Source organism: Crotalus tigris, unplaced genomic scaffold (genome assembly GCF_016545835.1).
Source record: "Crotalus tigris isolate CLP2741 ecotype Arizona unplaced genomic scaffold, ASM1654583v1 scf7180000023618.1514416, whole genome shotgun sequence".
NCBI classification, from domain to species: domain Eukaryota; kingdom Metazoa; phylum Chordata; class Lepidosauria; order Squamata; family Viperidae; genus Crotalus; species Crotalus tigris.
In genome coordinates, this window is record NW_024100082.1 from 477,695 (window position 1) to 549,783 (window position 72,089).

Below are 72,089 nucleotides of genomic sequence, written 5' to 3' on the forward strand. Positions count from 1 at the left end.
TACAACTGATGCATTTTATTAGTGAAGTAATATTTATTAGCACTTTGTCAGATGCATGGCTAGATTGATTATTGGGGTGAGGAGAGGGAAAGGAAGGGAAGATAGGTTGCTTATGCAGGCACAGATTACATGAAATACAGATTACAAGTATCTTACAAATTAATAATTGCGATATATAAAAACCCGTTGTATTTATTAAGACCTGAAATTGACCCAAATATTCTGAAATATGTGAATTCAACACTACTCAATGGTGAATGCCTTGCTTTTCCAAAACAGTCAGTTTGTAGTCTGCTGTGGAATGCCCTGGGAGGTTGAAAGGCTCTGGTGTTACTTTGTCCCTGCATTGAGCCCCGATGTCAAATTTGTGGCCACTAATCATTTTATCCAAAGTTTCTTCAATTTGTCCTACATAGAGGGGTATTGCCAGCATTTGATGGTCTTTGTTATATCAGAGGAAGAGCATATGAATGTGCCTCTTATCCATGTACTTGTTGGGACCTGTAATAGTGATTTTAGTGTAGATGTGAAGCAAAGTAGACATCTGTATTTGTTGCAGTATCTGGCTCTCATCATTATTGTCCTGTTGTTTCTTGTTGCTTATGAAAATCTGCTTCAGGTTTGGTAGCTGTTTTATGCAAGTATGGGCCTGCCAGGCAGTCCTGAGAATTTGCAGTGTCGTTGTCCAGTATGGGCTATAGTTTATAAATATTGCTTTTGAGTGGTTTGAGCTGTAAATTGTAAATAAAAACCAGTGGTGTTCTTGTTCCGTGTCTGTGGTCTTCCCTGGCCCATGAGCCAAAGATATTCTGATCCATGGAGGCTATCTGAGGCAGCTAAAGAGTGCCAAAAAGAAATGTACTTTATTGATTATAAAAAAGGCTTTCAATTATGTTGACCATGTCAAACTGTAGAATATTCGTATCAGAATGGGAATCCCAGTATTCCTCATTGTCCTCATGTGAAATCTATACACTAGATAGGAAACCACAGTCCAAATAGATAATAGCAAAACAGACTCACTCCAAGTAAACAAAGAGGTAAGACAAAGCTTTATACTCTCTTTTTATTCATTTAGCTTTTCTGTTGAATATATATTGAGGGAAGTGAGATAGGAAGAATATGAGTGTGGTTTTAAATTGGGAGGAAAGAAACACCAATAATATGTGCTATGTTGGTGACACTCAGAATAGTGATCTGCAAGTACAAGTGATTTGTAAATTCTAGCAATGAAAGTCAAGGGCCATAGTAAAAATGGGACCAAGATTAAAAATAGAGAAAACCAACACAATGACAATAGAGATAACAACCAGCCTTAGAACTGACAATAAAATTCCTAAAGTAGTAGATAGCTTATATATTTTAAAATATTATATATTTTATCAGCTATCATCAGTAAAGAAACCAACAGTTGAGAAATATGCTATAGAGTAGCACTTGGTAAGATAGCAATGACAACCTTGGAAACGTTATTCAGATGCCAAGATATGAATATATCTACGAAGATCAGAATCATATCAGCATTGGTTTTCCTGTGATACTCTATTGAAGTGAAAGTTGAACTTTGAGGAAATAGAATATGATGGGTCCTTGGTGCTCTCTGAGCTAGGTTGTTTTCTTGCAGATGGTTCATTACACTAACATCATCAGTGCTAGTCTATGATCAACAGGACCACATCCTGAGGGTTAGTACTGATGATGTTACCTAATTTGGGTAATGAAACATCTGCAAGAAAACAGAGCACTAAATACCCTTTATTTCAACCCTTAGTTACAAATATTCTCCTTTATGGAAGTAGGATAAAAAAGTACTGATGCTTTTGAACTATGGTGTTGGAGAAGACTCTTCAGAATATCATAAATAGCCAAAAACAAACAAAGAAAACAGAACCAACAACAACCAACCCAAAAACAAATACATGGAATTTTCACTTGGGGCACAAATAACCAGGCTCAAATGATCATACTTTGGACATACTGTAATATGTGAAGACCTAGTTGGAAAAAAATATGCAATACTGGGACAAATGGAACAAAGATAAGAGGCTGACTAGCAATAAGTTGACAATTATGGCAACATCAATTATGTTGGAAATGGGTGCACCATTGAAATATCTGAAGGGCCAATTTATTCTGAAGAAGGTATGTCTATGTAATCACCAAGGGCTATCATGGAGTTAATGGCACATAATCAATCAATTCCCTCTGTGAACGAGATTATTTTGGAATGATATTAAATGGTCATCCTAACATTGGTTTCTAGAATTTTAAGTTTCAAACCCAACTGGATTGTTTGATAAACCCAGGAACTATCTGAAGGGAAGCAAACTCATTTGATTTGGTTGATGATAGTATTTTGGTAATTTAGAGGAAAACCATTATAGCAGCAAGTAGGGACACTGCACGTGTGACAGGAAAAACATTCTGCTCTGTAAAAATGGATCTTAAGTTTCATCACTATAATTCCAAAGAAGCTGGAATGCCTGTGACAGGAGGTGCCTTGATTAATTTATACTGAAAGCTAAAATTTCCTGCTGTCCCTATTCATCCTGGACATAGAGTAAAACTGAAAATCAGTCAGAAATCAGGATGCTGATTCCTGCCTTATGCTAGGCCTGTATCAGCTATGTCCAATAAAATTTTTTAACAATTTTTAACCAATTTTTAGACCTGACTATTGTCTTCTAAGTTCCCAATTGAATTTGCTGTAAAAGAAATTTGAATAATATAATTGGAAAATCTCTATGTGCAATAAACAAAACTAAAGCCTACAGCAGAGTACAGAATTTATTCATTTATTTGAAATTTAATTTTACATAATAATTTTCATTTCTCTCTTTGGCTAACACTACTCATATAAGTTAGCACTTGTTTTTACAAATACCTATTGAATAATTCGTTGGACTTCTATTAAACTTTTGTCTTTTCATCTGTAGATTACAGCAATAACCTGTTATTATGACTTTTACATGATCAAAACCTATTTTTTTTTTTTAAAAAAAAAAACTCTTGGGGAATTTTTAGAGGATGGGAAAGCAAAAAGTGTGCCTGGCTTCATCCAACATGCATCAGCTGGAAACACAGGGAAGCTAATGATATAGGTTAAATAATTTGAAATGAAAAATTGCTGAAGGCCTTTGAATAACTTTTACTGAGACAAAACCACACCCTAATATTAATGTAGCTTCCTTGTTGAGCTTGCTAAATTTTTGCCCCACTAATCCAGAAATATAATTTCTGCAATATGCAAATTATTAATTGGTCACTTCCTTAACGTCACCTTCCCCTGTAAAGCAAGAATATCTAGAAATTGGTTAGGCAGCGTATTGTCTTTTTAGTTATTGAGCTGTTGTGTAGAACTCTTTATTACACAACAGCTCAAGTTGACCCTAACCCTAACACTATCTCTAAACTCTCTTTAGAGTTGAGCATATCATATTTTTTTAGAGGTGATCCTGGTAAAATATTTATCATCACATCTCTCAGTACAATCAGTTGCTAGCATGAAAAGAAGTTTATGCATGTAAAAGATGTAATAATGGCCAGGAAGATTTCTACAACTCCAATTTTACCAAATCTTTGATTAAACAATTTCATTCATTCATTCATAAGAAAAAGTATATTTCAAAATTTATTATAGAATGATACATCTCAATATTGTATTTCCTCTGCTTTTTCTGTCTGAACTTTAATGCTCACCTTAATATAGTCTATAACTATGGACTAGGTATAATTGGGGCGGATTAACTTAATTATACAGATCATCCATAAAGTGCTCAGATTCTATGGCAAAGGCCTTTTTCAGCCTTTAGACTGGATAATATCTAACACCCTCCCCTCTGAATAAAAGAATAAGTCAGTGAGTCTCATTTCTTCCCACCATTCCTAGGACTTGCAAATTCTATTCAAATGTATTTTTGTCAGTAACAATCAAGGGTTGCTGATATGTCAGTCAAACAATATATATGTATATATGCATATATGTATTGAACTCCATGCTATATTAATTCCTAAAATACTATAATTCTTGGATGCTTAGATGGCAAACATTGCTTGTGATTCAGTATATTAAATGCTGCATAGTGCTTGGTATGACAAAAAAAGAGGGGAGCAATCAAGTGGTATGATTATTTAAGCTTCTTGATAACTAAAGTAGAAGATGAGAGAGATTCTGACTCATGATTCTCCAAAATCCCCTTTTTTTGCATCTCTCATTATACCAGTTTCATGCATGGTATTTCCTACATTTTCATTTTCCATTTCCCTTGAGGCATAGCAAAGATGATGAAAGAAGGAAATTCTCAGAAGGAGCCATCTATGCTACAAGAAGAAGGGCATTTCCATAAGTAGGCTCTTCAAACTGTGATCATGTGCCAACCCCCACTTTTATTCATATCTCTTGTTGGAGGTAATCCTCTAGCCTTCCAGCTTAGTTCTACAATAGTAAAATAAATCATGGACATATCTGATATTATGATTAAATAAGTGAGGTACTACTTTGTATCAAACTAACTAACTTATTAATAAGATTTGCAATCCAGGTCTGAACAGTGCATGGATTATATAGATATATAGAAAAAAACATTTATATGATCTGATGTTGTTGCAATGACAAAAATGTTGTTGCTTTTGGGTATGCAAGCAATGTACACACAACACAATGCTGCTTTTCTTATTTACCTCCCTTTGACCCATTTGGAACTAGATTCTGGATTCAGAAGAGACAGAAGTCCTCACTATCATAATGCTAATATCCAGTGGAACACCAGCTCAAATCTGCGTATGCTATATTAGATAGACCACAATCGAGGATAGCCCTTAAAAATGTGGCTGTATTAGATCACGTCTTCTGCCTATTGAATTTGTATGATGATCAAGGGACAGAAATTAGACTAGACAGAAGATTGAAATGATTGAAAATTGAGAAATTTGTATCATTTGTCTTATTTTTTTAAAAAAACAACCTCAAATGCAGAATATGAGAAATGTTGAAATACACACAAAAAAACAACAACCAAAAAACCCACCCAAACCAAAACAGCATATCGCTGGACAATATGCTGATGATACTACCTTGATGAATAAAAATGAGGCAAATTGAAACAGAAATTCCTGTTAAAGGTGAAAGATGAGAGTGCAAATTACAATCAACAAGGTACCTGACAAAGAGGGTAATATTAATACTAATGACATAAGCATGAGCTTACAAGAACTGAAATAAACAGTTATTGGCATACAATTCTGGCAAAATTTTGTCCTTCTATACAGTTGTATGAACTGAGCTTTAATTCCTCTTATTATGCCTCTTCCTTTACCTTTTATTGGCATGAATAAGTTTAGACTATCCTGCTGGGAAAGGTAAGCTTGTCTGGGCAATATGAGCATGCATGTAGCACAGAAAAGAACCAATGTGGTATAGTGGCTAAGGTATTGGACTAAGACAGGAAATATCTAGATTCACATCCCTCTTCATCCATGGAATCCTTCTAGTTAATTTTGATCCATTCACTCAGCCAAAGCTGAGTATTATTCCCCTCAGCACAGTATTATTGCTGAGGGGAACATTGGACTGAGTGTTAAATATACTGGCAAAAATTCCTCGAAGAAAGCAGGCTATATATCTAATAATAGGTCTCCATTGGCATGTGATACTGTATGTGACCCAGTCAAATTGGGGAATGGATTATAGAAGAAAAGATTCAATGCAGATTTTAATCCATTTTTTTTGTGAACTCATTGTTATGCCCACAAGAAACTGTATGCCACTAATGGGGGAATAAACAGACATGGCTAAACAAGCTAAATTCAAGATGAAGATGTATTTCTGCGCCTACAAGTTACAATGTTAGAATGTTCCAAAAATTCTGGCTTGCATAAGTTACTGAATTTTATTCCATGCAACCATATAATATATTGAATGTCCATGCCAAGTAAAAAAAAGATGCTGGAACAGGAGTGTTGCAGTTTTGTTTGTATTACAAATTTAAATGAATTGCCATCTTGGTGTGATAAATTGTATTCCTTTGTATTATATGTTGATTAAAATATATGCATTAAATGTATATTTAAATCCATTAAACATATTATTGCTGTTAATAATAATGTCATATTTCTTTTTCCTTTATGGATAACAATGAAATAAAATATAAACTATAACATAAAATAATGAAAATATGTGTATAAAATGTGGACAAATGTTACAGTCATTATAAAAATTTAAAATTATGACTTAAAGGCATAGTTGTTAAAATAATGTGTTTAATATTGTAAAGCAGTATTAGCAGCCATGTTAAATTATTTTGAAGATTGATTCAGTAGAAAACTCACTTGGTTGCATTGCATTTTTCCTTGTTGATATTACACATGCAAAACAAGTATGCTTCTAGTTGGGTAACCATAAGTCCTTTTTACATTTCCACAGGCTATAACTGGTGTGTATGTTCATGTGTTTGTAAGAGGGTGGGAAGGGGAAGTATTTCATCAGTTTTGCCTAAAAGAATTGGTAACTGTAATAGGTTGAGCAAATGGAGAACCATAGAACAAAGCTTGATTTCTACCCAAAAGTTTAAGATCTTATTTTTCCTATTTCCTGAAGACAGACTTTTTGTAAGATAGACTGATTACAAGTGTTAAGCCAAGCAGAGGGATTTGAACTGCCAAGCAACTGCATTTGCTCATGATACTATAAAAATTTTCTTATCTTGGGAAAATCAGCTCCAATGTAGAAAATTTTCCTTCTTTGCTTCCAAGTCCAAAGAAATTGCAAAGGAGGAATTCCATTGTGACATCCTTAATATATAGGGAGGCAAAGAGGCTAAGCATAGCTAAGTAGGATAAAAAAAAGAGTAATTCATTCATGTCCCTTCGTCATTGCATCACATCAACCTGACCCTGTACACCCTTTTCCTTCTTTTCTATCCCATAAAAATGGTAGAAAAATTGATAACTCATTTTCAGTACTTCTAGTGCTCACAGAAGTGAATGAATTAACATAAATATGCACTTCGCAATCCCATGTTTCTCAAGCACATATTGAGTTTTTCTCTAATGTATAAAGGAGACTTAAAATAAACCAAATGCATAAACATACACAATTGATTCTTTTAGGAGCCAGTTTGGTGTAGTGGTTAAAGGCACCAACCTAGATATATGAGACTGAGTTCTAATGCTGCCTTAGGCATGAAACTAGGTGGGTAACTTTGGGCCAGTTGGCCTCTCTCAGTCCTAAGAAGCAGGCAATGGCAATGTTGGCAAGAAACTGCAGAACTTGTCCAGGCAATCGCCAGGAGTCAAGACTGACTCAAAAGGACATACAGACAAAACCCTCTAATTAGTAGTCAGGTTCAATCAGTAATGGAGACTTACTGTAACAAATTCCATATGAATACTTCCTTCTTCTTTACTATATGCCTCATGATGTGCAGAAATAATTTTTCCAATTCTATTGTTATTTCTAATGTGATTATTATGCAATTTCTCCAATTTGTGATTAGTTTTGCAAAATTTCTTTGAAAAAAAGTCGTGCAAGCTAATGGAGATTGAGTTAATCCTCTCTATAGATTAGAATGAATCATAGGATGGTTTTAGCTTTCTTGGTTCTGTTTCACCGCATAAGGAGAAAAGTACACTGAGAGGAGAACTTCTACTGTATTTGCATTAAATTGTAGAAAAAACATGACTAGTGACAAAGATTGGGAGAGTGCTGAAATTAGATTAGTAGGCTTTATTTCTCTAGATAGAGCTGGTCTAACATGGGATTACGAAACAAGAAGACCTTGCAATGTTAAATATGTTGCTTTGAGCACCACAGGTTTCAGAGAGCAATAGCTAACCTTGGGAAGAACTGTCAACATGGCAGCCATTGTCAAGCTATTATCCTCACTCAGAAATTGAAATTGTAGCATGTGACAAAGGCACCAACATGGACAAAGTCCACTTGGATTGAAATGCCTTATAAGTAGCATTAAAGATGATTAAGATTGCTAAGTGATCTTGGGAAAAGATGCAGCTTTTTTCCAATATTGCTCCTGCATGCTTCCCCAGCAGGAAGGTTAGAACACTGTGCAGACGTACAATTTAATGCTACTCTCTACTGCAGTTTAATGGAGCAAAATAAACCTTAGGTTTATTAAACTGTGCCATTGCTGCCCTATTAAAATGCTATTTCTACAACAGTAGAAATGTTCTTCTACTTTGAAAATATTAGGCAAACAGTGTCTTCTAATTGCCCATCTAATTTGCCCATCACCAAAATGGAAAATGTTGACAATCAGTTGAAAAAAAAATGTATTAATTTTGTTCCTATGGTAAGAAGAAGTCATTGGTAAGTGTTGGTAAGTGGAATTAACTATCCGTATATTCTGTATAGGAGTCCAAACTATGGACTGTGTCTGAAGTTCAACCTTTCACCTTGGATAGAGTTATGACAAGGAAACTCCCAATTCCCCCTTCCAAATGCAGGAAAACTTGGAATACCGAGAAAAAGACAGATAGAAAAAACTTCAAAGGCTGATTTCCGCTCCTCACCTCCATAAAATGTTCAGACATTTTCAGATTCAACTCCACATCAAGAGGCAAGTGCCTACACATCAGACCATAAGGTAAGATTATTTTAAATGCGTAACTATGCCTTTGGCTTATTGTTTTGTAATTGCTGTACAGCTTAATGCTTACATGAATATCTTGTATCTAAGTGATCTTGCTTGAAAGAATTATCAGTACCAGCAACAAATCCTTCAATTAAATGCTCAGCGTGTACTCAAAGATGAAAGTAGTAGTGGTTGGGCTCTTTGTTTTTTTAATTCTTGAAAAACAAAATGAAAAATCCATTTTCCAGGATGGTGAGTTGAACTAACTAAAGTTAAGGTGATATTTTAGGTTGCAATAATATGATATTATATTTTTGCATTATATTGAAAGATTAAAAATAATAATCCTCACTGTAGATGAATTACATTGAATTATTTGAAGCTGTATCCCTAGCTTTGCCTCTGTGTTAGGGTTTTGTAATGGCTTGGTCATCTGCAATAGAAATGGTCTAATATGTAAACAATTTTTATGCATACCATACTTTCTTTCAGATGATCACATTAATGCATATGGATATTTATTGGCAGAGCTAGGTAGGTTCATTCCTAGTACTAGGGGCAGCCCCAGGAAACCGGTTCCTCTGTTTTACAATATTCATAAACAAGACTTATATCCCCATAGGCATGGCTTTTTATTTAATTTCATGAGTGACAGTTATTTAAAAGTAATACTCCGAAATCATATGAACTCAAGAATCTTAATTGTCTGAAAGTACGTAAAACTGAAAACAATTGCCTTTGTACCCAAATATCTAAATCATTAGTTTTAACTGACTAGATTCTTATAACACCAAAGGATGAGAAAAGTCATCCAAAGTTTTTGAAAATTGCATGCAGTATTTCCATAGATAGAGATTCCTTGCTACAGTTACCCTATATGTATATAAGTATATAGGGTAACAAGGAAGATATCAGGGAAAGCAGTTAGATCACTCATCCAGTCTTTGCAGGTTATGAATATATGTATTCAGGAAAAATTGTCTACCACTGCTTCTATAATGCTGTTGGGACTCACAGATCAGTGAATTACCTACCCTGAATTTTTTTTTATCCAGGATCTTAAAAGTCAACTTGTTAAAAAGATATACAGTATATAGTTAGTCAAGTTCATGTGTGTATCTTAATATATACACTAGTTGCCCCTTCATTGATTCAGTAACTGTCTATCACATTTTCTTCTATACATTATTTATTTTCTGGGAATCAAAATTTGAATTCTGATCAATAAATTTACACTATTCCATAGCAGGGAATAATGCATGTGTGAGAGATATAAAGCATGCAGCTATATCAGCTATATAATTATAACTTATATTAACACATGACCTGGCTGTAAAATATAGCAGTTTATTAGACCATGTAAATGGTCCTAAGTAAAGTATATGGATTAAAATATATTACTTTAGAAAGTAGAATGTTAGGAAAGAAAGATACAAGCATTGGTGTGGGTAGGCATGAGTGCAACTTGGTTTAGTATTGTTAAATCTTACCAACATGATATGATACAGATGCAAGGTAAAGCAGAATGATTTTTATTTGTTCGATCTGTCTCTCCACCCTACCTCCACTCTGTTTCCTTGATGGGGAAACATTCCATTCAGATACATACATTGAAAAACAAACTATTAATATAAGTTAGAATTGCTGCAAAAAAACCCCCATACCACTAGCGCTCTGGATTTATAAGAAATAATTAATAACTTTCATAATTAGTAATAATAAAATATATAATAAAATAATACTAAAATTGATATTATTTTCCTTTGTTTTTCAACAGGATTTTGGGCATCAACTGTTTCATTTTCTAAAAATATGAAAATCTTCGGCCCATATTTCTTTCTTTTGTTCACCAAATGGTCCTTATATTTGGCATCAGTGACTGGGGACAAGATTTTCCAGTTTGGACCTTGCAGTATTTCAATGAATATTAATGAAATTCGTAATAGCTTTGCTATTGTCAAAACCTTTATTGTAAGTATTGTTGTCTGCTTCCAGAACACTTTCTGGAAAACAAGTGGAAAAGAAGCTTAGAAACTTACAAAAAGTTTCTTGCAAGACTTGTTTGTGTTCAGTAGCCTTCTTTGAATAAAAACAGTAAGAACAACAATAGCAATTTCTTGTAGGCAGGATTATGAAAGTATTTCTTAAAAGATGCATGCAATTGGACAAATAGCTTTAAATAGGTGAATCTCTCAAGGTAAAAAATAAATAGAAGTCTCATTAAACCATTTACATAGGATAAAAGTAAAGATTTCCCATGTCCAGTCGTGTCCGACACTAGGGAACGGTGCTCCTTTCCGCTTCTTAGCCAAGGGTGACAATCCTGTGCAAAGACATTTCTATGACCATGAGGCCAGCATGACTATATGTCGAGGTGCAGTGAATGCTGTTACCTTCCCATGAAGTGGTACCTGTTTATCTACTCATATTTGCTTGCTTTTGAACTGCTAGGTGGGCAGTAGTTGAGGCAAGTAATGGGAAGTCACCCCGTTGTGCGGTGCTCAGGTCATGAATCTGGGCTGTCAGCTTTCCAGTCGACAAGCCCAGTGTCTTACTCACTGAGCCATCACATCCCCTTACATAAGATAGAAATCCTCTTTTAGATATGCAGATGCAAAGAAAAGGACATTGGATCCAAATTCACTTGAATGTCTTTGTGTTGGGTGCATGTTTGCTTGTATCCAATACAAGAGGTATATTTTGTTTCAGTTCTCTTTTGGCAACAAATTCAAACATGCAAACTTTAAGAAACTTAATTTTTTCCAAAATTTGTAGTTTACCAATGTAATTAAAATGGTTTTATTCTCCAGATACCATGGTAATTTTGTAAATGCTGCCTATTTATCTGTAATGATTTCAGCAGCTAATATTATATATTCAGAATTAATGTTATCTGTTTCCTATTTAGCAAGGCAGAGATCCCATCAGAACCACAAGTATTTTGTTGCAGCCATATTCTTTGCATGATTTTCAAGTAAGTCCTAATCTTTGTAAGTTTGGGTTGCATTTTTCTTTATAGTAAGATATTACTTTCAATTAAATCAGCAGATTTTTGAATTAAGTAAATGTCAGTGCTTATGAAGTATCTTTTTGTGCTGAGACCTACATAGATGATCATATTCCAATTGTATATTATGTATGCCATTGTTTATTTTATTATTTATTTCATTGGCTATTGTGCTGCAAAATACAATCCAACTAGTGGATAATTCTAGGAATAGATTTAAAACAGGGATGCCTAAGGTTTAGATGTTTGCTTAGCCCTGTGATCATTGCCTGCTAGCTTAATCTCACAAAATTACTGTCACAAGTGATATGGAAGAAGAGTGATATAACATATGTGTCAAAGCATGATTGTGCATGTATCTATATATAAAAACCATATTATACATTGACCATACTACCTAAAATAATAGCATTTATCAATAACTAGAGAGCAGAATCACCATGCTGCAGTTTGCTCAGCCTTTTTCTACTCTGGTAACAATTGAATTACTTTTCCATGAAAATGTTGGGTAGGGAATGTACTGTCTGTAGAGGAGAATTGCCACACATGGCAAGTTCTAGCCTATTGTAGTACTTGAAGAAACATTCCAAAGCTTTCCTTTGTTGGCTGCCAAGTTGTATTTAAATGGTCACCTGGAGAGGAAAAATACATGTTGTACATTTCTTTTGCTTTATTTGCTATACTCCTATTTTCATCTCTAATCTTTTTGATTTATGTAAACATTAGTAGAGTCATAAGCAATCACAATATGCTGGGGCTGTTTTAAAATACTTATAAGTTAGCAGATATTGTTTTTATCAGATGGAAAGGAAAATAAAAATTTCCTTTAATAAGGAAATCAAGTTCAGAGGTCCTTAAATTTCCTGGATTCAGTGGTTGGGGAAATACAGTATGTGTGCCAATTAAAATATTGGACTATATCCTGAGTCAGCAAGATTCAAACCTATTTCTGGGCCATGGAAACACATTGGGCCAGGTGCCCTCAGTTTCTGCCTTCATTGGTATTATTGAGAAATAGAATTACTCATACACCATGTGTGTTGCTTTGAGTTTGTGGTTGTAAATCTAACAAATGAATAAATAGGTCAAAACACTGTGAGAAATTCTGAGCATTTTTCCCTTCATAATTTTACCCTGCCTAGTGTACTTGCCCATCAATTTTACTTCAATGGACATTTCTTTACAATCAGTCAGTTTCTTCTTATGTGGGAACTCACAGGATTATTTGATAGCATGCAAGTATAATAGATTATGATTATTTATAGCATGCAATTCCATACATATCTACCTCTAAGGAAATCTCATGGAGAATTACTCTGAGGTAATTCTAGAGACAGAACTGCAACTTTAAATCCAAAGAGCTTGAGTAGCTTTATTACAATTTTGCTTCATGAAAGATCAGATTTTGCATGGGGACAAAAAGTTCTACAGGGCAATCAAAGATTCATCACTTCTGTCCTTTCAACACTATCCTCAAATTCACAAAATGGCTAACCAAATAATTTAAAGGTATAAATACTGCCAAGATCTTCTACAGGAAAATGACCACAGAAGTATGATTTAATGAATGTTAACTACAAAATAACATGCTGCTGGAGGCAGTGTTTTTGAAAAGGGCTTGAAATGAGATCTGAACTGCTTCCAAATACTTTTCATAAAAGATGAACAGTCTAATTAATTAATTACTCATACTGGTCTGATTTAATCTACAAGATTCTAGATTACAGTGTAACTTTCTGTTACAGTGACTCAATAAATCCAAACTTCTTTTCTCAAGTCTGTAGACAGATGCTGTCTTATTCACCTCATCTTAAGATTTTATCTGGACAAAGTCTTCAGGCACTGTGAAACAGAAAGCCTTCTAATCAATCGGAAAGTCAGTGGTATAGCCAACTCCTTCCTCAGCACTGAGAAGAAATTCAGACAATGCGTAAGTTACTCGAAAATAAAATAATAGATCTGAATACAATATTCATTGTATGGAGAGCTGCAGCTTCCAGCCATGTTTGACCATTTAGCTGAATAGAAGCTGAAGTATAACATTGTCAGATGGGCAGATTGCCCATCTCTAAATAAGTCTTTTCCATTCAAGGAGAGACTGAAAAGGTCGATTTTATTTGGGTTAAAGAATGCATATATTTTTGAACTTTATTATGAGAATCTGTATGTAAAATTGAAAAGTAGAACCTGAGCAATAAGAATCAGCAGCCTAGTAAATATTTCTAATCCCAAAGAATCAGCAGTCCCAGTGCTATATGTGGAACTAAATTTGCACTGTGGTTTGGCAGTATCAAGACTGAACATGAATTGAACATAATAAATCATATTTGAAATGATTTTTCCTTATGGGAATATTATATTTGAAGTTCCACTTTTGCCAAGTAGGCCATTCTACTTTTTTATATTCTGCATTTCATTTTCTAACTTTTTTTCTGAATGACATTTGACATTCAGTTCTGCTGATAGTTGTTTGTTCTTTGAACTGATTGCTTCCAGCGATTTTTACTTTTATAAATATTTGTTGCAATGTTGTCTGTTTCTCTAAAGTATGCTAATACTTTAGTTGCACTAGTTTGGCTTCCTTTTTTGTTAGCACTCATCATCCAAGTCTACTGGATGAGGGAGTGATATGTTCACTATAATATAGCCTGAGGGCATTCACTACTACTACAGTCATATCAGGAATGCTTCTGGGTGGAAATGATTGAATGATGACATCACTGTTGCCTGGGGGACAGTTGGGGGCTCCTTTCACATCCCCGTTAAGTTGCCCACCAAAGTGGTACCCATTTATCTACTCACAGTTGCCCACTTTCAAACTGCTGAGTATGGCATTCACTGAAAGAAAGGAACACATACAAAATCTCTAATGAATGTTAAAATATTTTTCTAGTATGATCAAAATACGTGCCATTGTGGGGAAGATGCAATAATTAAGTATCAACAGATCATCATCAACTATGAGCAGGTAATTAGAGATATGAAACTAAAAAAGTCCTATAGAAATTATTACTTACAATGAATTAACAATAACAAATAATAATAAAGACTTTAATAGTTTTTGGGGCTTACTATCCCATCCCAAGTTGCTTTTTCTGTTACCAAATGTTCATTTTAATCAATTTTCAGATGGATGTTGCATCAGCTGCAATGAAGTCCCTTGGAGAACTCGACATCCTGCTTGACTGGTTAGAAGCATATTAGAATCCGGCTGAGATCTATGTTAAAAAGGGTTAAATTTAATTGTTTATTAAAGTCAACATCAAAGGAAGAAAACTTGCATACCATGCATCCTACTGGGAGACAAAATGTCTATGCCCTTATTAGGCTGTAACTAATATACATTGCCATACACCAGTAAATCCCATTCCTTCCACATACACACACAGACCTCTGGATCTATACAAACTTGAAGGAATTCAGCAGGTATCTGCATCAGGAAATCCCAGATTCTATAGAGCAGCTGCAGTATCTTCCTGTTGTCTCAGCAATATGAAGCTTGCCATGGAAAGTCCCTTTGCTCCAGTGAGAAGCCCTGCTTATGCAAACATTTTGTTCTAGCAAATCACAAAATTAGTGAACTTGACAATAAATGATATAACCTCCTATGGGACTGATGTGCCCCACTTGCACCAGCAGAAGTGTAATGTCTGTTAAGGAATTTCAGCAGGTGGGGTCAAGGAGAAGAGCCTTTTCCACTTTACCATGGGAACTGAAAACCGCTACCACCTTTTTGGCCTTCTGGGAGGGTAAAATTAGGTTTTATTGGTTGGCTTGACCTCATCCTTGTAGTGTTCATCTCTTGGTATCTGGTTTTTTTTACATAGTTTTAAACATTTAATTTGCATAGATTTAAATTTTTAAAAAGCCACTCAGAGTCACCTTATTGAGGAGATGGGTGGTATATACATTTAATAAATAATGATAAAAGTATTCCAGATATAGATTAAGGTTCTTGTTTTGATTTAAGGGCTAGTGTAATAATTACAATTGTCTTAAAATATTTCTGCCCTTGAATGCATTCTACTCATTTCATTGTGGTGAGAAGTTTACATGCATTGTTAACCATAATGAGAACTTTTAAAATTTAATTTAAAGTATTTAGTTTTTTTAAATTTAACATTGTTTCAGGCTGTTCATTTCGTTTTGCTATTCCAGTTCTTCAAAAGATACCAAATCATGAAAAACATAGTTTTGTATTTCAGTTATTTTGATAAAAATGCACAAACTTCCTAAGACATCTTTGTAGCAGTGATTGTGGTCCATGTTTGGATATGAGCAAATTTTGTAAATATGGTAAAACTGCTTTGTTAAATGAAGAGGAGAGGGGCTGTGACCAAGAAGAGGACCATTACAGGGCATTAGTTTAATCATAAGAAGGTATCTTAGAAAATATAGTAGAAGTTTGTTAATATATTTTTTTTACATGAAGATACTTGGACATATTAATAGGAATGTTCTTATAACTACGAAGAACATTAGCCATTCCACATATAATATGTTAAAAAATTAGTAGGCTAGGACATGACTATAGAAATGAGATAAACAGATGAACTGATTGGAGGGACTTAAATATAAACTTTACTTATATTGCTATTACATATAAGTAAAATAATTTTATATTGTATTTTATATTATAATTTTATACATTATAATACTATTATATTACTTATATACCATGAAACTCTAATATTAAAGAAATTGCCTTGGTTTCATAGTAAAAGGGGCAGCTGTTTGTTTTATTTCTCTATAAGCAGATTTTTGGGAGTGCTGATCATTGTGCTAATTTGCAGCTGTATTCACTCAGTCTTTGCTCAGAATGCAATTTGTACTCAAAATGCAATAAAATTACAGTTTAGCAAACCAGGGTTGGAAAGATTTATTACACTGTTTCTGAGCAGGATTGGGATTAGACTTTAGATATTCCCACAATATCTATTTGTGGGATAGATATGGATGATTCCCAATGTAGAGTTTTAACTGAGGAATTTGGAATTATTTAAGAATAGGTGACAGTGCTCAGTAATTTATTTTATCATGTTAATTGAAAATACTTATTAGATGAGGATTCAGTTTGAGCTTACTGAGGATGGCTACATACCCTAAAGAGAAAGGCAAAAGAACCTGTTAAAGAAAAATGATCATTGTTTAGATCTGAGCTGCATTAAAATCTTCACAGCGAATAGCAAGATTATATGGTAATTATCTGACATGATAACATGTCAATGATTGTTACTTCTCTGCTGTTCCAGAAAGTTATTTCTTCTTCCATATTTGAAATGGCAAAACTTTTAATACCTATATCTACACTACCCTGGATCAACTTTCAGCACTCTATCAGAAGGGCATTTATTTTGATGCAGTGTGACACCCCACCCTCTCTAGGGACATTAGGTAGAAATAACAATGTTTTTTTTACCAAGACATCTTTGTATGCACTCAGACACCAAAGATATGTTTATAATACATATAGTACATTATGAAGCTATCTTCTATACCATTGCCTGAAAAACTTTAGGATTAAGTCAAATTGAAGCAGGCAATCCCTTTTCTCAGTTGTTATAAGCAAGGGCTACATCACTCTACAAAGTAGTTTTGGAAGGTGCTTTGTTTGATCCTATCTTGAAGCAAAATGTCCCTTCCAAGCTTCATGCATTCATAATATAAGCACACAGCCAAATGCATTTGATAATATAAGCCTACAACCAAATGCATTTGATATTTTCAGTTTTAATTCAGCGAAACAGTATTTATTATTGCCTGTATCTAGAAAGAGTACCTTTGGTGTGTATGATTCTGTGTAAAAATTCTTTTATAGGCATGAACCAGTCAAACTATGCCTTTTCTAACTATACTGAGAAATAATAAAAGTATTTATCTAAAATAAATTCTGCTAGACTGAAGTTGTTTCTTTCTCTTTCTTTCTATAAAATTTTATAAAATCTTCATAATGAAAACAAGTGCATTTCTTCATTTCACTTTATATTGTTCTATGCTGTGAACACTGCATGTCTTGAGAAATTTTAAATACAATGTAGAATTCTGTAAGTGGATTTATCCTAGTTAAGTGACTTATAACATTATACCTAGCTATCAGGTAGAACAAAGCTAAGACCAAATGCTCAAATAAAATAAATACACTTACTCCCTCTTTTCGAGTAATGCACATCAAATCTATATTTAAAAAACAAAACAAATCCAATTCCCCAAAGGGTAATATCTTTCTCATGAGTTAGACTTCTCTCATTTAAATGTAACCGGATCGCTATAGTAAAGCATAAGATATCATAACATCAAAAAATAGCTTTAATTTGGTACAAGTTAAGCTGTACCAAGCTGTTTTTTTACCAAGACATCTTTGTACGCAAGACATCTTTGGTACAGTTAAGCTACTTTGCAGAATCTTTTGAATGTAAAAGGAAGCTTGAATTATGTTAAATAAATAAGTCATCATTAATAATGAATATTAAGAGACCAAATGCTAAAAGCCGCCTGTCAAATACACCTGCTTCTAAATTGTTGTGTAGTTGAGGTATTGAGGATGTATTTGATCATGTTCCAAGATCTTAGAACTGCACTTCCATTCATCACAAAGATGTTTCATTCTGTCCCTATCAGGTAGGTCAATTATTGAATATACTCTATTATTTAGAAAATCCACAGATAACAGTCAAACTTCCATGGTATGCAAATTTCTAGTCATTGTTTCTAGCATTGCTGAATGAGAATCCCTCTTGATAGGGAAAGGGGCGTTGTCTTACCTGAACGCCTTTTCTCAGCATGATGATGGAGAATCCATGGATGGGTTGTCTTAATCTATCTGCTCCAGTTAGACTAAGTCTGAAATTTAGTACCGCCCCCTCTGTGCCAACTGCACCCCAGTTTTAGGCTAAGGCGATACTCAGACTTTAGTCCGACGCGTCTGATCAATATGGGAACCAGGCCAACTGACCTAATGGGAGGGAGTGGATTCTCCATCATCATGCTGAGAAAAGGCGTTCAGGTAAGACAACGCCCCTTTCTCCAGCATGATTGGATGGAGAACCCACAGATGGGACATACCAAAGCCCTGTGTCCCTAGGGTGGGGAATTAGATTGGGCCTGGGTCCCATCCAACGTTAATGTGTGTTCTAGAAACTTGCGGTCAAATGAAGCCGTAGAAGAGGCATATATATATCCATCTTGTAGTGACGGACAAGGGAAGAGGGCGATGCCCATGTTGTTGTTCTACAAATTCCCTCTATGGAGGCCTAATTAGACCAGGCAGCTGTAGCAGCTGCGCCCGGGTGGAGTGGGCCGTGAAATGCCTAGGAGCTTGCAGTGACTGAGACTGGTATGCCAGAGAAATACAAACTCTAATCCACCTGCGTATTGTGGTTGAAGAAACCTTCTGACCTAGTGATGAAGGGTGATAGGACACAAACAGAGCCTCTGTTCTGTGTAAAGATGAGGTTCTCTGTATATAACAATATAAGCCCTGCGCACATCCGATTTGTTCCCCTGAACCTCTATGTCATTAGATGGGTTAGGACAGAAGTCCGGCAAAACTATTTCCTGAGATCTATGATACAAGGACTTGACCTTAGGCATGAAGGAGGGGCCTAGCCTAAGGGTTACCCTGTCCTTATGGAAAGTACACAGGTCCTTCCTCACTGAAGAGCAGCCAGTTCAGAGATCCTTCTAGCTGAAGTTACAGCAACAAGAAATGCCACCTTCATTGATAACTGTTTGAACAAACCAGTGTCAATAGTTCAAAGGGTGCGAAACAAGAGCCTATAAACCTGATGAAGATCCCACGAGGGGTATCTTTGTACAGTTGATGGTCTGACGTTGTTAGCTCCTTTTAAGAAGGAGCGTATCATAGGGTGATGTGTTAAGGATTCATTGCCGCAGGAAATAACTGTGGCAAGTGATGCTACCTGCCTGCGGATGGTGCTTGTGGAAAGCCCTTTGTCTAGACCATCCCTCAGGAACTCCAAGATAACTGGCATTGAAACCGCCAAAAGGTCAATTTTTCGAACTAAACACCAATTACAGGAGCCTCTCCACGTGGCATCGTATATTCTATTTGTCGAGGGTCGCCTGGATTGCTGAATCATAGCTATGACCTTCAATGAATATGAGTCTTGGCCTAAGGCCTGCCTCTCAAGTGCCAGACAGTTAACTGGAGCCATTGAGGGTCTGGATGGCGTAGTTCCCCCTGAATGTGGGAGATGCGATTTGCTGGGATCCTCCATGGAGGGGATGCGGAGAGCTCCATCAGGTCGGCGACCAAGAGCGTCTCGGCCAATGCGGCACAACCAGGAGGACCTCTGCTCATTCGCGAAGGATCTTCCTGATCGTAGCAGGGGAGGGAAGGCATAGAGCAGTTCTCTGGGCCAGGGACTGCGGAGTGCATCTGTTCCCTCCGCTGATGGAGATGGGAACCTGGAAAGGAACCTGGGAAGTTGTGAGTTGATTGGGGAGGCAAAAAGGTCTAAGGTTGGGGAACCAAACCTGTCCACGATCTCTCTGAACACCTTCGGATCCAGCTGCCATTCGGAATGGTCAACGGTTGCTCTGCTCAGCGAGTCTTCCTGCTGGTTGGTCACTCCGGATATGTGCTCTGCCTTGATGGAGGCAAGATTCAGTTCCGCCCAGGACCCCAGCAATTTGGCCTCCTGCATGAGAGGCCTGGACCTTGTCCCCCCTTGTCTGTTGACGTGGGCCTTGGCTGTAATGTTGTCGGTTAAAATGAGGACATGTTGGCCCTGTACTATATCGGTGAATCTCTTTAGGGCCATATGTATGGCTCTGAGTTCCAGCCAGTTTATATTGTTCTTTAGGTCCTGTTTGGACCACCGACCTTGAGCCCAGTGCGTGTGGAGGTGTGCCCCCCACCCAAACAGGCTTGCATCTGTGGTAATGGTAATCCTGTCTGGTTCTAATACTGCTCCCCATGACAGTGCCGGGGAGTCCCACCATTGAAGGGAGTTCAACACCGACGTGGAACTTGGACCTTCTGGTGGGATGTGCTGGTGTGAAGTCTCTGAAATGGAAGGAGAAGCCATGTAATTCTCTGGCATGGAGGTGTGCCCATGGCACAATTTGCATGCAGAACACCGTCTTCCCCAGTAGCTGTGATAGGGAGGTCAATGTGACTACTCTGTCCCTTCGGATCCGACGTACAAGAGTCTGAATAGAGTTCCTTCGGTCCTGAGATAGGTAGACCGTACAATTGTCTGTGTCTATAACAGCGCCCAAATGGAGGAGCCGGGTTGTTGTATGACTTTTCTGGAAATTAACAGAAAACCCGTGCTCCTGAAAGACCTTGATGGCTAGGGCGAGGTCTGACTGAGCGTTTCGGAATGATGATAACTGAATTAGTATGTCATCTAAATAGCATTATATTCTGATTGGAATTTGTCTAAGGTGGGCTGCGAGCACTGCCAGTACCTTGTAAATACCCTCGGTGTCGATGAGAGGCCAAATGGTAGGGCTCTGTACTGGTAGTGGCGTTGGGCATAGCTGAATCTGAGGAATTTGCGGTGGTTAGGAAAATGTCTCAGTTAGGTCTATTGAGGTAAGAAAGTCACCTTGCCTGATGCTGGCCAGGATTGATTGAAGTGGTTGCATCTTAAACTTCTTATACCTCAAGTAAGGTTTAGACCTTTCAAGTCTAAGATTGCCCTCCAGCCCCCCCAAGTCTTAGGATGATGAAGAGGTTTGAGTAAAACTGGTCTTGTGTACTGGTTCAATTGCTCGTATTTGTAATAAATGAGCTATGGCCTTTGACATAAAGTCAGCCCTGGACCTGCTCGTTGGGATAGGGCAAGAGCGGAATTTGTCAGGTGGTTGAGAACAAAATTCTAGTCTCAGACCTTGCGTGACGGTGTCTAACACCCATGCATCTGTAGTGATGGCTGTCCAAGTGCTGGAATAAGGGGCCAGCCGGCATCTGTAGTGGCGACTGCCCAAGTGCTGGAATAAGGGGCCAGCCGGCTTCTTATGGGAAGTGAGACTGTGAGATCACTTGCCTCGTTTAGAGGAACGGCCCCCCAGGCCTCGAAGGGGCCGCTTGGCCTGGATCTGTGGTCTGCTTCTGCATGCTGAACTATCCGCCTGGGCCCAGTCCCAGGATGGAGCTGGTCGAAAGGCAGCCTCCTGTAACTGCTCTGTGACATGACTTAACCAGAGCTTTATGTTTGTCCTTACCTTCAGTTAAGTATGGTTCTAGTGCCTTACCAAAGAGATGTCCACCTGTGTAAGGTTTCAAGGCCAGACGCCACTTGGTCTTGGTGTCTGCTCGCCAATTTCTGAGCCAAAGGAGCCTTTGTGCGGAGATGTCTGCCGCGATGGTCCGGGCCGTGTATCTGGCCGTGTGCAGGGAAGTGTCGGCTAGGTATTGAGATGTGACCACTAACTTACCCAGATTCTGGTGAGCTCTGAGCTGGTCCGGAGGGATCCTGTCCTGGAGCTCACGTAACCCAAGGGCTGAAGCCCTGGCGAAGAAGGCCATGGATGTTGCCGCCTTTGTTGCCCAGGCTGATGCCAGATGGGAACTACACAATGCGGAGTCAATCTTTTTATCCTCCGCTCTAAGTGCCTCATTTATATCCCCAGGAATGTTAGCATTGGGAAACAATGAGTTCAATGGCTCATCAATCTCAGGGACCTCCAATAGGGAGGTCAGAGAAGGGGCAACATTGAATAATGTCTTCTCTATGGCATCAGGGCTTGAGAGGGATCCTAACTTCTCCCATTGCTTTTGAACCCTATTGAGAAAAGGGGGCAGGGGATATGGTTCTGAGAGACTGAGGGCTCGTATATATAACATGGGGACCCTTGGATGTTGTAGGTGGGCCTCCTGCTCTTGAGGGAGATTTGCAGTTGTGCAGGCCTTGATTAGCAGGGAAATAAAAGTGAATGGTCAAAGAGACCGACAGGAGGGGTGGGGTCAGATGAAGTGATACTTTCATCCTCTGACATAATCAGGCCCGATGGTTCAGCCCCTGTTGATTCTAGATCTGATGAAGGTTCATCCATGATATCTGGAGATTGGAATGATACATGGACTGTAGGGGTGGCTGTTGGGCGTGGGAAGCCATGAATTGAGCCACAGCCTGAGCTATCATGGACTGAAGGTAGTCCAGGATTAGAGTCTGGTTCTCAGGGGGATGAAGCCCTGCTGCAGTGGGGGTGAATGTGGTCTGGGGGCCCACATTAAGGGTGTCCTGGCTAATCAAGCCTGTCCCTGGGCCCGCCCTTGTGGCTGATTCTAGTTGGGAAATTCCCCTGGGGGGAGACCAGGCCCCTGGGGCTGAGGCACAATGTGAGGAAGGGGTTCAGAAATGGGCCTGTTGTGCCTGTCTGACCTGGGGAGGCCGCTCTCAGTCTTTGGGACTCCTCCTCCCTCATCTGTGGTATATTGGACTCCCTGCTTGGCCGGGCTCGCTTGGTGGTGCTCTTTCCACTTGCCTCTGTTTGATGTTTCCTCTTGGCCGGCTCGCTGGTGGTTTTCTCCACCATGATGAGTCTGCTCTGGGCTCAACCTTAGCAAAAACGCCCCCCCCTCGGCGTTGTAAACTTGCCAAGGGAGCCGCAGAGATGATTCGGCCCATGGGGGGGCAATGGGGATTGGTGGGCACTGCGTCCCTCAGGAGCGAGCTGGCCCTCCCCAGTCCAATCCGTCTGTGGAGATGATGTAGTTGAATCTCGAGGCCTCTGCCTCAGGTGGTCATACACTGCCCTCAGGATTGAGTTACAGGCAGTCTGGGCCTCAGTCACATACAAAATGGCCGCCGTGAGTCAATTCAAAATGGCGGCTGCAGAGATCGCACCCAAAAAACGGCCGTTAGAAGAAGGCCTTGAGGCCTGAGACCTAAGTTGCGATGAGCCCTCGTTCCAAGGAATCGCTTGGGCTCCTAACGCAGCGAATGGATTCCAAAAAAAAAAGGCCATTAGAAGAAGAAGGCCTTGAGGCCTGTGGCCTAAGCTGCGATGAGCCCTCGTTCCGAGGAATCGCTTGGGCTCCTAATGCAGCGAATGGATTACAATTAGGTGAGCTGAGAGAGGCTGAGGCAGGCCGAGGCCTAGTAAGGCCTCCAGGCTCCGAAAATTGGATCGGTGCCAAAAACTTTCTCCTGCTGCTGGGGCGGTCTGCTGAGGCCGAGGGATCTAGAAAAGTCTCCCTCCAGGCCTGACGAGCCTCGTCGTCGCTTGCGGAGCCCCCCAGTCAATTGGCAAGCTTACCCCTGCTTCTAAGGCCTCCAGGCTCTGGTTAGAAGAATGGAGCCTCTGATGCAGAGGAACGGCCCCTGGTAGGAGATTTCTCTTGCTTCTGGGAATCCAATTTTCAAGCTGATTGTGAAGCTGAAAGGCTCTCAAAGGGAGAAAGGGAAAGTTTCCCCCCCCAAAGGGAGGTTTGTCAGCCTGTCAGCCTGCTAGGCTACAGGTTGGGATGATCACTGGAAAAAAAAATTCTCTCTCTTTTTTTTTAAATTATCAAATCTATTAATAAAAATGGTTAGCACTAAGCTAAAGGGAATAAAATAAAATAGGAATACACAGTCTTCTGCTCCAGGAGCGAAGAAAAAACGCGTCTTAGAGCAAAGAGACTAAGTCTAAAACTGGGGTGCAGTTGGCACAGAGGGGGCGGTACTAAATTTCAGACTTAGTCTAATTGGAGCAGATAGATTAAGACAACCCATCCGTGGGTTCTCCATCCAATCATGCTGGAGAACAGGAAAACGTCACCTTTTTAAGCACTTGCATGGATGGCTAAATGCTATTTCTACAGTAATCCTCTTCCATATTGCTACTTTCTAATTGAGATGGGACTAGGACATCATTCTGCAGACTCCTTCCATTCATCACAATATGCTAAACATTTAATATTGGGTTGTCTGCATTTTCACAGAAGTGTGTATGCTTCAACAATTATTATTCAGTCTGACAATAAGACAGATTCCTTTTAAATGATAAAACTGATGCCATGATGCCTTTAAATATATTTTTGTCATTTTTATTATATATCACGCCTCAGTTTTCTCCTTTTATAAATTTTATGGGGGAAAACTGATTCCACCATGGGAAAGGAGAGGTGATGTCACAGTATGATTACACAAATGATGAAAAAATTCAATCTGCATCATGTGTATGATCATATCAAAGATTATCATGATATCTACTAAATGCCTACAAATTTGAAATTTGTTGTGTCCTTCACAAAGATTTATTAATTCCTGTTTGGATAGTTCCCATGACATTTTAGATCAGGGGTGTCAAACTGCTGGCCCACAGGCTGGATGCATCATGTGGAAGCTGCACCCACCCCATTGCTGGCAATGGCAAAACCATCCCGATATGTTGCATGATGTCATGTGATGTCGTGAGTTTGACATGTCTGGAATAGATCAACATGTTCTCTAAAGCACCCAAAGGCAGGATAAGAAGCAATGGATGGAAACTAATCAAAGAGACAAACACTCTAGAACAGACATGTCAAACTTGCAACATCACATGACGTCGCACAACATATTGGGACTGTTTTGCCATTGCTGGCAATGGGAGGGGGTGGCTTCTGCATGATGCGTCCGGCCCCTGGGTCAGCAGTTTGACACCCCTGGTCTAGAACTAAGGAGAAATTTCCTGACAGTGGGAACAATGAACCAGTGGAACAACTTGCCTCGAGATCTTTTTCAACTGTTATTCTCAGTCTATTACCATAAATTACTTTTCTTTCCCCTACAAGGGTCAGGGATTTTGCATCAAATTTGTGACTAGCAGTGCAATTGTTAGAGCTAAATGCCTCTGCTAGTAGAATACTGAGATATTAGCACTATGATTGTACTGGGATGCAGAATAAGAATGAGGACTTTGCTGGGATTTGGATCTGAGGAAAAATGTTACATAATTCTGGTCATCCAAGAAGCAATAATTTCACTTCAGAGTATTTATATATCATACCTGAGGAAAATACCTTTCAAATATTGATATCCAAAATCCTTGATTTGATTACCATTGTAGTTAAATTAATACAGGGGCTGTTTAAAGGTTACCAAAGAGGTAAAAAAAACCCTCTTTCTTGGAAACTATTCTTGTTTCCGAAGACTACAGAAGAAAAGATTCTTTATTTTTTATTATTTAATTTTTTGTATTACTTTACAAATAATTTGATACAATGAACACATCCAACACAACTTTCTCGTCCTATTTTCCCCACAACAACAAGCTGGTAAGGTGAGAAAGTGACTGGCCCAAAGTCACCCATCTACCTCTCAATGTCTAAGACAAGACATGAACTCACAGACTTCTGCTTTCTAGGCTGATGTCTTAATCACTATCAAGAACATGTGAATGAATAGGAATAGCTTCCAGATTAGCTCGATTTCACATATGCATTCAAATTAAACACTGTCAACCAGTTGAAGGGATTGCCAACATTTCCAGTAGCAAAATTACTAAGTGAAAACACATTTATCGTCTGAAACTGATTTAGGACTTCTTCATATATTTGATTGGCTTCATTCCTGCAAAGACATGTTTTGACAGTATCCTGGAGAGAAATAATGCATTAAGTAAATGATATTCAGAAATATTTTTTTAAGTTCCCATGAGAAGTTATATAATGCTCAAATGAAATCACAAAGCAAATGTTATTAGCAGCTTTGGTTGGAGTATTTAGCTTCTAATTGCATAAATACCAATGAGGCATGGCAACACCTATTCAATTAAGCAAGAAAAAGCAGGAATGGAGAAGTAAACTAATATTTATTATAACTTGTGTCCTGTAATTTATTATTATTATCTCATTAAATTATTACAGACTGCTGCACCTAGCTTATTAAAAAAAGCTATCCCATTCAGAAAGAGAATGATGATAAAATGGTAATGAGAACAAATATTACTAGCCAATGTATCGACCAGGGACAGCATTATATTACAGTTTTATATTACATGTTAGCATTCTAGTTTATTGAGTATTGTATTTATTTATTTATTTACTTCTTTATTTATTTATGTACTGCCCACTTCATTTAAAAGCAACTCTGGGTGCTTGCAAACATTAAAATCAGCAAACATTAAAAGGAATAAATTAATGACTAACAATACTAGTAACAATTTCAAAACAATTAGAGTACCATTTGAACACTATTGACAGTGACAAAATCACTGTCAATTGCAAAAGGCAGCTTTGCTCAGAACAGCCTACATCCTGTGATGATAACTTTAAGATCATAAACATCCAGATTTGTCTATCTCAGGTCTTTTGGAAGGACTCGATAGGTGGACAAAAATGCCAAATCCGACCTGAACATCTGGCTGATTGTGCAATGGATCATAATATATCATTAAAAGATAGGGATGAGGATAGAGAGCATCTTCTCCTAATTTGAAAGCCACCTCCAGAGTGATATCCTCCCATTGGGGTCCCAGCTAATTGGCAGAGCCAAAACTTCAAAAGGTATGATGTTTTAAAGGGCAGGAGCCACAGCACAAAAGGCTCTTTTCCTAGACTCCAGGAGCTGGAATTCCTTGATTGAAGGGGTCCATAGCATGTCTGCACCACCACATTCTGCACCAGCTCTTCAAGGGCCCCATGTAGAATGCATTGCAGTAGTCCAGGCATGAGATGACCAGTGCTCGAGTGACTGAGTGCAGGGACTCCTGATCTAGGAGAGAGTAACCAAATTATAGCTCCAATATCAAGAGTACAAAAATCTGGATGATCACTAGAGAACATTTTTGAAGATCTGATAGTTTCATTCAAACTGATAGTACACTAGGCTGGTTAAAGATGTTGGGCATACAAGTGTTGTCCCTTCGTAGTAAGCCTGAACAAGACTTGAAGAGATCACTGAAACTCTATTATCATCAGAATCTTGGAAGTAACCAATTTTTTCCTCTTAAACTAAAGAGAATTAAGTCAGAGTAAGTCAGTTTCTTTCTCACGCTCTTTTTCTACCCAGGGCTAAGAAGATATTTGCTTAATCGTTTTTGCATTCCTTCTTCGAGATTAGTTCCATATTCTTCTACACCATTTCCCCCATCAGAATCAGTCTCCTCTCCCTCACGCAAAAAGGCACTGGCAAGTTGCTTTGGAAATCAACCACAGACCACAACTACAATGAACTTCCTCCACCCTTGTTTGGAAGCTCTCCAAGATCACTAGACAAGTCTTGCCATGCAGAGTCAGATGGAGCTGGAAAATCTCTCCTCCCTTCTTGTATCACAGCAACCTGTCCTGGAGAGTCTATTGTGATCAGAAGCATAGAGTCTTCTTTAGCTTGGACTTTAGCTGCTATTGATAGCAGTGACAGGAATGGCAAATCACAAGCAATGGACTTGAAGTACATGTTTTATTTTTTCCCTCTACTTAAAATCCTTGGTCATCTCTAATCTCTAGTTTCTAAAATCATCACATGTTTTGTTATAATTGCCAGGCAATTGCCAGGATAATATTTTCCCTGAGAAGTTGTTTATTTTTTATAGATTGTTCCAAAATTTTATTGTAAAAATCAATATTCCAAATTTATCTGGACTCTTTATCCTTAAATCAACTTCTTAGACCAAAACTTTATTTAGCTTTTTGTTTGTCAATGGAGATTCTCAGTCATCCAGGTTATGGTTGTCTCAAAGGTGCTTTTTTTCCCCCAAAGGCAACTGGACTTTTGTTTTTCCTTGAAGACGTTTTGCTTTTTATCCAAGAAGCTTCTTCAATTCTGCTGAATTGTGGAGAATGGAAGGATTTCTATTCCTTGCAGTCACCTGTTTGTTAACACTTTTTCAGACAATTGTTGAGGCCACTTGAGGTTTATCTATGTCCTCAGGGTCACCTGAATAGTGCAAATGTATGTGGAATCTTCTTGGAACTGCTAAAACACAATCCTTTCCCCAGCCAACCAGTTTCCTATGGGTGGTCCATAACTGAGCACAGACAGCTTTGATGTTTGTTTGCCAGCTAGTAATCATGTACCTTTTCCTGCTCCTACAACAACAAGAGGACATCCCTGTCTCCCTTCATAAGATATAAGAGGGAAAGATATTGATGTTTCTGGTATTTCTGTTCCTGCTAAAATGACTAATATCCCTTGCTATATTGGGCTTCTTTACCTCATCAACCTAGCATGTGGCTATGGCGGTGTTGAAGGAAAAGTCTTCATCAAGGTTCAGTCCAAGCTGGGAATAAACAACATGGTGACTGCTTTAGAAAGAAGGTTGCAGTTTATTGAAGAGGAGAGCCAGACAGGAAGATGGGTCTGGAAGAAAAGAGAGAGAGAGCACATGTAGGGAGTGGGTTTTATACCCTCTGGGGCTCTTGAGGTTGTCTCCTGTTCCTGTCTGAGGCTTTGTATTTCCTGTGTCATGTACTTTGACCTGAGTCTGAGTGTGTCCATTTGGCATCTGTGGATTAATCCTATTATGTCCTGTCTTAGAGTTTGGGTGGGGTATGTAGATTTTAGATGTCTTTGTTTTCTTAATCTTCTAGTTTCAACATTTCTGAATGGATTATTTAAATCTGCATTTCTACAGAGCTGTTTCTGCTTGGGGAAGGGAGACTTTGGGCTATTAAGAAAAACTGGGCATGCTTTTCTGCCTCTTTAAGATCCTTTGAGGAAATATAATATTCTGCCCTTTTAATATTTCCTTCTCTAAGGGGCTGACTTCCCACAACGGAAAGTAGGGAAAAGACTTCCCCTTCAGTCATAAGTCAGTGAAGCATCCCTGTTTTTGGAACAGCATTTTTTTTTATTCTGAAATAAATAAATAAATTCATATATAGATGCTGCCAACACAAGCATCTACCAATATTGCTTAGATCTGCAAGCATGCCATAAATCAGGGGTCCTCAACCTTAGCAACTTTAAGACTTGTGGACTTCAACTCTCAGAAACATAAGTATCACAATTGTATATGTACTTCTAGAAGCAATATGATGCTATCTATATATCTATTCAATGGGAAAGGGAAATGCAGCCAATGATCAGAAAAGCTAGCTTGCATACACATTCCATCTATCATCAGTGATAAATCTGTGGGTGACCTGGACTGCACAACAGTGTGGGCTCCTGCTACCTCAGCCCCATTCCCAGCATAGACCACTGTGCTGCAAGGAACAGGTAAATGTGTTCTCAGTGACGGCTGTTCAAAGATTATCACAATAATAATAACCATGAGGATAAATGTTTATTCACTTCAAAAAAAAATATCTTATACAGTTGCTGTGGAGAAAATAGGAGAAGGATGGTGTGCTGGAAATATTCAGCACCTTGAGTTATTTGTAAAAATAATAAAGGTGGGATGCACATAAATAAATGAAATAAATAGTTGGTCTTTTTGTAAATTGCCAATTGTTACCCTAGGACTAGGTTGAAGGACAAAATAGGAAATATTTTGGATCATCCTGCCATCTGGTGGCTAATTCTTACAATGATAGAAATATTTCTCATTGTGGATCTCCGTGTTTTTTGTGGTATCATTAGCAGGCTATCTGATAATATGATTCATATATGGAGAATACAGATCTAGTACATTGAACTGAAATCAATGTATCTATTTTCCCATTAATTTCTGAAGAATAATAAGTGTGGTTGTCTTCCTGCAGTCAAATGTAAATAAGATAACATGCTTCTTAAACCTTTTCTTTCTTCTAAATCAGAATTACTAACTACAGTTTGATTAGAACCAATATTTTTTATTAAGTAATTTTCTAAAGTTCTTTTAGAAGTAACTGGGGAGAAAAGTGTGAGATTTGTTTCTATGCAAGTTTGGATGATGTCCTTCAATATCTTAAGTTTCAGACTTTATATCCTGAAACACAGATATTGTATTTATTGAATCCATGATCAGAACAATAAAAAGAGTTGGGTTACAAAATTGCATTGCAATAATGTGGCATAATCAAACTGATAGAAACCACATGTAAAATCCTAATAACATAACATGTGACATTGTTTACTCTGAGTTATAATATTTATTATTCATTACCCCAGATCTAATTCTATGGTAATTTTTAATAGACATGACACAAAATTTAGTTACATTACAGGTAATGTTGGGTTTGCTATCTAAAAAGAGGAAAGAAATATCGTGGCATATGTTCCAACAAGAGACAGAGGAGACATTGATGTCTACCTTGATAATATGAACAGTACAACAAGATACATTGGTGGTTTCTACTGAAGTTGAATCTCAAGGATTACCTGGAGAAAAGAATTTTGGCTATTCTACCATTGAGAAATTATTTTGGGAAAACACCATTTTTTGCTCTAATAATGGGTCACCTCTGAGCAGGATATATAAGTACATTTCATTGTTTGGTATTAATAATCTAGTCCTAATAAACTGATATTTCTATATTCTAAAAACAACAACTAGTCAAGGGGAAAGCCAAAAATGGCAGGTATTTTTTAATTTATTAATAAAGGGATACTGAAATTAATCCATTAAAACTAACAGAGTCAAACCTGCTGAGGAAAAATGGCAATTAAGACAATGATGAAATATGAATAGCTGTGCTTTTGCTTCTACTTTCAATTATCTTAACATTCATAGCTCTAGTGATGTGTTTGGTACACATTTAGGTACATGGACAATTAACTATAGGAAGCACTTGGGAACATTTATAGAGATATATAATTAGGCAATGGGCCTGACTTTGTATCATAAAGTATTTGGCCTGTAACTTTTGCCTTAAGTAACTTCAGTGCTTCAGAAATATATTATTTGACTAGAGCATGAAAGAAATTTAATTTTGCTGCTGAGCTCTTTAGTACTCATTGTTTTATATGATCTGTATGAATTTTCCAAGATCCAGTAACATTTAGAAACCCCCTTCCCCAAAGTTTTAAATGCTAATTCAATTTCTTTTCTCTGCAATGGTCCATTTTTAAGGTTTTTTTTTAAAGAGTAGTACATTAGTTTTCTGGTTTTCTAGTTAATTGCCAACTGCTTATTACTGAAGTACTATCCAGCTCCAAAAACTAAGGAGAACACATTGCGATTCTTCTAAGCAGATTTATTTATTGTTCCTCACCTACAGACAGAAACCTTGTCAAGCTAAAGCAGACTACTTGCATCATAAAACATGTACTGTAGGAACTATTAGGGAGTAGCTGTCTTTACCCTTTTTCTCTCACACAAACTATGCTCTCTCTTGCTCCTCTGGAATGCACTCCCTCTCTCTTGGGAATCCCAACGACATTCATCACAAATAGATTCTGTATGTGTAATGTTTTCTCATGAACTGCTTTTTCCCACACCTCTTCAGGGTGACATCATAATCTCGGTGGTTTCACACCTCCATCTGGGCAATGTGGTATGCATTCACTTGTTAATGGATCCTTTTGAGCTGGGATATCAGAAAGTGCCCAGACATGCTGATCAGGGATACTAGCCTTGCCACTGGCTGTGAAAAAGTGACGATACTGCCTGTATTAAAATTTTGTTCCATTTACTTACAAACTAGCCTGGCACATCAGAATGAAAGTTTGCAGTGTTTATAGAAATTATTAAAAGACTCATTATAAAATGGGTAATATCAGATGATTAAAACAGTGATATATATATTAGTGTTCAAGAAGGAATTGTTGAAAAGGAGGATGTGTTAAAATGTAGAGAAACAGTAAAGCTACAAGTTTAGATGGCATAAAGCAGACATGTCAAACACAAGGCCTGGGGGCCAGATGCGGCCCGCGAAGTGGTTTCATGTGACCCACAAAGCCTTCCTGGAAACAGTGAGGGAACGGCCTCCGCTGCCTTCGCCCTGGCCCAGGCTGGCCAGGAGGGAACCAATGTACAATTTTGTGGTGGCCATCTATGCTGAAATGCATTCACAAGGCCATCTGGAAACAGCGAGGAACCAGCCCCTGCTGCATTGGCCCTGCCCCCTGGGTGCATGCTGGGGAGGTGTCACCCTTTGTGAGGAATGAAGAAATGCACCATTGCCTGGAAGTGGCCAGCGCATGGCCCTGGCCTACTTCACATGGGCTCCAGGGGAGGAGTTTTGGCAGGCAGTGGGGCGCTCTCCTCACAGCGCCGAGAGGCTGAGCCAGGTGGCGCAAATTTGATGAGAAGTGCAATGCTGCCTAGCTCCCCAGCCTGCCCAGTTTCAGCAGGCAGCAAGGTGCAAAGTTGGCGAGCTTCGCACCGCCTGGCTCAATCTCTCGGCACTGTGAGGAGAGCGCCCCGCTGCCTGCCGAGACTGGGCAGGCTGGGGGTTGGGTGGTGTCACGCTTCTTTTCCGATTTGCACCACCCGGCTCAGCTGGGCACCCGTTTGGGGAAGTGGGGCTGGGCTTGGTGCCACAGGTGCTTAAGGGCCAGGCTGGCATTTGACCTCTGCTGCCCAGGGCTCCAGGCAGCCCGCACCACCATCCAGCCCCCCCCACATCACCCGAGAGGAACAGTGAGGCTCCTCCAGTGGACCATGCCTTGGAACTTGCCCTGGTTCCACCCCCTTCTGCCAGAGACCTCAGATCTGTCCCACTCCTGCCCAGGCCCCCACAGGCACTATTAACGTGAACGATGTAGAGCTGGCCATGCCCACCCAGTAGGCCACACCTACTCCATCCATGCCCACTCAGTAGGCCACATCCACCCTGCCCACACCCACCCGGCCCCCCAAGGGCAACTGCAATGCTAATGCGGCCCTCAATGAAATTAAGTTTGACACCCCTGGCATAAAGGAAGAAATAGAATGAAATAAAATGCTATGACTTGTTCAATAATTGTGTGAAATCTGCATCAATCTTTGTGACTAGAACTATGCCTTTTATCTCCAAAAACGACCAGATGATTACTTTGTGAAATCTGTCCGTGAAATTGTTTGTCTTCATGGTTGACTGAAAGGGCACAAGAAATGACAATGAACAAAATCTGGGAAGTGCAGTGTGATTTTATATCCACTAGGTGGTATGCAGACTAGATATTTTGCTCTTCAGCCTTGATTGAATGAGAGCAAGAATGAACTGAAAATGGATTGCCAGATAAGATAAGATCAGTATATGATGGAAGTAAAATCTACATGAGAATATACAGAAGTGTAAAGTTCAGTGTGGAACTGGGATTAAGACAAGGATGTGTGTCCCCTTGGTTATATTATGTAGAAGGACTGTTTATGGAGATGTTAAGGGAAGGAGGGAGGGAGGAAGGAATTCTGATCCTCCATGCCAGCTTCTTAATGCGGAAATCAGATGTCACTCCTGCCCCCATTGCGTTTTTGCCTACTTGTGATCATTTGGTTTCTCTGTTATTTATTTATTACATTTTTATCCTATCTTTATTATAAATAACACAAGGAGACAAACATACATAATATTCCTAAGTTCCCTACAGCATCCCTGTGAGGTGAGTTGGGCTGAGAGAGAGTGATGGGCCCAAGGTCACCCAGCTGGCTTTCATGCCAAGGCAGGACTGGAACTCAACATCTTCTGATTTGTAGAGAGCTGCCTTAAACTCTATACTCAACTAGCTCTCCTAAACCAATGTTGATGACCCAATGGGGCATGGGTTGTCTAGAGTCTCCAGAGATACAAATGCTGGTAAAAAATAGTTGAATAGTTTATTCAGTTGCAAAGACTGAATATTTGTCAGAAGAAGATAAAATATTTGGGTTTAAGGGAATGCTTTCCCCTACCTTGTTATAGGAAAGGGAGAGTGGGGTATGCCAGGTAGACCATAAAAGCTGACTGCATTGGGAATAGGGTATTTAAGAAGTGTATGCATGGTGAGAGAAGAAGAATCAGGTTGAAGAATGAATGAGTGCTGAATGAATGTGGATAGAATGAAAAAAAATCCAGGAGTGAGAATTAATATTGGGCTGTTGGTTTGATTGACAATTAATGTGGCCTGAATTCCAAAGCAAACACATGAAGGGGGAGGAAATGGGTAGAGAGGATGAAGAAAAGCCAGAATATCATCACTGGATGGAGTTGATGATATCCTTAGAAAGAAATAGGAAAATCTTAAGTAATAAAACAGTAAATGGATGTGATTGAAACAAAGGGGGGAAAGATACAGGGAAATATGTAAAATTAATTTTAGTAGTTTTTCTTGTAATTCTTATGTTTTGCTTTAATTTTCCTTGGCTTACTATTTCTTACTTCTTTTCTGTACTCTGCATAAGTTGTTTATCCTAACAGGAAATTGAGAGAAGTATGAAATGAGAATATATATCTTTTTCTATTTCCAATTCTTTTTCACATTTTTGTCAAAACGTGAAGAAACATATGTATTTTCTAGCATCCCATGCTTTTCTTTTAGAATGAATTTTTGTATTTGATAGTTTTAGAAGGAATGTTTGCACTTGGTAATATCTTGGAATATCATGTCTATAAATTACATCATCATGATTTTGTCAAGAAGAGGACAAGGGAGAAATAATGAAGAAAAGCAAAGAAATATCACTGGTCAAATGCAGCAAACATACGGCAGGTTCTTCTCATAAACACTGGTAATAATTTCAAATAATTTAAGTATTTGAAGTATTTGAAAACAAAATTTAAAAATATTGGAAAAATGCATAATATGTCATTAGAAAAAGAATTAATACATTAATGTGCTGGAAGCAGTTAGGCTAAAGATTGTAAAAATTGGAAGAAAATGAAATAGGAAATGAGAAAAGATTGAGAAGAGGTTATCAGTTTGAAGTTAACATGAGTTATTTTACAAAAAAGAAGAAATGAGAATCTGCATGTACTGAAATGTTTTGGCAGTAATTATTGAGAAAACTAACACAGCCAAGATTAATTATAATAGCACCTATAAATATTTGCATTCTGTGAACCTGATTAATATTTAATGTTGAAACTGCTTTTTGTCTTTTGTGCTGATTATATACTAAATAGTAATATGACGATTTTATATTAAAAATATTGTCATCATGTTGGCAGTCTTTTGAGTCAGTCCTCAATAGCCCTCATTAAGGATGGAGGAGCAGAATTATAGTCACTTGCTATGGTCTCCTATGACTCAGTCATTCAGTGCAAAGAAGACCCTGTCCATCTATCAGAGGGAATTTCTTCAGCATTTAGAAGACCTCTCCTTATACAGATTAATAGGTGTGTATGAATCTTTATCATATCATAGGCCATCAGGAGGAATGGCGAGACAGTATTTTAATGGATATAAAAAGTTGTCTGCAATTCTTTTGAACTACATCTAATGTCACAGATTCATAGATAAGCTAGGTTCTTCCCACATTTTTCCTTTAAAGAAAAGTAGCCAGAAATATGGGGGAAGCAGAGGAAATCCATTATAAATTTCTTTTCAAGCAAAATAACCTTAACTGGCCTATATTAGAGAGAGTCATGTAAAGATATAGGTATTCTAGGACAAGATAAAGCAAAACATATATTAGGGAGCATATACTATAATTGCAAGTGTCTTTGCATTATTTAAAAATGCACAGAAGGTTTGATATAATGATGATGATGATGATTATTATTATTATTATTATTAAATACATAATGGGATTTAGTTTGGTCCTAGAAAGGATAATTGATCTTTTTTAAGTAAGAGTATTGCACTGGTAGAGACATTGTAGATCCATAAAGAGATTGGAAGAACTTCTAAATTAGAACTAATTTAGATCTATTTTTGTATCTTCAGATTCTTATTTGGACTCTGTTCCAATTCAACAAGTAACCTGAATCTGCCCAATTATTCAAGCCATTTAAAACTCTCTTTTCAAATTGACCAAGCTAATTTATTATTAAATTGTCTTCATTAGTCTATTCTGTTTTTATGTTGTATTATACACTATGCTTATGTCATGGCATTTGATATACTTTTTACAGGATTAGTATGTTTTTAGTTCCTGGAATTGATATTAGGAGCTTTCTTATGAGTGGAAAGTGAACTGAAGATATCCACACCTACACCTATACACACTGCTGAATCAGCCAATAACTCCAGACTTTAACCAAAAGGGAAGCCAGATGAAATAAAAGCATCAACTAAGTGGCCAAGACTGGAACACATCAAGGCAGCTTGCACTGAGTCAACAATGAGTCAAGACGCTTCTGATTCCCTGAGTTGATCATGATGTGAGACATATTGGCTTAACAAAAGCATTTGAAAGAGTCAATTAGTTAAACATTTCTTATCTCTGCCATAGGTTTTGTGGGATTACTGCAAAGCACTGTACTTGGGGCTGCCCTTGTAGAGTGTCTAGAAGCTTCAACTGGTGCAGAATGTGAATGTGAAGATAATTATATGTGCTCCTAAAATGGCACATGTTACACCTCTGTTCTGTGAGTTGGTTAGCTGCTGTTCTATTTCTAGTGCACTTTAAGGTGTTTGTTTTATCTTTAAAGCCCTAGTTGGTATGGGTGGTCTGTCTTTTCTACAGTGGCTCAGATGATGTTAATCCAGCCTTTTGAAAGGCCCTGAAAAAATGTGGGTTTTTTCAGTAACCTTGGGGATTCCACCGGGAGCTGACATGGTGGTCATATTGTGTACAGATAGTCTTCAAACGTAGGATTGTAATTGAGCCTGCCAATTAAAGTCATAAATCATGATAGTCATAAAGTGGATCATTATGTGACCAACCCAGTTTTATGACTTTTTCCCACTGGTCTTCAAGTGAACCCATTTTGCTACGGAGCATTTTTGCCGGAAACTAGTTTTTGGCAAAGAAGTTGTAACTCACAGTCATGTTACTGGGTGATGCTGTAAATGGACAGTTGCCAAACGCCCCAAATATGATCACACAATCAAGGGGAGGCTGTTGGAATTTTGGAATTGGGTCCTAAGTACTTTTTTTGGGGGGGGGGTCCATCGTAATTCTGCTAATAGGCAGTCAAAACACAGATACATTGATACACTGAGACACAGCAAGTACTTTGGCTAGACCAAGCATGTCTCAAGGCTGACTGGTCACATTCCACACCAGTATTTCTCCTGAATACAAACATAACTGGTTTATGCTTTGCTAATCCCCGAAAACTATTCATTTCTTAAAAGTCAACTAAATTCAATATCAACATAATAAAATGCATCTGCCTAATTTCGCCTCTACAGGCTGTATTTGGTAAACTAATCCTTGCAGATCAGGGGTGTCAAACTCACAATGTCACATGAATATCATGACTTTTTTGCCATGACATGTATCGTGACTTTTTTGCCATTACTGGCAATGGGGTGGGCGCGGTTTTGCTATGATGCATCCGGCTGCGGGCCAGCAGTTTGACATCCCTGTTCCAGATGATGCTAGCACAAGCAGTTGTAAAATTTTTTGTTACTAATACAAGATTCAATAGTTTAGGACCCAACTGAATTGAAGCTATTACTACAGGAGGAAAATGTTTCTCTCTGTATCCAGTCCTCTTCACTGATTTTTGCTTGACTCATTATCCTGTTTTATTCTCATACATAAAATGCTTAATGTTCTATATGCTCAAGGTAAGAATGAATGGGACATAGGACATGCCTGTTCATGTATACAGTTGATGGAAGTGACTGGTTGTGGTGCAATGGGAAAAGGCGTGTCCATGGAAAGTGTCCTAGAGGGATCGGAAGGCCAAAGTGGATCCTCTGGAATTTCTTGAAAGGCAGGAAAGTGAGACAGACACATCTGTTTCAGAAGTGATTGTCCTCTAATTGTGTCTATGTGTGTGAGTGTGTGTGCATGCATGCACATGCCTTCGAGTCAGTATTTGGCTCATAGCAGCTGTAAGGGTTAATTCCTGCAATTTTCTTGGCAAAGTTTTTCAAAAGTGGTTTGCTATTGCCTCCTTTCTAGGGCTGAGAGTGACTAGCCTAAGGTCATCCAACTGGCTTTGTGCCTAAGACCAGCCTAGAACTCACACTCTCCTGGTTTCTAGTCTGGTGCCTTACTACATCACTTCACCAATCGGTTCTGTAATGAAGTCATAATTCTACAAAAATAAAGATAGACATTTTGAAATAACATTTTTAAAGCAATTGCATTTTAAATTATAATCTTTAGATGTCTTTTCCAGAGGAAAATGGTAATTTGCACCCTAGGATGAAATTCAGAACAAACTCTGCTACTGTACAGTTTCTAGGATAAGGTTCTCACAGGTGGGTGGGGTAATCCCATCAGGAAGAGCCAGTTTCTCAGAAAGCCCATGTCATGAAGGGCTTTAAAGATGAAGATCAACACCTTGAATTGGACCTGGAAGCAAACTATCAGCAAGTTCTGTTCACAGTACAGAGGTATAAAGTGGTCCACCCTTGTAGCCCCAAGAACTGTCCACACAGCTGCATTCTGCATGAGCTGAAGCTTCTGGATACTCCTCAAGAGTAGCTTCATGTAGAGTGCATTGCAATAGTCCAAGTGTGAAGTGACCAAACTTGATGACTGAGTGCAAGCACCCCTGATCCAGGAAAAGTCACAACTAGTGCAAAAGCTTTCCTAGTCATGATTGCCACCTAGTATTCAAATAGGAATTGTGGGTCCAGAAGAACCCCCAGATTGCCACCACTGCAACCCCATCCAGATGTTAAAGTTCTGGAGCTGGAAGCCATTTGGTCTTACCAGGGTTCAGCAAAAATTAGTTGTCCTCCACCCAGACTCCCACAGCCTCCAGGTACTGTGAAAGAGCAGCCACAGCATCACTTGGGTCACCAAGGGTGGAGATATAAAGCTGAATATCATCAGCATACTGATGTACCACATCCCATGTTGGTGAATGATCTCATCCAGGGGATTCATGTACATGTTAAAAAGGAATGGAGAGAATACTGAGCCCTATGGCATGCCACAAAGGAGTGGCCATGGACTGGACCTTTCACTCCCTAACAATTGGGACCTGCCTAGGAGAAAGGAGTAAAACCAGTGCAAGACTATGCTGCCCAGCCCCAAACCCCAAAAGGATACCATGGTTTATGGTAGTGAAAGCCACTGAGAAGTCAAGGAGAGCAAGGATGGATTCACTACCCCTATCCCATTCTTGCCAGAAATCATCCATAAGTGCTCCAATGCTGTTTCTCTCCCAAAATAAGCTAAAGCAAACTATAATAATTGCAACAAGTTGCAGTTACATACTTCTTAAATAATCATTAATTTCTTCATGTATTATCTTAAGAGATTTCTTCAAAGGAAGCCAAAACTGCAATTCATGGAGTAGCTATAACCAAAGTTGCTTGGATAAGCCACTCGACTTATGATGTAACTGCTAAAAAGACCAATATTATTTTGGGGTGTATTAACAGAAGCCAGATCAGAGAAAATAACTCACTCTACTTATGGTCAGGCCCCAGTTGAAGTATTGGATTAAATCTTGGGCACCACAAAGGGGGCACAAAAGGATATTCACAAACTGGTATGAGTTCAAGGAAGAGTTGCTAAACTGGTGAAGAGATTGGAAACCAAACCCTTTGAAACAACTTGTTGTGTTCTGGCAAAAGAGAAGATTTTATACAACAACACAGATAGAATTAAGATATAAATGAATGAGTAGATTTATTCTTTCTTGTCCCAGAGGAAAAGACCAGAACCTTGTATAACCTGAAACTACTGTACACAAAAATAGATTCAGATTAGATATTAGGATAAGGCTGTTAGCCAAAGGAATCTGCTGCCTTATGAAGTTGTTCTCAGGCATCTTCAAACAGGGTGTATTGCCGTTAGCCCAAAATGCTTTAATAGAATTCACATCAAGCAATGGGGTTAAGCTATATGAACCTTCTGAATCTCTGATCTTATGACCAAGATAAACAGCTCAATTAAATAACAGGACAAAATAGCAACAATGGTGCATTGGAATATCACAAGAAATACCATTTGCCTGTAAGCAAGAAGTGGTGAGACAGTACGAAATGAAGAAGCTAAAGCACTGTGTATATGAAGATCCTCAATTACCCAGCTCATACTTGTATCAAAAGTAGTTTTTATTTGAAAAGGCAACTGGACTGATTTTGAGGAAAAAGAAGACATTGTTTTGTTCTCAGTTGTTTTACTTTTTTCTTTTTATTTAATTTTTGGTTAAAAAGTTGATTAGTTTATAATTCTTTGATATATATTTTTAAAAAATCCTAAAGTGTAACTAGCTGGGAAAGCTTAGGATTCCAGAAGTCATAAATTAAATTGAAAATGTATTGATAAATTAGAGAAGTGAGTTAAAATAACAGAATGAAATTTAATTACCATAAAGGTAAAGGCAAAACTTACAGCAATTTTAGAGTACATCAATAGGAGTCTGTCTCCAAACCACAGAAGATAATTGTTCTCAATTACTTGTTTAGGTATTTCTTCTCCACTCCATTTACATCTCTCCAAATTGCTGCTTAAAATAGGATATATGTGTGTCCAGGCCACCACCACATTTAATCTCATAGTCCTGTATGGCTGATTTGAATCTGAGTCCATCCTGTCTTAATTAAATCATTATGTGATTGTGGCTTTCTACCAAAATTGAAATATTCCAGCATTGCATCAGAGAAATTATTTTTTCCTGAAGCATTTTGTGCTTCCCATTATATCAAAATTATGATGTAAATAGAAGCTGGAAAATTCAGTGATGAAGGGAATTTTTGAGCTTAGAACTAAACATCCTTCCTCAAAGAACAAATCCACCTTAACTGTCTGTGAAGTGAGGCAGGATGAAACGTGATGTAATATGCAAGGGAAAAACTAATGCAATACTTAATGCCAAACTACAAAAGCTAAGGAGAAAGATTGCACAGGACGTCATTCTTACATCATCCTTCTCATTTGGTGGACTTTCATTGATAGGACAATGTACGTGTCAAACCTAGGAAGGAAACTGTGTAATAAATTTAATATTCTAATCCTTCCTCTCTCAGGATAACAGGATGTAGAAATCAAGTATCATGCTGATTCAGCAAGAATGACAACTACACAATAGCAGAATCAAATTCACGTATGCTTCACGTACATTTCAGAATGACCCTTACCTTAGATGGATGCTCTACCTCCTGTATCAATTGCTAAATATCAGCATGTTAGGAGGCTGTCTGTTTAAATGTTTCACTCTGAACTGAGTTCTCCTCAAATATGAACATAAACAGATAAATACCACCAAATCTGGCAATACTAAACATCTCTTTGCAAGGTTCTTATGCATAAAACGGAATGGTTTGGGGTTATTTTAAAATGATTGTTGTTGGAATTGAATATTCCAGTCTAAATTTAACTGATGGCAGGTCAGGTACTGCTGTTGGTTGACCACAATATCTGGGGTATATTGACCACCCTTGGAATATGGTGGCCAGGTTGAGAGAGGCTCCAAAGCATACCAAAACAAAGCAAACAGAGGCGTCTGTGTTTTTTATAAAGTAATTTCAGAAGAGTACTCTGGTCAAGGTTTGTCATGATACTCTATTTTTAGTAACATGATTTGTTCTTGATACAAATATTAGATAGGAAGACTGTTCATGCCATCATTCCTGAACTCATTTTTAGTAGGGACCCCTCACATCAAGAGAATGGATGTGTGTATATATAATATCCTGGAATATCCTGGATAATTTGAATTGAAGTCTCAAAAACACCAGTTAAGAAAAGGCTGACTGAAAAGGTGGCTTTATCTTTCCCTCTTCAATATTTTTTTCTTCAGTCAATCTTTCCACTTTATGATATAATCCACCTCTAGTAATACTGCTCATATATTTGGCCTAATTATTCTGGGGCCACCATAGACATAATTTTTAACAGAGATAGCACAAATTAATTTAAATGGTGTGAATCTTTTACACTTCCCTAGATTCCCTAGAAATTGTAATGTAAGTATTATCCCTTTTAAAGAAGATTCCATATATTTGCACTTGCTTGACATTTCTCAGATTAGTTAATCAATAACATGCAAATATCAAAGGATTGGAATATCTTTGTAAAACTGGGGAAATATGACCACAAATTCTCAGGAAAGCTGGTATATTTTTACTGAGGGAATAATAAAGCAGGTATTAGCTTGTGATAATGGAAAGGGTTATTGCACTGAATTTTTTACTAGAGTTGGGACAAAAGAATTTCAAAACTTCTGAAGGCAGATATTTTTTCTACTTTATTTTTAAGTATACTAATCATTTATACATAGCAAACTATGCATTTATATAAATATTTTTTTTTAAAAAAATCAGTTAAAAGTAAGATTACTAGCTGATCATTGGTGATGTGATTCACTGAAACTGTTTCATCACTCTTCTTTCCTAACTTCTAATTTGTCAAAACAACTCCTCTTATCTTTCTCATCACTAAAAGTAAAGAAACTTAGCTATTTTTAACCCCCAGAATCTGAAGGTTGCTAATTGTGTACTCAGGAGATCTGATTTGTATTTTAAAATAACCCTTATACATTTGTAGCATTCTCCTATTAAATGTTTGCCCCAACACAAGATTTCAGAATAGCATATTATGAAAGCAACATTATTATTACATTATTTTATTAAATCTATTATGGCCACCTGTTCTAGAAGACTCTTGAGCACTTTCAAACAACCAGACTTTCAATTTCATAGTCCTTCTGAATTAGGACTGATCTGGCAGACGAATGCTATGGTTATTTTTAGATCCCTTCAGACATCAGAATACTATTAGAATGATTATGATTGGTTGCCTAGTCAACCTGCTGTTTAAACTGGGTATGGATTTTTGTCCACCTATTGACTCCTTCCCAAGGATCTGGGATAGGCAGATATTGTTGTTTGAAGGTGTTAAAGGTATCATCATACAATGTAAGCTATTCCAAATAAAGCTGTCTTTTGCAATTCACTGATTTTGTCAATCCCAGTGGTGCTCAATGGCACCTATTAGTATTGGCACTATCTTTGCTTTCTTTTGCCACAGTGATTCTACTTTATATTTTATATCAGGTCTTTATATTTTGTGATTTTTCTCCAGCTCTTTTTCCTCTGTTCTGCTGTCTCTGTGTATTGCAACATCCACTATCCACACTTTTTTTGTCTTTCTTATACTTTCTTAATATTTAACTATTGCAATGTTATGTGGCAGGTGTTTCTCTGTATGAATTCTAAAATCCCAAAACCCTTTAGCTTCTTCATTTTCTAATTCTTTGTCTAGTTTGTAGTCACACCACTTCTTGCTTGCAAGTGGTATTTCTTGCAATATTCCAATGCACCATAGTTGCCACTGTGTCATGCCATTACATGTAATCAGTCTTGTGATCTTCTTTCAGCAGCTAACTAGGTGGTCCACTCTTTCTTCAGCTTCTTTGCAAAGATGGCAGAGATTGCTATTCCTTTTTATGTACAGGCCATGTAACAGTTTGCCTTGCCATGTCTCTTTTCTATTATTCAGTTAGCATCGTAGGCTAATTTGGTTTATTTGGTAAGCCTTCATGGTGTACAGCTCCAGTGCATCTTCTTCACTGTCCTTCAGATATTCTTCCAAGGCACTTTTTCTTTTTCAACTGTCTGGTGTACTTACAAGATTGCACACCCGCCTAATTTTCTTGGTAAATAGAGTCTGTCAGTGTTGCTGTGTGGATGGAGGACATAATTCATTGTTATTATTTTTCTGGTCTTCTACATACTTCCTATGCATTTTCTAACACCCTTGGTCTTCATATTCACTGAGATTTTCTCAGGAACCTAAGGTGTCATAATATATTATTAATAATACTATCTATTCATAACAACGTGAACTCACAGCTGCAAGTTCTTTAGCTGGTGTTGGCCTTCATATGCATCAAGCTTTCCCCAATAATTTAGAATCTCGTAATGTATTGGCGTCAGTATATGTGTGGATCCTTGGTATGGCACTCAGTCTGCTGATAACCATTGAGACCACCATGGCAAGTTTATGAATAATCCTTCAATTTTGATTTTCAAATCCTGATACTTTGTGATCTTCTTCAATTCTTTATCTTCTATTTTTCTATCCTCTAGTATTTTCAGATGAATTATTCATATTTTACTCTTTTTAATCATAATTATAGCAGATGCGTTATCAATCTGTTTTCAGAAATTTCACAGTTTTAACTTGCTCATTTTTTTACTCCATTTTCACTTCTCTGATCCCACCACTTTTCCATTACTGTCACGTGGTAATTTTTATAAATGTGCCAATGAATCATTTTGGTGATTTATGCCATTATTTACAATCAGTTTGTGCAATATGTTTGCATGAGCTAAGTATATGTTTTATTATTTCTTCTTTGCACAACCACCAGTTTGAATCATTTGATGATTTTTCAGTTCTGACCTTGAGGACATTAGTTCAAATAGCTTATTTTTCCACAGCCAAAATTAAGTCTTCAATTTCTTTTTTTAATCCTACAGTTGTAAGCCATTGCCATTTTATCTTTAACCATTTTTCCCTTGATCGTTTGTAGAAATTGATCAGATAACGCTTTTCCTTGCCAGCACTCTGTTTCTGTTATTATTATACTACTTCAATATCCACTTTTTATTTCCTATACATTTAATAAGTTCCACTTGCATCAAGGCTTGTTCGTTGCCGTCTTTTACATAGTTAGCCATTCATGCATACATTCTTTCTTCAACAATTTGTTTGACTTGAAATAAGCTTCTGTCTCCATTTCTGTGAAGTAAGTGTAATCTGTTAATATCACTCCTTTTTTACGACCCTGTAATCCCTTAATTTGGTTGTAATGCATAGTGAATAGCCATCAGTTTTCTTGTTTTTCAGCCAAACTGTCCAGTGCAACTTGTGTCCAGCTGATAATTCCAGCAGTGTATCATATCACACATATGGTCCAGGAATTAGCTTTTAATAGTGTTCTCACTATACAATTTTATCTTTGACTTTTTATCTTTATCTTTAACAATTTTGTTACTCTTTGGATGTATTTTTTACTAATCGTATTTTTAACTTGTCCATGCTTGATGTTATCCAACCATAAAATGTCCAGATACCTTTAGGCTATATCTGATATTTCCTGGTGGTTTGGCCATTCTGCAATTCAACACTACTGGTTTTGCAATATATTAAAATTAATTACAAATACAAGCTGCTTATGATATAATGTGATACAGGGGCTACACATGAGTATCATATTGTACCTTTTGCTAAAAATGTTGATCTTATTGTCAGGATTTATATGAGCTTGTATCATAGTTTAATGATTTTTTGTAGATCAAACCCTAAAAAATCCCACAATTCTTCCAGAAATGAACTAGAGAAGTTAAAATATGGCGATATGAGAATATTTGTTATTGAAGGATCCAGTCTGAATCAGTCATCAATATCAGAGGTTTAGTCTTATTTGGACTCATGCTGGAGCCCATCCTCAGGAACTACTCTCCAGCAGAATGTGCTAGAGAGAGATTCCCTGAGGATGGGCTCCAGCATGAGTCCAATCCAGTGACCAATCCAGATTGGACCCTTCAACATTATCCTGCGACACATATATTTGCCTTCATTTGTGACATTTGTTATTTTTTTTAAAAAAATGTATAAATTGATATATAAGAGAACAACTGAAATGCTCTTATAAAATTACACTGGAAACTGTAAGAAAATGCTGAAAGTGTCCATGCTTTGTTTTTTTTATTTATTCCCTACTTTGAATAGTTTATACCTGTTCTAATTTTGTTCCCCGCAGATGTCTGGAACATCAACACTCAGTGCTGCCTGGCACCTAAGGCATTTCAAGATGAGTACACATCAACTTCAAATTTTGAAGTACCCAAATTCAGAGGTTTATTATACATATTAAACGTAAATAGTTTATCTAAGTTGTGTCCCATTTGTTCATTTAAAAAACTAAATTTAAAACAGTTCAAATCACAAAATCAAACTACAGTTTAGCTCTAAAAGAACCCAGAATAAAACAGTAACGAAATCCTCCCATAACATAAATATTTTCAGATATCCAATAAAAAGGAATTTATACATAGAGAATAATAATTGTAATTGAGGGTTGAAATGAGGGATCCTTGGTGCTCTCTTGGTTGTTTCCTTGCAGACATTTCATTACCCAAATTAGGTAACATCAGTGCTTTTTTTTGTCATAGAACGCCCACAACGGAGTTCCAGCATCTTTTTTGGATGGAACCTTGTAGGGTAGGCAAGGCGAGTTGTATGACGTGTGTGAGTTCCAGCACTTTTTTTTTTTTTTTTTTTACAAAAAAAAAAACACTGGGTAACATAATCAGTTCCCAGAGAGCACCAAGGACTCCTCAGATCTACACATATTTTTCTCATTCCTTATAGCAGCCTTAAGAATTTAAGTAGCCTTGGCATATTACTACTACTGATATACAGTATTCTCTCCACCTTAAATGCCCATAAATTGCTTTTGATGTATATGAAGTTTTGTTTAGAAGTACTATGAGGAAAAAGGATGAAAATGTATGTCAGAAATAAGATCCCCCTTAAATGCTGTTCTGCATTCATGAGGATTAAACCTGATCAGATTCTTCATTCAACCATACAGAAATATCTACTTATTTTCAAATTGATGCAGCGCTTCCTTGGAGCTTGTGGTTTAGCACAAGAGAACTGCAGCTATGACTGGTAGATGTAGGCACTGGGGAAAAGAACAGGACCAGGAAGGTTATCTACCTCATGAGTTTGCACATTTGAGCCAGGCCAGAGGATTACATGCTAGTCTAATTCAGATTCCAAACTATATTAGTTGAATTAGTTTCTGTCTAAATCAATGTTATCTTTACTTTTAATGGGCTTCCCTTAGTGGAGTAGTGGTAGAAATAGATTGTAAGATGACAGCGCACTATTAGATTTTCATGACATAACTTGATGTTACAATCATACAACCTACCTTTAGAAAGGGAAGTGGCATCGTAATAATTTTAATAGATGAAATCACTTTATCTTTGAAACAAAGATCATCTGAAATGTCAGAGAAAGTTCCTAGAATTCAGCTTATTAAATGAAATGGAACAGTAGGAGGGTCTGGGATCTAAAAGATATTCAGGCCAGATTTATTAATTTCAGGTGTCAAGGAAGTCTAGGAAATGGATATTTATCAGAAAGCTGCTTTAAACTGCCACAGTCAAAAGTTGTTTTTTGTTCCATTTCATATAGATAAATTTTCAAATGCAAATAACAGGAATTTTGCAAATAAAATATTTGAAAAAACATCAAAATATCAGGGAACAAGTTTTGATTCTGGGAAAACAAAAACAAATATAGCTTCCATAAGTACTGAATGACCCAGATAAAAACCTAATAAAAGTATAGGGATAAATCCCATTAAGTGAATCCTTCTCCATGTCAGCTATTTGTGAAACATAAATCAACTAAGCAGAACCACATTCCACTGATAAGGAACACATTTAGTAAGAAATCTTGGAATATGTTCTTTTAAAACTTCAGCTATCCTCTCAGTAGACAGAATAGTTGTCAGGAAGGCAAACCAAATAGGATTTTGTGGGTTTCACAACTAGGCTGACAATCATGTCAGAAAGGATATGCATCCTTTCATTTGTGTATGATGTCATATATGTTTGTCCATAAGGAAGCTCTGAGGTACATCAGCTTTTTAGGGATATACTAAGATAACTTTTTTTTTCTATATTATGAATTGCTCTTCTTTTCTTTACAGAATGTTTTACCGATATTTATATTATCTATTTTCAAATTATCTATAAGAATCTAATAATACGACAGATCTATTGGACCTGTTTGTATAATGAAAGTTTCTAATATATTTTCTAACAGTTCTCAACCATTCCCTTGTAATTGGTTATATGTTATACTATGCTGTTAGTAAAATTCCCTGGCTTCTAAAAATAAAATGTATTTGAGTCATACATCTGTCAATAAAAAAAAACCCTCATTTTTTTGTTTCCACTTTGATGTATACATTATATCATTAATTATGTGAGATATACGCCAAAGACATGATTCAAATTGGTTTAATTAATTTTCTGTTTTTATTTATTTATTTATTTATTTATTTATTTATGAGACTTATATACCGCTTTAAGTGCAAGCACTCTCTAAGCCAGTGGTTCTCAACCTTTCTAATGCCGTGACCCCATAATACAGTTCCCTGTGTTGTGGTGACCCCCAGGGGTGTGGCCAAGTGGGTGTGGCCACCAATAAGAGGGAGTAGGACAGCTAGGGAAAAGGGAAAAAAATGGCGGACAGCGTGGTTTGGCGACCCCCGTGAAATGGTCGTTCGACCCCAAATGGGGTCCCGACCCACAGGTTGAGAACCACTGCTCTAAGCGGTGTACACCAGTAAGCAATGTATATATATATTTACATTGCCCCCAACAATCTGGGTCCTCATTTTTCCTACCCCGGAAGGATGGAAGGCTGAGTCAACCTTGAGCCGGTGAGATTTGAACCGCTGACCTGCTGAACACAGTCAGCTAAAGTGGCCTGCAGTACTGCACTCTAACTGCTGCGCCACCTCGGCTCATCATTTTACTATTAGGTTTATATTAAAATGTTCTCACATTTTTGCTATATTCTGATAGTCCTTCAAATCCATATCTTAGCATCTTTTTGAAACAAAAATGCAATTAAAAAAAGGTTTGCTTTGATTGTATCAGATATTTTTATAGCTATTACATGAGATGTTAATTAATTTAAATAGTCAGAATCAGAATCAGAATAACAGAATTGGAAGGGACCTTGTAGGTCATCTAGTCCAGCCTCCCACCCAAGCAGGTGACCCTACACCATTTATTAAAATAAAACCTTAGATATTAGCTGGGATAGATATATCTAGTTTTATGTGATTACAAATATGCATAATGGCTCCCAAATGTTTATTTGCAGATACAAATATTTTGAAATTTAAGTTGTTCCTCCTTTTTATTCTTAATAACCTTATTTGTTTAAATATAAGAAGAGAAATTATTTAAAGGAGAATCAATTGTTCCCCCTACAAATAGCCTGATGTATAATATTTAGATTACATATTTTTAAAATCATTAGTACACAGTCCTATGTACTCTATTTTTTTCTAAATTTTGAAAAGCAAAAGAGCAAAAAAAGAAAAAAAGAAAAAAACTACCACCACCACTTTCATCACCATCATTTACCTTATGATGTCATCTCTACTTACTCATGTCTCTAGACTTTTTTTGGATTTTGGTTTAGGGAAACTCTTTTTGAAATATGCAAATGAAACATTAGAGAGAAATGGAGAATAGAGCTTTAAACTCCACCCATAGTCAGGTAAAGAAAATTTCCTGTAGAGCCTTCATATATATATATATAAAGGACTAAGACAAGTAGATAGAATTATACATCACTGCAAGTCAGAGCAAATAGGTCCCTAAGGTGAGTATTAGAATTGTTGTATATGTCTTAAAAATATAGAGAAAGTATACTTTTATAGTACTGATATTATTAATATAAACTGAATAATTGAATTTTGATAGGCAAATAAATAATAATTTAAATGTATTTTTAATAAAAAGAATAAATCAAGAAAGAAAGAAATTTCTATTCATATTAACTGAACAAAAGATGAAAATGATATCCTAACCTAATGAGAGATCAAGGATGTATAGAAATAAATGTATATGTACTTTTAAAATATAAACAAAGCATTCTGATATGAAAATTGCTCTTGAATTAACAGAATGAGGAAATTGGTGAAATTCCACAAATTAAAAAAACAGAAAATAAATTTTATTTAAGATACACTGTAATTCTCTCTATATATATTTATCTTCAAATTCCATTGAATCCAATAGATCAGTTAGAGAATATTCTTAATTTTTCAGAATATCATTTTGGGTATCAGATTTTGGTGATAAATTATACAGTTCTAATGGTTTTTGTTGTTTAGAATAGTTAAAAAATAATACTTCTAGATTAGCAGACCATTGAACAATTTGTGTCTTTTTTTACAGCATCATTTCCAGTCGTGAAACAAGGATGGACGTCAGGCGATTTCTCTGTCTTGTTCTTTCATTTCTTTTTGCTGAGCCCATGACCCCAGAAGGCAGAAGCCTCAGCTTTGGCCAATGTGAAGTGAATGGGGTATCTTTCCGGGAACTAAGAGAGCACTTCGGTGCAATCAAAGAAGATGTTGTAAGTACCATTCTAAGTTGGTATTTTGTTGATGTAATTTTTCTCTTGTATTTTTTTAATCCTAATCAATGACAACAAAAAAATGATGAAAAGAAAAAAAATCCTACAGAAGCAATGTTGTTTAACTTGAAGTGAGGGAACTTCAGCCTTTTTGAAGTTGAAGGCCATATTGCTTAAATAGAATATAGTTGGCACCACGTGTGTTGCTCGAGAAGTAAATCCAAAGGGTGGATTGGAACACTCTCTTCTTCCTTCACTTTCCCCAATTCATCATTCATTAATTCATTTTCTACCTTTCTTATACATATGCATAGTATGTATTCTTTCATACAAACCAACAGCCAATGGTTTCATCTTTTATTATTTTCTATCACAAATGTAAACCTATCCATTCATATACGCATAAACCCTATATTCCCATATCTCCTTTCTAATACCTCTAGTGTCCTCAGCTTCTCACCACAGTTTAGAAGATCCTGCATGAGTAAATTCCTATATTCAATCTCTGATATCAGCTGGGAAAATAATCTCTGATGGAGGAAAATCTTCTTTTTTGATTAATTTGAACCTGTGGACAGTGTTTTGACTGTATTTTCATCCAATCATCTTAGATTCATTTTATTTTCAATTTCAATGTACTTTCTACCAGTCCTTTGTCACATCAAAGCATCTACTAAATGTTAAGGGACATTGCTATCCGGATCATTAGTATCCTCGCTTTAACTTTTTTGTTTACTACAGTTAATGGAAGGGTTTGTTTCAAGTATCCAATTAAGTACTTTTTCAAGTTTAGTTATTTCTTCAATGATTTATTTTTCCTCATCTAGTTTATTGACTAATATTATTGGTCAGAAAAGGAGTGGGATGCTTAAAGAGGCTGAAACATAGATAGTAGGATTTTGGATCTTTCTCTATAAAAATCTTCATTAACCTGCTCATTTTAGACTTCACTTCCCATAATATCATATCAGAAAATCCATTGACCATGTCTATTTAGATATTCTAGAATTTAAAATGTTGAAAACATTATTTGAGAAAGGATAACTTATTGCCTTCTGAGAAAAACTGCTTAAATAAAGAACATATTTTATGTATGGGGTATCATCCCTTAAATGAGTGCTACTAAGCAATCACTTACTAAATGCTTTCTTTGTTGCATTTGTTTTACTACTATTCAAAGCCTCATGAAGTACATAACCTAATGAGAGATCAAGGATGTATAGAAATAAATGTATATGAAGGTGAGAAGTATGTAGGAAGGTTGAGGTGAAGGAGGAGAGGGGGTGAGTGAAGAAAAAGAGGGAAAGAAGTAAGTTGGTTTGAGGTGGGATGCAGTTTGGGGGGAAATGGGCGGGCAAGACCGAATGTGGCGTGTATCAATTTGTTTTATTTTTTATCTGAAGTATTTGTAAGATTGTTATGTATTGTAAAGTTGAAAATAAAATTTTTTATAAAAAAAAGCCTCATGAAATGTAGCAGTTTTTATCACAGTAAAAGTTTGGTAGTAAAACAGCTTCTACTGTAATATTAAAATTAGTTGCCATGAATTGTAATGGATTGTCTTGATTTTCTTTGCTATCTACCCCTTCTTTTTTTGGCTATCTCTATCATAGTACAAAGAACTGCAGAATAAGGCTCTATAAATCATGGACTGAGCATGACTCAAAATGAGAACCCTAATTTCTGGGGATAAAAATTGCCAGGTCAACCCAATGATGCTGAGAATAACTTACAAAGAAAAAAAATCCAAGAACTGAACTTTTTCTATAAACAATACTTATATTGTCTTGAAAAAAATAAAGGGGAAAAAGCATTATAAGTATCAAATATGTTTGATCAGATGTGCAGCAAAGATCTTAAAATGGACCATAGTAGAAACAAGGGGAAATATGTGAGATGATTGGATTCTATGGTTCATTTTATTCCAAAATAATAAAACCTGCCTTTCATACTGCTGTTTCTATTCACTCAGATTTACTTTCTAAATGCATTTTTTCTTTTATTCACCCAATTTATTTTCTTTCAATTGCAGCAAACCCAAGATAAAAGAACAGATATGAAATTGCTGAAGGAAAGTATCCTACTGAATGTCTCGGTAAGAATAACTTTTTTTAGAATACTTCTCAATTACTTGCATGAAAGTCAGTAATACACAGCAAGGCCAGTTGTGCATAGAAGGAGATTTATATATGTTATATATGAACTTTATGTATATTTCCTCATAAGTAAATAATCTAGTAACAGTCACTTAATTTGTACAAGTGTAGAAAGTGACTGGCTAATTGTATTTCCCTTATTTAGCTATCTTTTTTATTTCAGATAATTTCATACATCTGCATTCAATAAACATTTCTCCATATATGTCTTTAATTTCTTCTGTTTTAGCATATATCATTAATAAGAATAGATAATCCTGTTTAGCAATAACATTTCTCCATAAGTAGCTCAAGAGTTTGCTATGTTATAGTCTAATCCAGGGGTCCCCAACCTCCAGTCCGTGGACTGTTATCGAGCTGTGGCATGCCAGCAACTGATCCGCACAAACAAGCAAAGCCCCATCTGTGGGATGCAGGCAGCACACAAACTATGCACCCTCTGGTCCGCAGAAAAACCTCTCTCTACGGAACCAGTCCCTGGTGCCCAAAAAATTGAGGACCTCTGGTCTAATCCATCCCCTTACATGATATATTAAAGAATAAAAAATAAAAGAAAAAATTGTATAAGTTTGCACATTCTATTGCATATGAATCTATGCCAGCTCAACAGCTGCTATAGATTCTATTCTAAGGCTATATGGCTAGATTCTATTCTAAGGCTTACCAAACAGCAAATACAGTTAACAATTGATATAGATATATTAATGAAAGCAGTTTGTGGCCTGCTTCTATTCAAAACTCACTTAGTACCCTTATGCAAATTATAATGTAGATTATTGGACATCACACAACTAAATGATAGAAGGCTTATAAAGAATTGTACCTTTGTTAATGGAGACAGTTGACCCCCTTAGCAAAAAGGCACCACTAACCAGTGGTTAGTACTCTACATTTCCATGGGAGTTTGAATCAGTGGAGGAGCTAAATTTTGTTGTGAACTTACTCTTGGGAAAAAAGTAAATAGCTCTAATGGAACTCTAATTGCTTTTATTCTTACTTTAGACTTCAGAGAGTTGTTGTTTACTCCGCCATCTGCTGAGGTTTTATGTTGAAAACATCTTCAAGAACTACAATGCAACAAGTAACACACTTAGAAGGAAAAGCAGCATTTTAGCAAATGCTTTCCTCAGCATTAAGATAAATCTGAAACAATGTGTAAGTATGACATACAACTCTGGTTTTCTGTGCTATTGAGAACCATGCAAAAGATTTATACAAATATATACCTAATATTTTTACAAATAGACATACATATAAATACATATAGTTTTATCTAATCATTGTTTCTTTTCTCTTTATATTTTTCTAAAATTAGCATGATCAAAACAGATGTTCCTGTGGGGAAGAATCACATAAGAGATACAAGTTATTACTCGACGAATATAGCAAGGTAAAAGGGATGGGAGTTGATTTTTTCTTTACTTTAAGATTCTGTTACTATTTTAGAAAAGGACATGGATAGCAAGATTAAAGAATTTCAGCTTAGTGTCTCTGTGCATTCAATTCTGCTTGCTCAGAATTTGAGCTCTTTCTGATCTCTGATCCATCTGGATTACAGATGGTTGTACAAAAGAAAAAAATCTAGATATTTATAGTGAATCGGCAAGGAATTTCAGCTTTGATATTGAAACAACAGGGACAACAAAATGCTCTTCCCAAAGTCAACTAATAAACTACCTCCCTAAAAAACCATAAACAGAACAAAATATACACTCCCCTAAATAAAAACTCAAAATATGGAAAAGTATATTAAATATGAGTGCATATATAGGCAGTCCACCTGACTTATGACTATTTTTTTTTATTACTATTTGGAGATATGATGGCTTCAAAATGGGTGCCTTACAGCCTGTAAAGTACTTCTGACTGTTCACAAATGTTGCCTTCCCCCTCCCCCTGAGGTTACAGGACCATTTAAGATGCTTGGCAACCGTCTTGCACTTATAACTGGTTCCAATGTCCCACGTTCACGTGACCATGAATTGTGACATTTTTTGCTGGTTTCCAGCAAAAAATGTCCATTTGGAATAATGGGTTAGCTTAATGACCATGGTGATTTGCTTAACAAACACTGTGAAAAAAATGTAGGAAAAATGAGTCCAGTCACATAGTTGCCTCAACTTACAATTGCAATGACTTACAACTGCATTTCTGGTTTCAGTTGTGGTTGTTAGTCGAGAGCTACCTGTAACGAGTAGAAATGACTGGTTTAAAGAAATTACTTCATAAGTGATTAAGTACATACTTAAATTTTTACTGTCCCTTTGAATATATGAATGATAAAAAAATATACAGAAAAAAACATTAAGTCCTGGTAACCCTTGTCTTTCTTTTATATGTATGTACACTAAGTAAAAGTAAGTTTCTTGTTGTATCATTAATCATCATTTGAACATTTCCTCCCTGCAGCTTGATATGAATGCAGCAACAACCAAAGCTTTGGGAGAGATGGACCTTCTCTTTGCCTGGATGGAACGCTTCTAAATCTGGCCACAGAGAGAGAGAAAGACAGAGAGAGTCTTCAAACTTTCATTATGCAAAAATATTTTCATTTCAATAATTTAAAATATTTAAATTTATTTATATTTATTTATTTTGCATTATTTATATAATAAAGATGTCCAAATCCTTTGCTGGTGAAGCACTAAGGCTACAAGGTTAGTTTGCCAGATTTATTTGCAAACAAGAAACCTGTACTTGGCTATACAGTATTTCCTATTCAGGGACTCTTGGAAATGCATTTGTTTTTGACATATCCAGTGACCGTGAATCATGAACTCTGCTCATTGCTGAAAGCAATAATTGGATGTTTCAGAGGCTTCTGCAATTCTAAGCAACAATTTTGTACTTCATTTATTGCTTGGAATTCAGTAACTTTAAAATTTCATAAAGCATTAATCTATCTTATCTATTTTTATCTATTTATTAGTTGATCATAAAATAAAAAATATGTTTGAAAAATGTAATGTTATTTATAAATAATTATATATTATTGTGTTATTTAATGTATTTAAATATATTTAATTCTTTGTAATATTTTTAAACTATGTTATATTTATTTTGTTAACAAGATCCAGTATTAAGATTTTGTACATTTTTAAAATTATTTTAATTTAAAGGATACTTTAGTTCAAACAATTACATTATGTTGATATCTGAATGCCTTATTTTATTTTATGTCAATGTTTTAATTTTACCTTAATAAAAATGGAATATTTTTACAAAACTTTAGAGATCTTGCTCTCTCAGACACATACACATTTTATTTAACAGAAACATTTTTCTGCTTAGCTTTTCATCATGAAAAGGATAAGGAGAGATATACGACAGTAATTAATACAGTAATGTTTTAATCTAGCACTTTGCTCAGTTAAACATAATAACTTGCAATATATACACAGCAGTCTAAAGGTCTATAAAGGAATTTATGATGAAATCCTAAATCTTATTTTTGATGTGTGGAATAAATTGGGAATGGAACAGAAATAGACCTGCTAAACCAAAGCAATATAAAAATTGGGATAAGTGTCCAGTAAATTAAATGTGAGGTTATATCTTTGTTCCAAGAAGGAACAAACTTTTCAGCTAGGACTAAGTTGACCCCAAATCCTTCTGTAGGGATAATTTTAGATGGTAGTTAAAAAAAAAACTTCTGTAAAAGAAGGGTCAGATTCCAAATATAGGAAACATATGACACATTTGGGGCTTGGACTATAATTCTATGTCTTCCAAACTCTATTGCAGATGATGGAAGAAACACCTATATATTTAAAGTATGTTACTTGTTTAATATAGATACTGCTTACGTGCCAATCGTAAAACCAACTAGCATGTAAATAAAATACCTGTTATTTTGAAATTTTTGATGGTCATTTTTTCTTTCCTACAAAATGTTGCTAATGATTGCAGGCTCTACTTTTGGTGCACCCAGGTCACAGAGGAAATATATCTGATGAAATTCACTTTGAGATAAAAGTTGAATGGCAGAATTGATAAGGAAAATTTAAAAAGTTAGATGATGGAATTGATATAAAGTTCAGTGGGTTGAGATTCTGATCTTAAGAATTTACTTCATTAGCAAATATAAGGGGGGGGGAAGGAATTTGTGTCAGAAAAGCAAGAAAAGGGGTCGCTTTACCATACATATGTAAATTGCCATTACAAAATACCTCAGAGCAGCATTGTCTTGCAGTAGGTAGCAAAATACTTCATGTCGGCATTGAGCTATACGTCCCTAAGATGGCTGTGCCATAACTTGTGTCCTTTTTTTAAAATAAGGTCCTCTTATCCTTATCTGATACACATGACAGCAAGCAGAGACTTGACATCATTTAAAGTTAATTTAAACTCATCTCACTTTTGTTTTAGAGTTGTTGATCATAGAAATGAACGGGGCATGTAGATTGCTGAGCTCAACCCTCTTAGTGCAGGAGGAAGAAATAAAAATGCAGAGTTCATAAAAGACAGCTATCTTGAGCACAACTAATGAAAGTGAATCTATCTCTCTAGTTGTGTCTAGTACTATTTTTCAGCTGCCCTTACTATCTGGAAATTTCTTCTCACATTCAATTCTAATCTACCTTTGTCTAATCTATATTCATAATTGTGCATCTTGCAGTCTGGATTGAGAGATTTCAGATCCTTTGTTCTGTATGAGATCCATTCAGGAACTTGAAGAGGGCTACTGTACCATATCCCCATTTAGTTTTTTCTCAAGCTAAATCTACCCACCTTCTGCAATCTTTTTTTCCCCAGCACTTAGTTCTAGCCCTCACTGTCATTTTTGTACCTAATCCAATTATTCTGAATTCTGGAAGTGAACATTGTATTCAGGGTGGGTACTGACCAATAGAACAATAAGTTATTGTGATGCTCAGGTTTCTTGTTTTTGAAAACTATTCAGAAATTGAATCTGGTCCAAAATACATTAGCCAACTGTATGCAGGCCAGATCTGGTTCAACAGAATATATCTAATCAATCAATCAATAACATTTAGAGTGCCATACAATTCAAAGTTCTGGTCATTATTCGTAACTCCCTTTATCATGTCCTGAGATGATATACATAGATATAGATGATGAGATAGATAGAGATAGAGATAGATAGAGATAGAGATAGAGGCAGAGGCAGAGAAATAGATAGATAGAAAGATAGATAGATAGATAGATATAGATGAGAGAGAGAGGGTAGGTAGATAGATGATAGATAGATAGATAGATAGATAGATAGATAGATAGATAGATAGATAGATAGATATTTAATGGATGCTAAAACTACATTTGCCTTTTTTCGGCAGCAGCACTGCTGACTCACACTGAGCACAATTAACTATTCCAAGATCTTTTTCAGAATTGGTAGGTTATGTAATTGTCTATTCTATACCTATGCAATTATTTTTGTTCCTTAAATGAAGTACTTTGAATCTGTCTTTTTTAAATTTAATTCATTTTAATAACCCATCATGTAGTAATGTCTGTTCTGCTCAGTATTAGTCATCTGCCCCAATTTTGGTCATCCACATCTTCAAATAAATAATTAAACATTGAAGAGTAGAGAACTCAACTTTGGGGCATCTGTTTCACTACCTGTTTCCAGTTTGATTAGAAAACATTTTTTAAGCACCGTCTGAATATGGGTGCCAATTAAAGGGTCATGGGCTATATCATAAAAATTGTTAATTATAATGTCATAGGATTCCCCCAGGTTTCTTAAAATTTCTCATAGTCCCTTTTCCATGAATGTTGATGTGGCAAGTCTTCGATTATGCTGTTTTGACCAACATGACCTTTTTGATTCTTCTTACAAAAGTTTTTATGGATTCTACCAAAATGACTTTTTCATCTCCCCTGTGGATGGCATTGAAATAATTTTACATTTTACTGTTTTAATTATTTTATTGGCCATTGTACTGGGGGTGTTTCATTGCTTCTCTGTTTCTGCAACTGCCAATTTTCTGTTTTATTACTAGATTGTTGTGATTTCATAATTCATCGTTTTAGCCTATTGTGTTTTGTCATAATATCCAAAGGAAAAAAAAATCACCAGGCAGAAATTCAGGTTTAATGTGCAGAGACATTTTGTGCATGTCTTTTAAAAGTATTTCTTTCTGCATATTGTTAAGAAGTACTGACAGTGAAACACATGAGTCACGTTATAGATGATGTTTCCTGTAATGCCTGAAGCAATTTTAACATACATCTATATCTTTGAGTGTGTCTTTATGTAGAATGGCTCAAAATAGCACTACTATAAATTAAAATAAACTTAGATTAGGTAACACTTGTGCTAGATGGAATTTGTAACTAGAATGCAGGTCTTAAAAAGTTTTGCAGAGTCATTCCAAGGCTGAATGCTTCGTGCATGTAGAACTTTTTAAAGTGAAATATTCAATCTAATTCTGTAATTAATAAAACTCAGACCCTTCTTAACACCAGGACAGAGTAATCTAATATGGTAGGGCTACCTTGGTACTCATAATTTGCAATTGGTGAAGAATGCAACTTTTTGTGCGCTAGTAGGTGACACTCATTACAGCTATCTGTATGAAGCACCTATATTATAGGTGGTACTTTGGTTCCCAGTAGGTTTCTAGGTAAAATTCGAAGTATTGGTTTTAGTAGTTAAAGCTGAACTCATAGCTGCTAAAAACTTGAGGAAGTATGGAGATCCTGATGTCTCCCAGATATGAGATTGGTGGGAGCCCAAAGGTGGTTTTCTTTGTGATGGTCTCTTATCCTTATAGAATAACCTCTATCCAGAGCTTAGAATGGCACCATTTTGTCAAGCTGTCCAAACAGAACTGTTCTGTGGGGATTTGGGAAGTTAAAGTTTTAGTGGTCTAAAAGTGTTTTGTAGGAGATGATCAGGCTGAGCCAAGAGCAGGGTCAAACATGTCATCTGTTAGGAGTTTCTACACTCCCACAAGAAACCTACATCCAACCCTCACCCACCCCATGGCTTATCTAGCACTAATTTGCCTTGACTTTTAATAGATCAGATTCTTGTGTATAGGTAGCATGAAATAAACTTGTAGTACTTTTGAATTCTATTCCAGCTCCTGATTTCTTGTGCCTGACATGTTGTAGATCAATGTTTTGTATGGCCCAGGGGATTGATAATATATTATCTAGCTCTAACATTGCATTTAATTTGTCCTCTTGTGTACCAGATGGTAGTATTTTTACTAGGACTTTTTATATGATTTTTAAGAATTGTTCCTGTATATTGTTTTATTTTAACAGTTGTACTTCATGTGAGCAGCCATATAAATTTATTAAATAAATAAATTATTAGTATACTGAAGGCATATGCTTTTTCACTATTAGTTGTATTGCACAGGAGGTTTTCGGTATTAAATATGTAAGTTATAAAAGTCATGAAGCAACTTTTAAAGTTTAAAGTGATTGTAAAGGGCATGTATGTATAAATGGGAACCAACTAAAGGTACCAGCAAAAGCTCTGTAAATATGAAAGTAAATATGACAGTATAGTGAGTCTGGGAAAGAGAATAGTAAGATTTGGTTTGAGAAATTAATTTCAAGAGTGTCAGGCCGTAGCAGAGGCTGCCCCAGCCGCAGAAAGAGACGTTTACCATCTAACCTGCTCTGACGGCGCTCCGGCTCTCCAGGCACGCGTCCCCGACGGCCCGACATGCAGCTGGCTGGTGCCCATGCGCAGACAGCGACCCGACAGCCAGCTGGCCTCGCACATGTGTAGACGACAAGCAAGACAGTGTAACACATGCGCAGACAGACCGAAGGACTAGAACCATCCAGCGCACATGCGCGAATGCCTAAATGTAGCTGGCAATAGAAACTGGAAGAATAGAGCCGGGTGAAGCAGTCGAAGCGTCGGGAAGCGTCGGGAGGTGGCAGCTGGGAGCTAGAACGTTCGGGATGGGCGACCATGTATGGGGAAATAGGGCGGTCCAGGAAGTGGGTGGTGGTGCACGGGCGTTGGTGTTGGTGTGGGTGTGGGCTAGGCGGGGTTCCTTTAACCCGTATAAAAGAACCATGACTGTAATGGTTGTTAGTGCTGACTTTAATCACCTTTTTGCTGTAATAAAGTTGATGTTCTTCGTTCCTGATGTGGTGGATCTGTGTCTGTTGATTGCGGAGTCAAGACGAGGCAACAGTAAGTCAGCACTCCCAAAACCAACTATTAGAGCAGCCCTTGGGGAGTGAAGGGAGGCAGCATGCCAGAGGGGGTGCAAGACGCTGCCCCAGCTGGAGATGCTCCAGAACAGGTGGAGGACCAGGGCTTGCTCGCGGAACCAACCGCAGTGGTGGAGGGTCCCGTAGTACGGCCGAAGGAGCGGCTTCTTCCGCCAGCGGTGGATGTGGGACCTGAGACTAGGCAGAGGCCAGCAGTGACTGAGGCGGGTGAATGGTGGTTAAGTCCTGCATTACAACGTTTGGACGCTGGTCGGCAGCCTATGGTGGTTGAAAGGGACTCTTATTCTGCCTGGAGGGAAAGGAGAGCTACTGGTGACGAGGACGACGAATGGAGCTACTCCACTGCTCCCGGCCAATACACCCTTGATGTTTTAAGGGATAGCTTTGGGGAAACAGGATTCCTTCCCAGACAGGGGGTGGTTCCTCAGCCTCCTATTGGTTCGTCTGGATTTTGTCTGGCCAGCCCACAATTGAGGGTGACAGCGGCACAGCAGGAACAGGGGGTGCAGGGAGGTACGAGAATGGGGCCCACACATGCCAGTTGTACCACCCCTGTCTCTCTGCCTTTAGGGTCTGGGGATCTCGGCCGACAATCTGCTTTCAGTGGGGGACAACAGGGGGGCCAACCGGCTATAGTGTGGCCTACGGGTATGCCATGGACCCCTCCCCCTATTGGGATTACATTTGATGGCGATCCAGATAAATTGGCCATGTTCCTAGGCCATGTTTTAAATCATCTAGATCGCTTTGCTGCTCATTATACTTCACAGTGGGCCATAGTGGTAGCAGTGACTGCCAATTTGCAGGGTGAGGCAGCTACCTGGGCGGCGGATTTGTTTGGGGATCATGCCAGGGAGTTAGCGGATATAGGTTCTTTCCTCGAGGCCTTGAGGGTACGATTTGAGGACCCTACCAGGGTTCAAAGAGCGGAGGCAGAAATTGTACGCTTAAAGCAGGTGGGCAGACCAGTACGGGAGTTCATCAGGGAGTTTCAGCGTGTGGCGGGCCGCTTAAGATCATGGCCTGAAAAACTGCTAGTGCATCACTTCCGACATGGGCTAGATACGGAACTACAGCAGGCCTGTGTGGTGAGGGGGGTTCTGGCTCGATTACATGATTGGTATAGAGCAGTCACTGAACTTTATGCTGGGTTGCAGGAGATCAGTCCAGGTGCAACCTCCCCTCTCCCCGCACCCACACAGCAATCAGCTAGTAAACCTAAGACTGTGGGGACTCCGTTACAAGCAGTTCCACCTGTGGTGCCAAGAGGGATATTCCGCTGTTTCCGATGCAATAAACTGGGTCATAGGGTGGCCCAATGTCCAATGACTCCAGGAAAGGGGGCGTCTCCAGGACAGTCCGTGCCGGCGATGCAGAGAAGGCAGGATGTCACGCCATTCCGGGGTGTGGATCAAATGAGAGCTTTGCGGCAAAATGAAGAAAGCACACCATATGGACCATCACCAGGAGTGGTGGCGATTTCAACTCCAGATGCGTTACCTGACAATTACAATTGGGAGGATCCAGAAGAGGATCCCATGGTAAGTCGCCCGGTGGTACCATTCGCCATATCAATCTTCCTGGTGAATTGTAAAAACGGCCAATGAGTGGAGTGCAAGGCACTGATAGATTCGGGTTGCACAATATGTCTAATGAGCCGGAATATTGCGGATGTGTTGGGACTCCGGTTGAACGATCTATCCCGGCCGATTAATTTTGAACAGGTGAATGGATCCCTATTGGGTGGTGCACCGGTGACTCAAGTGACTGAACCTGTACGGTTAGAGATGAGGGATCATTGGGAGTTAGTACGTTTTATTGTGATTCCATCAATGACCGAGGAAGTGATTTTAGGATTGGCCTGGCTTGATAAATGGCAACCGGTCATATGGTGGGCAGGTGGATGTCGCCGCATGAGGTTGGCTATTGGTCCCTGACCCCCAGAGGATGGTTGTGAGCAGCCATCTATACAACCGCCACAACCTAAGTCACTTGGTAAGGAAAGGATCAAAGTGGCAGTAGAGGCCAGTGAAGGGAAGCGTCTGTTCCCGGTGGAGTATGAGGATTTACGGGAAGTGTTTAGTGAGAAGGAATGTGATGTGTTGCCGCCACATCGTCTCACAGATTGCGCAATAGATATCGTTCCAGGGGCAAAACTGCCAAAGCCCCGGATGTATCCAATGTCCCCCAGAGAGTTGGATGAGCTAAGGAGCTATATTGATAAGAACTTGGCGCACGGCTTTATACAGCCAGCCCGGTCTCGGATTGCGGCTCCTGTGATATTCCAGGGAAAGAAAGATGGTGGTTTAAGGCTTTGTGTAGACTTCAGGGATTGAATGCGGTATGTACTGAGAATATGTATCCTTTACCTCTGTTGAAAGACATGTTAACCCACTTGTCCCAGGGGAAGATCTTCACCAAACTCGATCTTAGGGAGGCATACTACTGCATTCGCATAAGGCCAGGAGACGAATGGAAGACTGCTTTCAATTGTCCCTTAGGGAGCTTCCAATTTACAGTCATGCCGTTTGGACTAAAGGGTGCTCCTGCAGTATTCATGCAAACAATTAACGAGGTATTGCATGAGTATTTATATCATGGGGTATTGGTGTACCTTGACGATATTCTGATATATTCTAGAACCATGGAGGAGCATATAAAGATGGTTAGGGAGGTGTTGCATAAACTCCTCAAGGCCCAATTATTCGTAAAACTCTCTAAATGTGAGTTTCATAAAACCTGTATCGATTATTTGGGATACAGAATATCGGCCTCAGGTATAGAGATGGATCCAGCAAAGGTAAATGCGGTAATTGAATGGCAGGCACCTAGGACGAGACGCCAGCTGCAGAGTTTCCTGGGGTTCGCAAATTTTTACAGGCAGTTTGTTCCTGATTTCGCACGGGTGGCTCTGCCACTTACGGAACTATTGAAGACACGGAAAAACCCCGTAAAACCTCAACCTAGCCAGTCGTTGGCGTGGACTAAGGAAAGCCAATTAGCATTCGAACACCTAAAGTCTTTGTTTTCCAAGGAGCCCATTTTATTGCATCCAGACCCTGACAGACAGTATATTGTGCAAGCGGATGCGAGTGATGTGGCAGTAGGAGCTGTATTATTGCAGCGAAATAACACTGGTAATTTACAGCCTTGCGCATATACCTCGCGTAAGTTAACAGAGACAGAGGTGAGATGGGCAATATGGGAAAAGGAGGCTTTTGCCATTAAATGGGCCTTGGTCACGTGGCGACATCTCTTGGAAGGGGCTAAGCAAGAAATAGAAATTTGGACAGATCATAAAAACCTGGCAGTGTTGCAATCGCCCAGACGGTTAGCACCGAAACACGTGAGGTGGGCGCAATACTTTAAGCGGTTTAACTTTCAACTTAAATATGTTCCTGGGGGTCGTAACTTCTTGGCGGATGCGTTATCTAGAATGCCCCAATATGAGAGCCAGAAGGAGGAAATGGTACAAGCCATCCTATCTCCGTATACGCAGGGGATAGGTAAGGTAGCCTCCCATTCTGATACCAGGAATATCGAATCAGAATTGAAGGCAGCAATACCACAGGACCCTTGGTTCCAGGAACATCGTAACCTGTTCACCCAAAGAAACGGATTGGCATGGTACGGAGTAAAATTGTACGTACCACACATCTTAAGGGCTAAGATCCTTCAAAGGTGTCATGATGTAAAACTGGCGGGACATTTTGGATTTGTGAAAAATTGCACCTGACTAGATGCCAGTTTTGGTGGCCTACATTAAGGAAGGATGTAGAGAGGTACGTAAAAGCATGTTCTATATGTGCTATGTGCAAAACCCATCCGGGAAAGCCAATAGGGTGTTTACAGCCAGTAGCTAATCCGGAATATCCATGGCAGGATATTGCCATGGATTTCATTGTAGAACTTCCAAAGAGTAAAGGCCATACAGTAATATGGACGGTAATCGATTTATTTTCAAAACAAGCCCATTTCATTCCATGCAGGAAGTTGCCGACCGCTCAGAAATTAGTTCACATGTTCCTTACACACATCTACCGTATCCATGGGGCTCCTAGGCGAATAATATCTGATTGGGGGGTTCAATTCACAGCACGATTTTGGAAAGGGTTCACCACCTTGCTTGGGTCATCGCAGGGACTTAGCACTGCATACCATCCCGCTACTAATGGAGCGGCTGAATGAGCTAATGCAGCGGTGGAACGGTATTTGAGAAGTTATGTGTCGTACCAGCAGACCAACTGGGCAGATCTGCTTGTATTTGCGGAAGTTGCGTATAATAATGCTGTACACGGCAGTACAGGGTATGCACCATTTAAAGTAGTATCTGGAAAAGACTTTGTTCCCATACCGGAATGCCAGCAATTCGATGCACAGCCATGTCTCCCAGAGGAATGGACACAAAGGATTTGTGGGGCATGGGCTGCTGTGAAGACAGCGTTGAAGAATATGGGCAGAAGATGAAAGAGCAGGCGGACAAAAAACGGCAACCTAGTAAGCCGTTCGTTATAGGACAACTAGTCTATTTGTCCACCAAGTATATAAGAATGAAAGTACCATGTAGGAAGTTGGGACCTAAATACATTGGACCTTTCAAAATCGTTAAAATCATTAATCCGGTTACTGTGAAATTACAACTACCCCGGCTGCTAGGGAAGATACATCTGGTATTTCATTGCAGTTTACTGAAACCAGTATGTATGTATCATAAAAGAACCTGACCGTGTCCTGTTGCCAATGACGAGTATGAGGTGCAGGAGATACTTGATTCATGTATTAAACAACGTGAACTATATTACCTGATTAGATGGAAGGGTTATCCTCTATCGGAGGCTATGTGGGTACGGGCTAATAATGTACAAGCTCCTCGACTAGTTAAAAGATTCCATGTAGAAAACCCCAGAAAACCAGGGAACATTCGCACAGTGGGAGTTGGGGAAGGTGGACGTGCGTGAACCGAAATAACATGTCTTGTTTCTTCCAGGGGGAACCCTGGTGAGGGGGGGCAGTATGTCGGGCCGTAGCAGAGGCTGCCCCAGCCGCAGAAAGAGACGTTTACCATCTAACCTGCTCTGACAGCGCTCCGGCTCTCCAGGTGCGCGTCCCCGACGGCCTGACATGCAGCTGGCTGGTGCCCATGCGCAGACGGCAACCCGACAGCCAGCTGGCCTCGCACATGCGCAGACGACAAGCAAGACAGTGTAACACATGCGCAGACAGACCGAAGGACTAGAACCGTCCAGCGCACATGCGCGAATGCCTAAATGTAGCTGGCAATAGAAACTGGAAGAATAGAGCCGGGTGAAGCAGTCGAAGCGTCGGGAGGTGGCAGCTGGGAGCTAGAACATTCGGGATGGGTGTATGGGGAAATAGGGCGGTCCAGGAAGTGGGTTGTGGTGCACGGGCATTGGTGTTGGTGTGGGTGTGGGCTAGGCGGGGTTCCTTTAACCCGTATAAAAGAACCATGACTGTAATGGTTGTTAGTGCTGACTTTAATCGCCTTTTTGCTGTAATAAAGTTGATGTTCTTCGTTCCTGACGTGGTGGATCTGTGTCTGTTGATTGCGGAGTCAAGATGAGGCAACAAAGAGGAATAGGTAATGACTTCATGGACACACCTATAGAGTTTCCTTGCAATAATATAGAAGTGGCTTTCTTTACTTTCTTCTGGTTCTTTTTTTAAAAAAATTCTGGTTTACTTTTAATAGCTTTGGTATTTTCTGTTGGTCTCTCATCCAAATATTAACCAAATTTAACCTGCTTATATTTTTAAGTTCAGCCAAATTGGACAGCAAAATAAGAGGGGTTACTTCAGAATGATAGAGACAGGGATTAAAGATGCGAAGAGGCAGAAACTAATGATGTCAGAGAAGAAACAAGGAAGAGAAACTTGCATAGAGAGATTTGATATTCTCAATTTCACCCCTGTAACAAGCTGTGGTTCTAGTTTCAGAATAAAAAGGTGATTCGAAGCCTAATTCTAAGCTTAATGACTAGAAGCCTTTTAAAGAAGGAATCTTATGATAACTATTCAAAGGCAATGTACAATCTGGGTGACTTCTTGGATTCATAACTCTTGCTTGAAGAGAAGGTGGCAACTGTGAACAGGAAGGTCTTTGTACTACTTCATCTAGGATGCCACTTATGTCCTTTCCTAGACTGGGGGTTTAATCACTTGTACCCTGGTCACATTGTAACTTGGCCACTGCAACACATTGTACAGTGAAATGCCCTTAAAGACAATCCAGAAACTTTAACTGCTCCAGTACACAGCAGTGTATGTAATGTAATAGCTTTGCTTCACAAACTGCACAGGTTGTCAGTTTGATTCTGGGTACAGTTCAGTGTGTTGGTCATTACTGTACCTAAAAAAGCTTACATGGCAAAGGGCCTGGTTAGTTGAGGTACTGCTTATCTTGCATAGTATTTACCTCCCCTTTTGATCTGGCAGAGTTGGCATGCTCCAGGTTCCTTCAGTTAAACAATCAGGATCCAGAAATGTATCTTCGCTGTAGAAATGCTTTTACGTATTACTTTAAAAATGATTTAGATTGCTCAGATGCTTGATTAGAAAAAAAAAAGAGAAAAGCTCAGTTTTCTCTACCACAAATTTAGGAATAAACCTCATATTCAATGGATTTATTTCTTAAGAAATATATGAAGACTTATATTAGCCAGACACCATTTGTGGCTCATATGAAGTTTAAATCTTTATAAAACACTCAGAGATTATGATTATGTATTAAACAGGAGCTCCATTTAGGTCATGACAAACTTGCTTGTCTTTTTGCCAGTGCCGTTGTCAAAAAACTCTTGATATCATAATGGTGATGCAAACAAGGACAAACCTATTCCTGCTATAAAGAAGCATGTGAAGGAAGGAAAATGTAAAAAAAAAAAATTCTTTCCTTCTCCATCTTTGTCAGTAACTTGGGCTGCTAGAAAAGATTACCTAACATGCCAGCAGGCAAAATATTTCTTTGGTTTGCATCATTATTTTTGAAATGACATGCCCCTGCTAGAAAGATGTCTAATTCAAAACGGAAGAATCATCTGGTAGTATAAACTCTTACCGGGAAAAATCAGTGCTTCTCACTAAGCAAGCTTGTATTTCCCATAGGACGTATTTCCTGCTCCTCCTTCTAAACATCACTACCTGGATATGAGGTTGTGAAAATAACATGACAGCAAGAAAGGAAATCAAGACATATGTTATGGCTTGTCAATACCAATCTGCAAAGACTATGTTCTTTCTTGTACTGGAAAATACTAAGCAGGCAACTCTACTTGGGGTGGGGACCCCTACAGGAGACATTTTGACTGAAGGGCAGATCCAGATCTGAATTGGTTTTGCTAGGCTTTCCCTCCACAAGTCTTATCAGTGAAGGGTGGCAACCACTATAGTTCAGTGGCTATTGAAAAAGAGTCTTGATACACATTATTCTCAGTCCTCCCAATGTTACAATACTCTTAAGCTACCACTATTGCTCTACTCACATAGATACTTTAGTAATGGGAGGAGACATAGGGATGTCTAGAAATTTCTACCTAAGCACCAGAAGGCAAGACAAGAAACAATGGATGGAAACTAATCAGTGAAAGAAGCAGCCTGGAATTAAGGAGAAACTTCCTAACAGTGAGGACAATTAACCATTGGAACAGCTTGCCTTCTGAAGTTGTGGGTGCTTCATCACTGGAGGTTTTAAGAAAGAACTGGACACCACCTATCTGAAATGGTATAGGGTCTCTTGCTTGAGCAGGGGGTTGGATTAGAAGAACTCCAAGGTCCCTTCCAGCTCTGTTCTGATTGACTTGAATACTGGCATTTCCTACAGTTCTCCAGATCAATGCCTTGTTGAGAAAATAAAATGATGGCTTGATGACAGGCAACAGCAGAAGGCCTTGTCAGGTCACTTGCTGCAATGAGTCTTCTTCACTCTTGATCCAGTCAAAGGTTCCCATGGTGGGAGGCAGTTAATGGCAAAATGATGAAAGCAGCATCATGCTCATAAGACATAAACTCTGGCCCTTTTGAACAAGTATCATGAGACTGCTTGCATGTATGCAAGGGATATTGCTTGTTTCCTGATGTGTAACATTATTTTGCTCAGGTGATGGAAGTGCTTGATCCTACAGATTCCTCAACACACAGTTTTAGGCTTTGTGGATGATTTGAATTAAGATGTAGTTAATTTCAAACTCAATCAGGTTGGGGGAAAATAAAAAAAATTGACAAAACTGGACCTTCAATTATCCTTTTGACAGTTTTTTAGTCTTATTTACTTACTTACTTACTTACTTACTTACTTATTTCCTGCCTTCATTATTTTTACAAATAACTCCAGGTGGCAAAACATATCCAGCACCTCCCTCCTCCTTCTATTTTCTCCACAACACAAACCCTGTAAAGTGAGTTGGGCTGAGAGAGAGTGACTGGCCCAAGGTCAATCTTGGCTTTCAAGACTAAGCCACGACTTGAACTCACAGTCTCTTGCTTTCTAGCCTGGTGCCTCAATCACTAGACCAGGGGTGGGGAACCTTGGCTATTTTATGACTTCTGGACTTCAACTCCCAGAATTCCTCAGCCAGGCATACTGGCTGAGGAATTCTGGAAGTTGAAGTCCACAAGCCATAAAAGGCCAAATTTGAAGACCCCTGATGTAGACTCATAGCCCTGCCTCACCCCAATTTATATCCTATGTTACTCTGGTCACTGTAAGCATCTAATGACATGAGCTGCTACTCAGATTTGTTAGATGGGAAAGGTGCTATCTGACTGCTGATATCTTTTTTTAATCAACCAACACAGCTATTATGTTTCATTTTTTTAAACAGAAATTAAACTAAACCTTTTGCAAAACAACTAATTTTGAATGGATGTAGTTATCAAATGTTATGTTTCTGGACATAAATAGGTGGCATTTACAGCCAAATGTTCCCATTCTTTTGCAATAAAGTTGCCAATTTTCAGTTGGACTTGGAAGACTTGGTGTAATAAGATTCTTTGCCGTTCTGGGATTTCAAAGAAATGGTAATCCTTTTTTTATTATTCAATAAGCCATTTATGTGAGTGGTGTTAAAAACTGACACTAACTTGGAACAGAATAGAATAGAATAGAACAGAACAGAACAGAACAGAACAGAACAGAATAGAATAGAATAGAATAGAATAGAGCTGGAAGGGACCCTGGGGGTCTTCTGTCCAGCCCCCTGCTCAAGCAGGAGAACCTACAGCATCTCGGACAGGTGATTGTCTAGGCGTTTCTTAAAAATCTCCAGTGATGGAGTGCCCACTATTTCTGGAGGTAAGCTGTTGATTGTCCTCATTGTTGATTGTCCTCATTGTCAGGAAGTTTCTCCTTAATTCCAGGTTGCTTCTTTCCTTGATCAGTTTCTCATTCTTCCTTCTGGTGCTTTGGTAAACAACCTGGCCCCCTCTGCCTTGTGACAGCCCCTCAGATACTAGAACACTGCTATCATGTCTCCCCTATTTCTTCTTCTCTTTAGACTAGCCAAACCCAAGTCCTGCAGCGGTTCTTCGTATGTTTTAGTCTCCAGGCCTTTGATCATCTTAGTTGTTCTTCTCTGAATTTTTTTGCAAACTCTTAATTGAATTCTGGGGAAAGAGAAAACATTTCAGAGATGCTGCTGGGTAAGAAAGTTGACCCTAGACAAGATGGGACAGAATGGGACAACTTTCCATGGCCAACTTGCTGCAGCCAATGCATGGCTGCCAATTCGCCATGGCCAGCTCACCATGGGACAACTCACCATGGCCAATTTGCCACGAGAAACTCACCAAAGGACAATTCAACAATTTTATTTAATTATTTAAAATAATGTTAAAAATATTTTAATGTTTGACATTCATATTTCATTTTGTCCCTCCTTTGGCATCCTTTCTTTAATGATTCCATTTCACAATCTCTTCGATATTATGTATCTTTTATCCCATGGCAAATTGTCCTGCGGTGTGTTGGCATAAATAAGTAAGTAAGTAAGTAAGTAAGTAAGTAAGTAAGTAAGTAAGTAAGTAAATAAGTAAATAAGAAAATAAAGTGAATAAGTAAGTTATGTTATATGTTATAGAATTATTTACTTATTTATCTATTTATTTACCAAATGCCTCCCATCTTGCCAAAGGAGACTGTGACACATAATATATTCTACAATATACTTAATAAGAGTAAAATAAAAAAAAATCTTTGTGTGAAGCTGGGTAAAAAGAAAAAAAAATCACTTGTATGGCATGTTGCACATACATAACAAGCAAAGAGATCCACACAATATACAGACAATAGAAGTGTATAATAATGTATTTAATGTGTATATTTATATTCCTGAAAATAATTTAGAACTACAGGGTGGAAAATATTGTGGGCAGCAAAGTGTTTTTTGAATGTCTTTGTTGCTATTCACTGGTTCTCAGGTTTTTGCACCCCAAATCTAGAATAGAACAGAATAGAATAGAATAGAATAGAATAGAATAGAATAGAATAGAATAGAATAGAACTGGAAGGGACTTGGAAGGTCTCCTAGTCCAGCCCTTGGCACAAGCAGGAGAACCTATACCATTTCAGACAAGTGACTGTCTTGTCTCTTCTTATATGTATGTATATACATATGCATTATATTCTTATATGCATATATCTAATATGCGTATAGGTAAGCTTTAACAGAAATGTACATGGATTGGATTAATGCACTGTCATAAATCATTGTTTAACCATGGTTTGTTACACAAACCATGATTGCTTAGATTCATATAGCACAAGAAGGTATAGTTTGGAAACTCAGAGGTTGGTTTCACAGACTATATTAAGTTAAACCAAGAAATCATATTATGCTTTAGCATGTGGAATGAACCTAATCATATAACTGCATTATTAATGATCCAAAGAGAGCCATGATCATATTCAAAGTTTGAGATAGAATGTTAATGTTAAAGAAAATAAGCCGAAACCTAATAATAGTAAATAAGCAAAAAGTAACTTTCCATCCAATTGGGTAAATATGAATATCCATGTTACTCCTGGCTTGTATTTTTATGTGTCATTTCCTAACTACAGCCAAATCCCTGATATTAATATTTGAATTAAGATCTGGGTCTCTACAGAAACAGATTTTATTGTAACTGGTCAACAGGTGAAATAAAATTTTCCTTTGCAATTCAGGGGACATTGCAAAGTTATTGTTAATTTACAAAAAAAAGCCCCTGAAAAATAAGAATTAGTCAATGATAGATTTT

At 37.8% G+C, this 72,089-nt stretch overlaps 1 protein-coding gene and 1 long non-coding RNA gene across 2 annotated transcripts; one reads left to right on the forward strand and one right to left on the reverse strand.

Moving 5' to 3' along the window:
• Positions 1–10,429: 10,429 nt before the first annotated feature.
• Positions 10,430–17,522, reverse strand: LOC120297446. The gene is made up of 4 exons (XR_005553800.1): positions 14,668–17,522; positions 14,398–14,433; positions 13,400–13,502; positions 10,430–12,227 (listed from the first exon to the last, which is right to left on the reverse strand). It is a non-coding gene; the product is annotated as an uncharacterized LOC120297446 (long non-coding RNA).
• A 9,851-nt stretch (positions 17,523–27,373) lies between these two features.
• On the forward strand, positions 27,374–55,148 carry LOC120297434 (interleukin-20-like). Its single transcript, XM_039320052.1, has 6 exons — positions 27,374–27,507; positions 50,328–50,508; positions 52,541–52,603; positions 53,667–53,819; positions 53,980–54,054; positions 55,074–55,148. The coding sequence occupies exons 1-6, from the start codon at positions 27,374–27,376 to the stop codon at positions 55,146–55,148; spliced, it is 681 nt and encodes a 226-aa protein (XP_039175986.1).
• Positions 55,149–72,089: the final 16,941 nt, after the last annotated feature.

Excerpts from the sequence above, each read along its gene's own strand:
- LOC120297434 (XM_039320052.1), top strand. The coding sequence starts at position 27,374 with ATGTTGGGCATACAAGTGTTGTCCCTTCGTAGTAAGCCTGAACAAGAC. Across the intron at positions 27,508-50,327 it reads CTAAAGAGAATTAAGTCAGA|CATCATTTCCAGTCGTGAAA; the intron begins GTAAGTCAGTTT and ends CTTTTTTTACAG. Across the intron at positions 52,604-53,666 it reads GTATCCTACTGAATGTCTCG|ACTTCAGAGAGTTGTTGTTT; the intron begins GTAAGAATAACT and ends TTCTTACTTTAG.